At 35.8% G+C, this 56,198-nt stretch overlaps 5 protein-coding genes across 5 annotated transcripts; 3 read left to right on the top strand and 2 right to left on the bottom strand.

Annotated features, from left to right (window-relative positions):
* Positions 1–9,097: 9,097 nt before the first annotated feature.
* Positions 9,098–16,655, bottom strand: LOC132552143 (uncharacterized). Its single transcript, XM_060216283.1, has 6 exons — positions 16,484–16,655; positions 14,420–16,129; positions 14,210–14,298; positions 10,017–10,176; positions 9,659–9,864; positions 9,098–9,457 (listed from the first exon to the last, which is right to left on the bottom strand). The coding sequence occupies exons 1-6, from the start codon at positions 16,653–16,655 to the stop codon at positions 9,098–9,100; spliced, it is 2,697 nt and encodes an 898-aa protein (XP_060072266.1).
* Positions 16,656–17,156: 501 nt separating this feature from the next.
* LOC132552144 (uncharacterized) lies at positions 17,157–23,910 on the top strand. The gene is given in 9 exon segments (XM_060216284.1): positions 17,157–17,319; positions 19,445–20,535; positions 20,862–21,141; positions 21,335–21,532; positions 21,805–21,893; positions 22,166–22,431; positions 22,668–22,927; positions 23,336–23,422; positions 23,777–23,910. Coding segments are annotated over 9 exon segments (2,568 nt in total).
* A 1,300-nt stretch (positions 23,911–25,210) lies between these two features.
* LOC132552193 (glyoxalase domain-containing protein 5-like) lies at positions 25,211–32,592 on the bottom strand. Its single transcript, XM_060216341.1, has 4 exons — positions 32,356–32,592; positions 29,383–29,526; positions 27,837–27,992; positions 25,211–25,741 (listed from the first exon to the last, which is right to left on the bottom strand). The coding sequence occupies exons 1-4, from the start codon at positions 32,401–32,403 to the stop codon at positions 25,613–25,615; spliced, it is 477 nt and encodes a 158-aa protein (XP_060072324.1). The 5' UTR covers positions 32,404–32,592; the 3' UTR covers positions 25,211–25,612.
* Positions 32,593–35,239: 2,647 nt separating this feature from the next.
* LOC132552162 (elongin-C) lies at positions 35,240–40,296 on the top strand. Its single transcript, XM_060216304.1, has 4 exons — positions 35,240–35,317; positions 36,992–37,188; positions 38,090–38,138; positions 39,322–40,296. Exons 2-4 carry the CDS (start codon positions 37,020–37,022, stop codon positions 39,461–39,463), a joined length of 360 nt encoding a protein of 119 aa, XP_060072287.1. The 5' UTR covers positions 35,240–35,317; positions 36,992–37,019; the 3' UTR covers positions 39,464–40,296.
* A 1,696-nt stretch (positions 40,297–41,992) lies between these two features.
* On the top strand, positions 41,993–45,890 carry LOC132552145 (ethylmalonyl-CoA decarboxylase-like). The gene is made up of 4 exons (XM_060216285.1): positions 41,993–42,028; positions 43,742–43,808; positions 44,538–44,723; positions 44,950–45,890. Exons 1-4 carry the CDS (start codon positions 41,993–41,995, stop codon positions 45,654–45,656), a joined length of 996 nt encoding a protein of 331 aa, XP_060072268.1. The 3' UTR covers positions 45,657–45,890.
* Positions 45,891–56,198: the final 10,308 nt, after the last annotated feature.

Consider the following 56,198-nt stretch of genomic DNA (forward strand, 5'->3'; position numbering starts at 1 on the left):
AGTATGTAAAAACAGCTTCAGTGTACACAATACAGTTAAATACATTATCTGACTGTTTCTAATTATGTATATTTAATGTTCTAGTGTTTCTCCTCACCAATACGGGAGAACATATTCTCAAATATGAAATGCTAATTCCACGAATTCGTATGAATTATATAATGACGTAATGGCTTTACTTTACATACTGGGACTTAATGGTGCCACTTTGAATTAAAATTTTACCAAATCGTTTCCTCTAGATGTTTGTTGTGTTTGACATTAATTGAAGATTTTCTCCTCTGAATATGTCACAAGATTATGTAAAGTAAACAGTCCCTGATAACTATGAATTGACTTAATTGGGTTTAAGTAACTATTTGATACATCTTTATCTGCCAAGCGTCTGGATGTTCAAATCAAACATCCTTTGTTAACAGTTTATCTTAGTGTCTTTTATAGGGAAGTGTAGTGTATTTTATATATAGATACGTCATTTCCGATTGATTTGTGATACTATAGAGATAGTGTATACTATATATAGATACGTCATTTCCGATTGATTTGTGATACTTTAGAGATAGTGTATTATATATATATGATATAGTAAAGTTATAGAGGACATACAGACACTGTGTGTATTGATATACCCAAGGTCAATTTGTGATACTATGAGAGATAGTGTATTCTATATATAGATACGTCATCCAAACATTCCAGGATTGATTTGTGATACTTTAGAGATAGTGTATTTCATATATAGTCTATATCTAAATGCGAAATCATTTCCGCAAACCATTGACTTGTGTATACATGTATGTAAAAATTAAACTCGGACAAAATCGAATTCGGTAACACTTACACCCACACACTACGTCACCATCGGCACCACATCAATAACGTCACTGTGATTTAGAATCACCCGATAAGGAATCGAGACGCCGGAGAGGATCACGTTTCCTTTCAATTATTCTTCTATCTACAAAGTTATATCCTGAATATTACATCACACTTGCCGTGAACAATGCCACTAACCGACGATTTCCGTATACTATTCTTACATATTTTTTCAGACTATGTTTCAAATCATCATATTCAGAGATAGACACTGCTTAGTTATCTATTAAATACCAAAGACATCGAGTTATCTTTGTAAATTGATAGCTCTGTTTCCTTATTAATGCTAGTGAAAACTGGTGTAATATGCCTTTCAAATTAAATTTTTTTAGACACTGTTTATCATTATCAGTCAGAAAGAAACATAAGACAATCGTTCAATCCATCAACATGGGGTTTGTTTTTCTCGTGTATCACTGCTGTATTCTGTCTTTCTCATCTCATGTATCACTGCTGTATTCTGTCTTTCTCATCGTTCAATTAATCAACATAGGGTTTGTTTTTCTCGTGTATCAATTCTGTATTCTGTTTTTCTCATGTATCACTGCTGTATTCTGTTTTTCTCGTGTAGCACTGCTGTATTCTGTTTTTCTCGTGTATCACTGCTGTACTCTGTTTTTCTCATCTCGCGTATCACTGCTGTATTCTGTCTTTCTCATCTCGTGTATCACTGCTGTACTCTGTTTTTCTCATCTCGTGTATCACTGCTGTATTCTGTCTTTCTCATCTCGTGTATCACTGCTGTATTCTGTTTTTCTCGTATATCATTGCTGTATTCTGTCTTTCTCATCTCGTGTATCACTGCTGTATTTTGTCTTTCTCATCGTTCAATTAATCAACATAGGGTTTGTTTTTTTTATCATGTATCACTGCTGTATTCTGTCTTTCTTTTCTCGTGTATCACTGCTGTATTCTGTTTTTCTCATCTCTTGTATCACCGCTGTATTTTGTTTTTCTCATTTAGTGTATCACTGCTGTATTCTGTTTTTCTCATCTCGTGTATCACTGCTGTATTCTGTCTTTCTCTTCTCGTGTATCACTGCTGTATTCTGTTTTTCTCATCTCGTGTATCACCGCTGTATTCTGTCTTTCCCATCTCGTGTATCACTGCTGTATTCTATTTTTCTCATCTCGTGTATCACCGCTGTATTCTGTCTTTCTCTTCTCGTGTATCACTGCTGTATTCTGTTTTTCTCATCTCGTGTATCACTGCTGTATTCTGTTTTTCTCTTCTCGTATATCACTGCTGTATTCTGTCTTTCCCATCTCGTGTATCACTGCTGTTTCTGTCTTTCCCATCTAGTGTATCACTGCTGTATTCTGTCTTTCCCCATCTCGTGTATCACTGCTGTATTCTGTTTTTTCTCATCTCGTGTATCACTGCTGTATTCTGTCTTTCTCTTCTCGTGTATCACTGCTGTATTCTGTTTTTCTCATCTCGTGTATCACTGCTGTATTCTGTTTTTCTCATCTCGTGTATCACCGCTGTATTCTGTCTTTCCCATCTCGTGTATCACTGCTGTATTCTGTTTTTCTCATCTCGTGTATCACCGCTGTATTCTGTCTTTCCCATCTCGTGTATCACCGCTGTATTCTGTCTTTCCCATCTCGTGTATCACTGCTGTATTCTGTTTTTCTCATCTCGTGTATCACTGCTGTATTCTGTCTTTCTCATCGTTCAATCCATCATCATGTTTTCTCGAGTTTCACTGCTGTATCTCAATTCGTCGTTTACACATTCTAGTTTACAATTTTTCTTGATGATTTTTGTAAGGTGACAGTTTATTAAAATGTAATGTATTGATTGTGTCAATGCTGTTCGACTTAAGCACTAAAACAGCATGGTTTAAATTATTATCAACTTGACAAGGAAGTGTTGTTCAGTTCTGAAAATGAATTAAATGAAAGGAGAAATTCGTGGAATATTGTAGATCGCAACTGAATTGATTTTCCTCGGCTGTTCTGTAACAGTTTTCTCTAACAATGACCCAAGATATGACTCATTTTCCACGAATGCTATCACCAGTCTCTGGCAAGTCAGCAAATCGTACCACTAGAAACAATGTGACATTTCACCAAATTCTTCGAGATCCTGTTCATACCGGGATACTTTTGATAAAATTTATTCATATTGTTGATATGTAATTTATCGATATACAAAGCATTTTTAAGTTACAAACACACACACGCACATGTATATATATATATATATATATTTGAAAAATGGAAAAAAAGATGATTTCAGTATTTCAGAGTATGTGGTTAACTAGTTGTCTGGTCTCTCTATCCATTAACCTGCCTGGTTTATTTGTGTTTGGTTAACTAGTTGTCTGGTCTCTCTATCCATTAACCTGCCTGGTTTATTTGTGTGTGGTTAACTAGTTACCTGGTCGCTATCCATTAACCTGTCTGGTTTATTTGTGTGTGGTTAACTAGTTGTGTGGTCTCTATACATTAACCTGCCTGGTTTATTTGTGTGTGGTTAACTAGTTGTGTGATGTTTATCTATTAACCTATCTGGTTCGGGTGACCTTAAAGGTAACAGTATCTTGGCTTTCTCTAATAACATTTAAAGCATTTGGTAACAAGTGATTGTATCATTGATTAGTGACTGGCGTATATCTTTTTCTGAAAAAAGTGTACAAAGCCACTTTATTATCTGTTTTTCATTTGAAACATCCGTTCCATGAAATGTATATCCTGATCCAAAACAAACCATGATAGTTCTGTTTAAATTTGCGAAATGAAATACATCTTTTGTTGTCAGCTAGGCCTAAGGTAAACAGTATTTCACTATTCATGCGTTCAATACTTCAGTACCACCCCTATTACACATACCAGATAAAAATATAGACCAGGGTGATCTTTTAACCTTTATTCATTTGAATAATACATGTTTCAGGTACATTGGGGTGTGACAGCAGGTTTTAACTACGTAACATGTTGATTAACAAAGACAAATATAATTGTTACTTTACACAATCACTGATAACTCATTTGGATAATGACTTGAAGGTATAGAGACATTAGGAAACGTTGTACTTGTTAATGTGTCGGCTCGATGGGTATCATGATCTACGGGAATGATATTTGGAATCTGATATTTTTGAAATGTTGGAAAAACACAATAAATATTAAAATTTAATAAAAAAAAAAGACAAACTCATATTATTAAGGCTGTTTCTGCATGGTAGAATCATATTGGTTTATAACGTTACCAACAAACTATGTGTGTATACGTCTTCTATTTATGAAATACATTATGTACCTGCTCTGTACATTAATCTTTCATGTTTTGGTTTTTGTTTTTGTTTTTGTTTTTGGTTTTTCTTTTGTATTTGTTTTTTGTTTTTGTGAACTGAATACACTTCTTTTTTCAAATTTTACCTAGCAACAGAATGCACATTGAAGCTATTTTTAAGTCTGCAGTATTACAATCATGCAAAAATCTGAATGTGGGTGGTTTCTATGTGAAATTTAACATTAGGTAAAACCCCTGTTTTGCTGTAATACATCCTGATGATATCATGGAAATCCGTGACGACATTTAAAGCAGACTTTATTAAAACTTCAAGCCTAAAGGAGAGAGAGAAAGAATAATGTTGTAAGACCTTGGTGAATCATCCCTCATTTCTGAGGGTGAAATTGGAAAAACCCGGGAAACATTTCCGGGTGAATGTTACATAATATGTACTTGTAGCATAGCAGTTTCCGATTACATGATTAATTTATCAGGTCTGTGGGGAGACGATTATTCTGATTGTATCACTGTCTAACACGTTAGTAAATAGACCAAAATTACTGGTGTGAAAACTTGAATATCACACACACACACCCACACACGCATTGTAACAATTAATGAAGGAATTCCACATTTTGGACTTGTGCCCTGTCCGGGCCACCGATTCTACGGTACCAAATCGTCCAGCCAAGAAATTCTATAACTGTCTAACCTCAACACCAGTACGACAGATATTAAACATACGATGTTTTTCGCACAGTGATCGATAGAAAAAAAATCTTGATTTCGTATGCTTCATCGGCAATGCAAAATAGGTGTCGCGTGTTAACAGACACTGTACAATAAACAATGAAAGTTTACCACGATACCCGGCAATTCTCAAAAGAACTCGTCTACAAAATTATAGCGATACAACACTGGCGACCAAACAGATGCAGTAAGCCTAACCTGGAAATATAGCAGAAGAGTTTTTTAAAATACACGACGTATATTATTCAATAAAGAGTTATCTAAACTCCGTGAGAATATTTACCTTGCTATATAAATATACGGCCAGGTCAGAAGTAGGTAGCAACTGGTAATACACAGAGTCCCAAATGACAAAAATAAAACTTCCTTGTCAACATGGAAGACATGTTCTGAAAAAATAAGTCAACAGAACAAAGTCTATTCATCAGTCAGTGCTACTGCGCAGAAAAAGGTCTATAGTGGAAAATATTATTTTTGCATAAAACGTGGTCATTGGAAAAAAAAACCAAGATATTCAAGTGATAATTAAAAGTAATTTTAGTAATGTCTTTGATTCAGGTAGACAAATATAATATTTACCACATTAATTTAGTTGAAAACTGTGAAGATTTTTAAGGTGTAGTAGAGAACTGATCAAGTTATTTCATACGTCCAACTTAATTTAATAGCGAGGGAGAGACAAATCGTGAGATATTTTGTGGAAAGGTCACAAAGATACGGCAGTAGTTATACACGGAGTGAAGTATTCTTGAAGTGTGTTTTTGCGTCCTTCGAACAGGTAATTAAAGTTATATGAAGACAACCCCAAACAATGGTAGGACCTCTAACAGCTTACGTGACCTTCCATAGTGCCGTCACACTGAAATGGCACGACATCCGGTCACATTGAACTGAATAAAGAGACGCTTTTACAGCGTCATCATACCGAAATGTCATAACTGGATAAAATCACGCTAAAATGACAATTGGAACGTTTTTATGGTGACATCACACCGAAATGTCAGAAGTGGATACGTAGCCGCACACCCGGTAACTATAAAATGACTGCAGGGACGTGTTTGTAGTGTCATCACACTGAAATATCATATCTGGATACGGAAACAAGACACCCGATCACGATAAACTGACTACGGGGACGTTTTCATGGTGAAATAAACTGAAATGTCATATCTGGATACTGCAGTAAGACACCCGGTCACAAGAAACTGACAACGGGGACTTTTTCATAATGACATCATACTGAAAATTCATCACTGGATATGGTAGCAAGACACCGGGTCACTATAGAATAACTGCGGGGGCGTGTTTATAGTGTCATCACATCGAAATATCATACCCTGGATATGGTAGCATGACACCCGGTCACTATTGAATAACTGCGGGGCGTGTTTATAGTGTCATCACATCGAAATATCATACCCCGGATATGGTAGCAAGACACCCGGTCACTATTGAATAACTGCGGGGGCGTGTTTATAGTGTCATCACATCGAAATATCATACCGCGGATATGGTAGCAAGACACCCGGTCACTATTGAATAACTGCGAGGGCGTGTTTATAGTGTCATCACATCGAAATATCATACCGCGGATATGGTAGCAAGACACCCGGTCACGATAAACTAACTACGGGGACGTTTTTATAGTGACATCACAATGAAATTTCATAACTGGATACGGTAACAAGGCACCCTAACCGGTCTCATCGTACTATCAACTGACTGACAAGTATTTCTTTTATTGAAAACGGGCGTGAAAAAAGGACATGAAATACTAGTATCGTCTCGAGACAAAACTCATCGTATCTTAAACGTGTACTTAAAAAGAGCAATGGTTAGGCAATATCAACGCAGACAATTTAGAAAAAACAGAAGCTGACGAAGAAGAAAATAGAAAATGATTAAAAGGAAATTGACACTCTTTGATCGTGCAACGGTAACAGCAAATCCAGTTCTCAAGCCTTATCTGCAGGGCACTTTGTGTATATTATGTTTGCATATTACTTCAGTATTTTGTATGGAAAGGTTCAATGACAATGTTGATATGATCAATCCTTAACATGTCACCTCGTTGAGTGAGTTTGTCATCAAAGGAAAACACTGAAGTGTTTGTAGAAATTTCTACACTCCTATCAAAAGTTTTAACGTGACGTATTATAGTATGGCGTTGTCCATCTGTCTATGGTTTTTTTATTTGCCCGGAGATCTTCTTGCAATATTTGAGAGTTACATATTTGCATGCTGCTATTCTTGTACAGAGATCTCATACCACAGTTATCAACCGACATTTTTCAAACTTGAAAGGATTGACATGAAGTTTGTTTTCCTGATCTGCCGTTAAATTAAAATAATTTTGAAGAATTAACTGTTCCTTTTGTTTTCATAATGTAAATAAATCTTGGCCGAAAATCTTCTCTTTCAGTAATCAATTTAACACAGGAATGGCGGACACCTGTACCCTATCTACTGTCTATAACACAGGTATGGTGGACACCTGTACCCTATCTACTGTCTATAACACAGGAATGGTGGACACCTGTACCCTATCTACTGTCTATGACACAGGAATGGCGGACACCTGTACCCTATCTACTGTCTATAACACAGGTATGGTGGACACCTGTACCCTATCTACTGTCTATAACACAGGTATGGTGGACACCTGTACCCTATCTACTGTCTGTGACACAGGAATGGCGGACACGTGTACCCTATCTACTGTCTGTAACACAGGAATGGTGGACACCTGTACCCTGTCTACTGTCTATAACACAGGACTGGCGGACACCTGTACCCTATCTACTGTCTATAACACAGGAATGGTGGACACCTGTACCCTATCTACTGTCTATGACACAGGAATGGTGGACACCTGTACCCTATCTACTGTCTGTGACACAGGAATGGTGGACACCTGTACCCTATCTACTGTCTGTAACACAGGAATGGTGGACACCTGTACCCTATCTACTGTCTGTAACACAGGAATGGTGGACACCTGTACCCTATCTACTGTCTGTGACACAGGAATGGTGGACACCTGTACCCTATCTACTGTCTATGACACAGGAATGGCGGACACCTGTACCCTATCTACTGTCTGTGACACAGGAATGGCGGACACTGTACCCTATCTACTGTCTGTGACACAGGAATGGCGGACACCTGTACCCTATCTACTGTCTATGACACAGGAATGGTGGACACCTGTACCCTATCTACTGTCTATGACACAGGAATGGCGGACACCTGTACCCTATCTACTGTCTGTGACACAGGAATGGCGGACACCTGTACCCTATCTACTGTCTGTAACACAGGAATGGCGGACACCTGTACCCTATCTACTGTCTGTAACACAGGAATGGCGGACACCTGTACCCTATCTACTGTCTGTCACACAGGAATGGCGGACACCTGTACCCTATCTACTGTCTATAGCACAGGAATGGTGGACACCTGTACCCTATCTACTGTCTATGACACAGGAATGGCGGACACCTGTACCCTATCTACTGTCTGTGACACAGGAATGGCGGGACACACCTAACAGTACTGTCACACAGGAATGGCGGACATCTACTGTCTGTAACACAGGAATGGCGGACACCTGTACCCTATCTACTGTCTGTGACACAGGAATGGCGGACACCTGTACCCTATCTACTGTCTGTGACACAGGAATGGCGGACACCTGTACCCTATCTACTGTCTGTGACACAGGAATGGTGGACACCTGTACCCTATCTACTGTCTATGACACAGGAATGGCGGACACCTGTACCCTATCTACTGTCTATAACACAGGAATGGACGACTCCTGTACCCTATCTACTGTCTATAACACAGGAATGGACGACTCCTGTACCCTATCTACTTTCTATAAGAGATGGAGATTGTGTTTGGTTACCTGCGGTCTTTCTCCTGTCAGGGTCGATTGAAAATAATGCAGGTATAATATTATATGGTAACGTTTTATTTTTCAGTAGAAGCAATATAAATAGCAACAATTGGGTCCTGTGAAAGACATGTGGGTCCAGTTGTGTAAAGATCATCACCAATAGATTAGATCAGGATAAGAAATGGTCATCAATACCATATCATACACGGACATTGACTGAAACACAAGATCGATATAGAGCAATATCGAAATCGGTCACCACCAACTTGCGAACTGATAACTGATATCTGAACTGCAGTTGTTCAAAATGTGCATACACAATGATACTCTCACTTTGTATCGACAAACACTGGGTTTTGTTTACTTCCATCAACAGGCAATTTCCCGCCAATAGTTTTTGCTGTATGTATAAGACCAGATGTCTGTTCGAAATTTGCCTTGACATTTTTCTCCGTTGTGACGTCAGAACTGTCAAAGCCTGCGTTGTCAATGCCAATCGAGGATGTACCGCTGCCACTTCCGGTGTGCTGTTTGCTTATTCTGACCTTATTGAACATCTCTTCGACTTTTGACTTCGGCGTCAGACCTATCCGAAAGAAGCCGATTTTCTCCTCTTTGATTTTTCGGCAGTCAACAACAGTGGAGGCAATATTCTCAGGGGAAGGACCGTCCGCAAGAATCCCGTCACACTACAAATAATAAACATCCCGCTTTGATTGATACTTAGTCAATTGTGTTCTTGACTATAATAAAAAATATGTTTAAACTACATCGTCATAATTAAATCTCCATCGCCAAATATTGAATTAACTGCAAAAGTTTTGAATTGATGACAGATATATTTTGGTACATCAGTGACACATTAATGTCATGCCATCGTTACGACTTACATTTTTCACTCCTAGTTTGGCTACAACCTGTAGATGATGGGTAGTATCTGCCTCTCCAGTGGGATTTGCTGACGTCACAGCTATAGGGCCAGTCTGGTCAATCAGGTGACACACGATCGTATTGTCCGGAATTCTCAATGCTATACTGTCCGGTTTACCAATTAGTTTTTCAGCTTCCCCTAACCCCAATATCTTGACCCATTCACCTGATGGAACCAAAAAGTGCATTCTTACGCATGTTAACTTGAAAAGTTTAATTTACCGAGAGTCAAACATTTAGGATATATTGACGTTTTTCTAGACGCCATGGTATATCTATCGTTCTAATGATATCACAGAGGAAGTCAGATTTACGAACCTCTATTCAACACCAGGCTGATATTAGAAGGCCACACTTCTTGCATAAAGTTCCAACAGATATCACCCAGTTCCATACGAGCCTTCTCAATCTGTTTGATGTTAGATATCCAAACAGACATGGGCCGATCCTCTGCCAGAGTCTTAGTATTGTAAGCTCTCTACAATATAACGCTCTTCTGTATTACTTCATGTAGTAGGTTCCTGTATATCCACTTTACATCACTCCAAATAAGTAGTATGTTTTTGTAATCTGTCCATCACACATCATATGTCACTCCACATCAGTAGTATTGTTTTATAATCTCTCTCTCATATATCATACGTCACTCCACATCAGTAGTGTTGTTTTATAATCTCTCTCTCATATATCATACGTCCACATCAGTAGTATTGTTTTTGTAATGTCTCTCATATATCATACCTCACTCCACATCAGTAGTAATGTTTTATAATCTCTCTCTCATATATCATACGTCACTCCACATCAGTAGTATTGTTTTATAATCTCTCTCTCATATATCATACGTCACTCCACATCAGTAGTATTGTTTTTGTAATCTCTCTCATATATCATACGTCACTCCACTTCAGTAGTGTTGTTTTTGTACTCACTCTCTGACATATCATACATCACTCCACATCAGTAGTGTTGTTTTTGTACTCACTCTCTGACATATCATACATCACTCCACATCAGTAGTGTTGTTTTTGTACTCACTCTCTGACATATCATACGTCACTCCACATCAGTAGTATTGTTTTTGTAATCTCTCGCATATATCATACGTCACTCCACATCAGTAGTATTGTTTTTGTAATCTCTCTCATATATCATACGTCACTCCACATCAGTAGTATTGTTTTATAATCTCTCTCTCATATATCATACGTCACTCCACATCAGTAGTATTGTTTTATAATCTCTCTCTCATATATCATACGTCCACATCAGTAGTATTGTTTTATAATCTCTCTCTCATATATCATACGTCACTCCACATCAGTAGTATTGTTTTATAATCTCTCTCTCATATATCATACGTCACTCCACATCAGTAGTATTGTTTTTGTAATCTCTCTCATATATCATACGTCACTCCACATCAGTAGTATTGTTTTATAATCTCTCTCTCATATATCATACGTCACTCCACATCAGTAGTATTGTTTTATAATCTCTCTCTCATATATCATACGTCCACATCAGTAGTATTGTTTTATAATCTCTCTCTCATATATCATACGTCACTCCACATCAGTAGTATTGTTTTATAATCTCTCTCTCATATATCATACGTCCACATCAGTAGTATTGTTTTGTAATCTTTCTCTCGTATATCAAACGTCACTCCACATCAGTAGTATTGTTTTATAATCTCTCTCTCATATATCATACGTCACTCCACATCAGTAGTATTGTTTTTGTAATCTCTCTCATATATCATACGTCACTCCACATCAGTAGTATTGTTTTATAATCTCTCTCTCATATATCATACGTCACTCCACATCAGTAGTATTGTTTTATAATATCTCTCTCTCATATATCATACGTCACTCCACATCAGTAGTATTGTTTTAATATCTCTCTCATATATCATACGTCACTCCACACCAGTAGTATTGTTTTATAATCTCTCTCTCATATATCATACGTCCACATCAGTAGTATTGTTTTATAATCTCTCTCTCATATATCATACGTCACTCCACATCAGTAGTATTGTTTTTGTAATCTCTCTCATATATCATACGTCACTCCACATCAGTAGTATTGTTTTATAATCTCTCTCTCATATATCATACGTCACTCCACATCAGTAGTATTGTTTTATAATCTCTCTCTCTCATATATCATACTTCACTCCACATCAGTAGTGTTGTTTTTGTACTCACTCTCTGACATATCATACATCACTCCACATCAGTAGTGTTGTTTTTGTAATGTCTCTCATATATCATACGTCACTCCACATCAGTAGTGTTGTTTTTGTAATCTCTCTCTCTCTCTCTCTCCTATCATACCTCACTCCACATCAGTAGTATTGTTTTGTAATCTTTCTCTCATATATCATACGTCACTCCACATCAGTAGTATTGTTTTATAATCTCTCTCTCATATATCATACGTCACTCCACATCAGTAGTATTGTTTTGTAATCTTTCTCATATATCATACGTCACTCCACATCAGTAGTATTGTTTTATAATCTCTCTCATATATCATACCTCACTCCACATCAGTAGTATTGTTTTGTAATCTTTCTCTCATATATCATACGTCACTCCACATCAGTAGTATTGTTTTGTAATCTTTCTCTCATATATCATACGTCACTCCACATCAGTAGTGTTGTTTTTGTACTCACTCTCTGACATATCATACGTCACTCCACATCAGTAGTATTGTTTTATAATCTCTCTCTCATATATCATACGTCACTCCACATCAGTAGTATTGTTTTATAATCTTTCTCTCATATATCATACGTCACTCCACATCAGTAGTATTGTTTTGTAATCTTTCTCTCATATATCATACGTCACTCCACATCAGTAGTATTGTTTTGTAATCTTTCTCTCATATATCATACGTCACTTCACATCAGTAGTATTGTTTTGTAATCTCTCTCTCTCATATATCATACGTCACTCCACATCAGTAGTATTGTTTTGTAATCTCTCTCTCTCATATATCATACGTCACTCCACATCAGTAGTATTGTTTTGTAATCTTTCTCTCATATATCATACGTCACTCCACATCAGTAGTATTGTTTTGTAATCTTTCTCTCATATATCATACGTCACTCCACATCAGTAGTATTGTTTTGTAATCTTTCTCTCATATATCATACGTCACTTCACATCAGTAGTATTGTTTTGTAATCTCTCTCTCTCTCTCATATCATACGTCACTCCACATCAGTAGTATTGATTTTGTAATACCTACCTGTTGTTTTAGATGGCAAGATATTAGTAGAATATCACAAAGATTATTTAAAAACATCAAATCAATAGTAGCAAGTGGGCAACGTACAGTTATCTTACCTTCCTTGTACCTGTTACATACTATATATAATATTTATAACTAGCTTATGTCAGAAAGACTGTCCTTAATTGGCTAGGATATCGTCCGTTCCAAGTAGTCGTTCCAGCACTTAAAAACAAGGATGATCAATATCCCATATTGGAAATCCCCTTGAGTTTCCACTGATAAGGAAGTCATATACATACCTGTATGATTTTATTAAGTTAATCAATCTTACTTCAACTTGTACAAACAAGTTTCTATGGCACTTCCAATCGACACCATTTGACCTTACCTTGATATTCAGAACTTTTACTTGTCAGGTAAAAATGATATAGGTAATATACTTTTCGTTATCTACTTCAGGTATACAATTGTTCTTTGAAAGGGTAGAGGTCAGTATTGTATTACTGTCAAATTTTGTATTTTTTTTTCTAATGATATAAATGGTCATCATGAAACCAGATCATAAATACCAAAGATTTGTAGGAAATGTCAACTGCAATATGTTACCTTGTCATGCTGATTACAACTTAATTTAATCTAATTATCGACATTGCAAGATGTCAAGTGGAACGGCTATTTTGACGGAGAAACGTCGCCGTTTCTATGACCACGATACTGACGTCATAATGGTCAAGCACTGAATGTTAAATAGTACATTCTTTTGAATATATCGATCTATATTTATATATTTGAAAAGAATAAAATCAATATGGCAAATGTATTCCGCTAACGTGTTCAGGCCTAACGGCCATCTTCAGGCAATAATTCATTATACATTTGTCGTGTTGATTTTATTATTTTCAAATATTTTATCGATACGATGCATCTATGTTTATATATTTATATATATATATATAAAACAATATCTTGTATTATTACATCATTTTGCTGCATAGTGGCATTACTGTCCAAACATAATTTGAAATAGTGACGTAAATCAATTAAAAAATCACACGAGTGAAATGTCATATTTGAACGCTAGATTTTTTTTAAGCGGTCTAATTATTAACTCAATTTCGATGTAATTTCTGCGACTAGTGCTTGTTAATTTCTTCAGGTGCCAGTAATACTTGTTACTCTGACTTAAAACCGTATGTAACAGATGATATCAAACTTTGGAGTCTTGCTTCAGAACCTGCTGGCTCTAGACTTACCATCACTGCCTGTGGTTGATTACACGCAGCTACCAATACATACACAGTGTCTGTAGGAATACCACAAATACCGCCGTTTCTCAGGATTTCTAAGGACGATAAAAAAACAGACAGTATTCCATTATGCTTATATCAATACCAAGCTTTCTAGATTTTATAAATGAGATAGGCTGGCGTTGATTCTAATTTACAGGTGTAATTTCCACATACCTGCTGTTTGTTTCACACCAGTCGCCCGTCTTGGATCCATGAACAGCGCTTTGGAGCGATCCGAGTGTAGTTTGCTGACTTGAAGTAGAGGTTTACCCAATGGAAGAATGTCCCTTCCCCAAACATTTTTCAATATGGCCGACATAGCTCCGTACATAAATATCAAGACATAGGCTATGGCAATTGCAATCTCCAACCCTCCATAGTTACTAACACCAAGACCACGTAACAAGAACGCGACAACGAGAAGGCAAAAAACAGAGGAAATCAACAACCAAATCTTGTTTATAGTGGTAGACAAACCGAGAAAAAGTAAACCAGTCACCAGGAAACCAACCAGGCCGACCACCAAAGTCACGCCCTGAGCCCCTTCAATGATATCTAGGGCTCGCACCGATCCCCAGATAGACCAAAAGCTTGCATATAGAAGAAAAGAACAGCTTTCAAATGTTAACCCTCTGGAGAAACTTACAAAACCAACAGCAAACTGAATCAGTCCCCCGAAACCTACGGTCCATGGTAAAATTAACGGGGCTGATCCAGAAGGTATCCACACGAGAGAAAATGCTGCCACGGCGTTAGCCGCGAATCCTACACTTTGAGAGTCGACATACTTTGAGTAGCCCAGCATAATGTCTTCTGACAATTTATGAGAATCTGATAGGATGTCTGTCGTTTGTCTGTTCTTACCTAATTTTTGAAAACATGAAAATAATTTCGTGAGTTTTTGATTTTCCATAATGTTGTCACCCAATGGAAACCTTATTTCCAGTTCTGTTAAACGAGTTGAAGAAGCAATTAGGCCATAGAGTGAGAGGACAATACCAGCCCATCCCATCACTCCTATGAACACACCCTCAAGTCCATCTACACCCAGAGAAAGTACGAACAGCGACATCATCAGATAATACACGGAGCTAAATAACTCGAGCTTAATTTCAACTACAGCAAGTAGAAAGAAGAATAAAAACAAGACGGCTGATGTGGGAACAATGAAGTTCATCTCTCTCCACACATAGTTTTCTGCCATTAAGCTCGACCCAACAGCAAACCAAAACAGACCAAAAATAATGACATTGCTAGCACTATGGTGACTAGTCCTTCTTAATGACGCAATGCCAACCACTATTTCGAAGATGCCGGAAGTTATCAGCCACGGAAAGGAAAACCGCGTATCAGAAATGATATTGATGACGTAACTAGCAAATGTGGTAAAACAAACAATATTCAAGGAATACATTAAAAGTAAATGATCCCTGTGAATTGATGTATTTGGCGAGTTTGTTTCAGTTTTCAAATTGTCCGGAGATACAAAGTTTGAGCGTTTATAATGTGAAGTTACGTTTGAAAAACAGAAATAAAGAAAAATCAAAGTGAGCAAAACATGAAGAACCCCCGTTCCTTGTACACTAACAAACAAATTAATTATTTCAAACGTAAACATGACCAAACAAATAAGCGAGACTGCAGCGCATGACCGGAAGTCCTTGCTTGTTAGAGAAGTACCTAGGTAAACGAGAAACACCAACATGAGACCTCCATAACCCGGAAACAAGGTTTCGTGAGCAGAAACATAGTGCTCGGACGATTGATTCTGTGAATAGTTGACCTCTGTCCAAATGTGATTGACCCCAACGCTTGACCAGAGCACTGCCAAACAAAGGACCACAGACTGAAGAAGCTGTCTGTGTGGGGAGGGTGACGTCACTCCTGTAACATAACACCCAGTTATGTAAAATGTAGTCTTGAATATTTCCCCAACTTAATATAATCTATATCACCAGCTAAAATCTTATCATATGTTTGTAAGAGTGCATATGTTGTGGTATTTGAGACGCAGTGGAATCGGCATTAAACTGTCATAGTAAGTGATTTAAAGATCAAAGTCATAAAAAAAAGTTTCGATGAAAGAAATATATCTTACACAGTGCTAATTAAACAAAATGGAACCATTCTGAAATATTTGGTGGATCAGAATTTAAAATGAGAGGTGAAGAAAGCATATCAAAGTCGTTCACAAAATCAGATATCTATATTACTTATATGTAGACAATAAAAACTTACCAGTGAGTAGGATAGCCAATGAGAACACTAACAGCGAAACACCATACGGAATATTGGTTATTACAGCATTGGATCGCTTTGTTGTGATAGTATTGACACTGGTGAGAGCAAAAAGGAGGCTGACAAGTAAAAATCCGGACGCAGCGGCGGAGTCCACTTCGTTGCCACTCATTTTGGTATCGTTTCCACCTCGATTGGATCTAGAATGACGCCACACTTATATATCAAAGACAATAAGGTACCAATGGAGGAAACGCCTAATCGGTCATAGGTACGCCATTATTTCATCAAAGAGCGCTTGGTTTTCTAAAAATACATACAACGGCAGTTTCTTCCTGGTTCGTGAAAGTCGACTATGATTGGTTTTCAGTTATCTATATATATATAAGGGTGGAGTTTTTAAAATGGTTCAAGGAATGTTTAATTATTTATCATTGTCTAGTTCCGGGTCTTTATATTGCGCTGCCTAAAGAGACATAGATAATATTGTAGTTGGTGGGCGGGAATTGGGAACGCCCCCTACCATAAATGAAGCCATATTCACTTGAAAAGTACTGGAAAACGGTCATTGATATAAATTGTTGCTTATCGTGTACATAAGCTATCAAAGAAATCCGAATACACAAAACGACAATTCTGATCGCAAAAGAACATCAAGGTTCTGTGTATAAAGATGGAGGAGACTCGAACGAGCGGGCGCGGTGTTCCCTTCGCGTCAATACTATACAGTGAGCCCGGGGCCCTGGGGCTTATGGCCAATATCATGTCTGCCCTGATAGTGGCTATGGGAAACATGACGGTAGGGGACGAGACAAAACTCACTCTCATCATTGCAGGTAAGCCATACGAATGCTTCTGTTGTTTAGTGTAAAATACATGTATGTGGGAGCTGATGTATTGGGTTTATAACCACGGAATTAGATATAGAACTAAGTCTGTGATTATAACTCAACAAAACGTTTGTATTTAGGCTTTGGTGTTTATTAATTAGATGTATATCTATTTTTCACGACTAAATCGATACATATAATGAAATTAGCAACATGTTTGCAAATCAATTTATCTTCAATAGATAGACAGTACCACATATACATATAACATATTTGGTAGGAAAACTATGCTTAAATACTTGAAATATTAGTGAAACCTAAAAATACATTTGCTTACTTATTGCAAACGTACTTAAAACGTTGATAGCAGAGGTATCGAATTGAAACAGGAAATGTACGGTAGCCAAGGTAACGATATATATTATAATCATGTTTGCTGACAAAGCAAGTGAAACGTAGGAGTCATGACGAGATAATGTAAATATAAACTTTAGCTGTCAATTTTTTTTATTGTGAGCATCATGAAATGTGTCTTGAATTCCAAAACACGTCAAAACGACAAAATTATTTACCTAACTTTTACTATAGTGCGCTCTACTAAATAATACGTAATATCAAAGGAATTTTTTTTCCGGAGTAGGGTATTTGCGTTGCCAAATCATTTAATTCAAAATTAACATATAATTTGAAAATTACACTCATTTTGAAATAATCTTGAAATGGAAAATGTTGTAACTCGACATAATCAAATAAATGCGAGATAGTTTGTGTTTTATTGTTGTTCATACAAGGGAGATAACTCCAACAGAAAGTAACAATTTCCTCATTCACGTCATTTATTCATTTGTTACTTATTATCTACATATTATAAACTATGTCAGAAAACCACATACCTTAATTTGAAGAGACCAAGTTGTGTTTATACAGTGTAATATATTGGGACTCGTTATCGTGAAAAAATGTTGTTTTGATTCACAATCAAATTTTTTGGAGTACAATATATGAAATATTCACACTTAAATATTTGCTATCAATATTTCTTTTTTAATAACATGGTTTTCAATGCAATGTAGAATATTCTTATTCTAAAAATAGAACATGTTTTCATCGTTATTTCACGCTTTTCAGTCGATAATCGGTAAAACTCTGAGACAAAATGTTTGTTTCTGAAGGGTCTCGATCAAGATATAATTTCATCAATTTTTTTTGACATTTAATATACTTAATTTTCAAGGCATAACTTGATTTTGATTTACTCAAAGAAGTTCAGATGTAAATATAATAAATACAGTAAAGATCACGTGTCACTGTTTCATGATTGTCGGTATGAACAAGAAGACTGTAACGCGGATGTTACCGAGCGCTTTTCTTCTGTGTTCAACACTGAAATTATCAATCCCCCTTAAGTTCCGCAGATAGCTGTGATGATTCAAAGGCAAATGAAGAAATGTTCTTTATAGTGAATAAAACGATATATGTGTCACCACGACATCTGTTGCATTTTAAGGCTAAATTTGTTATAAAAAACATCAAGAAATACCAGCATGGCAACATAATGATGATTCAAACTCAAATTTCATACAACTAGGACAAAATATTAACAAAAGTTAGGTTTACACGAAGACTTTTGAAAACGAACAGGGAGAATAAGAGCAAGTGTTCCGGAAGAGTGAGCGTCTTCTGCATCATCGACGACACTTGCCATGTAAACCTTGGTTAATCCAAGTAAGTTGTGTCACTTTCTCAAATGAGAACAAGGTATACAACAACGGAACCAACAGGCAAACTAACGAGCATCAAATACGTCCAGCTTCACGTCGCACAAAGAAATAGAATATATCTCAACGAGATCACTTTTTCAGCTTATAAATCTTCCCCATAATTTTCATCAACCTGCATCTTTTGAACCCTTGAGTGACGAGTTTGTCAGTCAGGTGACGACGTCTTGCAGGAAATCGTGATAATTGGAAGAGGCCCTTAAATATCGAATCAACTGTGATATGTAAATATCATATGCTGGTATAGAATGTTACAGTAACGTCTAGCGACAATTGATATATACTTTATTGCTTTCAAATTATTGTAGTCTAATGTTATATCAATGTAATACAGACAAAACATTTACTTGTAGGTGTCCATCTGATACTGATAGGGGGATTTCTTCAACTGGTGGCTGGACTCTTGTCCTTCAGAAGAAATGACCACCTAACTGGAACAGCCTTTGTAGTATTCGCCTCCCTGTGGTCATTCCAAGGAATAACGTACATACTGACCACAGACATACCGGACCTAAATGGAGCTGTCCTGTCTGGTCTGGTAGGCTACATGACCGTAGCAGTGGTTCTCTTTGTCTGCTCCTTGTTCGTCAACTATATTCTACCTCCTGTACTAGCTGCGATGCTACTTACATTAGTATTTGAAGCCGCAGGTTTATTCTTCCTTTGGGCAAAGAGGGTAGCAGCTGCCTTTGAACTTTTCATTGTCTTCACGGCCGTGTATGCTGTCGTTGTCATGACCACCAAGGGCGTCAGCCAGAGGTATGTTTTACCGGGGTTCGGAAACGCACCCATCGATCCCTTACTTATCCGAACATCGGCCATAGGTAAAAAGAAGAACGAAAAAAGAAAGAATACAAAGTATGCGGAGCCGATGGGTTTGGGATACCTTGCCAATATCGTGCCAGCTGCTGTGCTGAGTTTCTATAGCCTGGGATATTTCACTGACTTCAGGCCTGCAATGGGTCCCTTGATGTGCAGCAGTCTTTGTCACATTGTTTCTAGTTACTATGCCTTCTTAAGACAAGACTACTTCCATTCTGTACAATTCATCTCATACTTCATCTTCTGGATCAGCCGAGGAGCCGAAGCATTTCTCGTAACCTTTGACATTTCAGGCGATGCAGACACCATTTTAGATTACTACGGTCTGTGGGGTATGGTGTTGGTTCTTGTTGCAATATTGGTGGCTTCGACAACGCAGAGTGTCGTTGTTTTCCTTTACAATCTCCTCTTAACAGTCATAGCCATTCTATCTGTGGAGCATATACCTGGATCAGTTCGTAACTACACGTTTGGGGTGTCGTCTGCTGTCCTCGCTCTCGCCAGCGTATACATCTCGATCGCACATCTTCTAAACTCAACAGCGGAGAAGGCTGTTGTCTATGTGGGACCAGAAATCATAGCTGCCGAGAAACTTCAACGTGCCTTTGGATGTTTCCAGTGAGTAAGACCTTTAAGTACAATATGTGTGAAATTGTCTTATATCGCAATTACTGTTCGCATTGTTGCTTTTTTTATGAGAATTTGTCAATGTTCTACTGAATTCAAACAAGATAACCATGTATATGTTTTAGTTTGAAAAAAAGAATTCGGATTAATATTCGAAAGGAAGATTTTAAATGTACATATTATCATTTATATCGCATTAACAATCCTTAACGGCGACATTCAACTTCAACAAAAACTACTGCTTCTAAAGAATCTGTGTTTGAACTGTTACATGATATTTGATATCAAATCACACCTTACATTTTCTAATCAAGTAAAAAGACAGAAGAAATTGATGAATCATGCGGTCCAATGGACAGCGATAAAGACTTAAATATGGTGGATTCCGTAGCCTTTCTAGCCAACATGGTGGCTTCCGTGGCGTTATCTCCCGCCGAGGTCTCAGATGGACAGAGTGCTCTCCCTTGGCTTCTTGTGGCGGGGGTATTCATCAACATATACTGCGCACGCCTTGCATATGCTGCCGGAAGTTTGGCCAGAGCTTTCATGATGGTAGTTCTGGCACTTCTATGGGGAACATGGTCTCTGGTGTTTCTGGAAGGTATAAAATACTAGCACCACAGATGTAATGGTTCTATACTTTATTATCAACGTGTTCAATACATCAGGTTTTTATGATCACGTCTACAAAATATCACGGTAATTGACTTAATTCAATATATATTCTGAAACCACACGCACTTCATGTAAATGTTATTGTGTAATGACTGAATTATATATTTAATATTGTACAGGCATCGAGGTGTCCCAGACAAAGGCTGCTGCAATAGGTCTGCTTTGTTTACACACATTTTCAATGCTGATGACAACCACATTCTCCAGGGTGTGGATGGTTTTCGGTTTGAGTGTGGAGATAAACATTATAGCTCTCGTGCTCCAAGTTTTCGATGTAAGCAGTCAGTACATGGCACTGATCACGTCGCTTCTCGTTGGTAAGTATGTCACATAACCGTTCGAATTGTTGTACCCTATTTCTTTGTGACCTTCATCAAGCGACTTCTTTGTACACAATTAAAAATTAAAACTGATTTCGTTCAAAGTTTGGTTCCGGGATCCATTCAACATAGCAAACATCAATCTATATTATAGAAAGAAAACAGTAAGAGTGGGTGAAAAAATTGCTTGCTTATCAAGAAAAAATTAAATTGTGTCAATGAATATAATTGTTACGTGTCATCATTATTTCTGTCTCCATATGTTTTAGGTATTGTTGGATTGTACGGAACTCTCTCGGGAATCTTGAAGGGAGTCATTGACAGTGATGCGTTACCAAAAGGCAAGCCCATCATAAAGGTACATGCTAACTTAAACAAGCTAAATTAGTTTATATCATTTATCACTGTAATACAAACAGTGTCACAATATCTCATATTTAATTATCTCACACATTAAAAAAACAATTATCACGTAGAAATATTAGAATTATTTTTTAGCTATGACTGAACCTAAATTTGGCCATCAGATATGATTCCTCATGGGAAAGCAACATTTTTTCTTTCATAAAATATGGAAATTTGTGGCCGAGGAAATCGTTAATGAACTGTTTTCTAAAAAAAATCATTTAGCCTAAAGAAGAGACACAGGAGGAGAAATTGCCTTGCCAAATGATTCCCTCGCGAAAATCTTCTGCCCTTTGGAAGGCAGCCAAACTCCTTGACGAAGGCCACGTGATCGGTGTACCAACAGACACGGTGTACGCCCTGGCATCATCATGTAAGGTTCCCAAGTCTGTCAGTGATATCTACCACATCAAGGGCAGGCCAGCCGAGAAACCTATCTGTCTTTGTATATCAAACCTTGACCAATTGAAAGAGGCAAATCCTCCGTTCAGGTACTGCATGTGTTTCTATTCGAGTCTAAATTTAACAGGCCTGTGTTGTTTAACAGCTACACACGTATAAGTTGATGATAAAATGTTAAAATTTTGCCACAAGCAAATCAATGTTACTATTGAAGCGAAATTACATGAATTGTTCCTCGATCCTGTCTTGCAACGATAAAGATGAGATCTTAATTATATTCATTTGTTTTGAAAACAAAACATTCAAGCTACATTGGTTTATTTAGCGATCTTCTGTGGCGGTTTATGGACAAATGTTACCCCGGGGGCATCACCTGTGTGGTACCGAAGGGGGAGTGGCTAGCGAGGCTAGGAGTGGGTGATGCTGTCGAGTACGTTGGAACTAAAGAAAGCGTGGCTATCCGAGTACCCGACTCTTCTGTGCTCTCCTACCTCACAAGCATTTCTGGTCCTGTGGCCTTGACCTCGGCCAATCCAAGCGGGGAACCAGACAGTTTACATCACGATAGGGTTATAGACACACTAGGTATGCACTAGTGATTGACTGACATCAATAACCCTTCTGTTGACATTTTCACAAATTCATAATTAACGATAATATATATAGTGTATTATGCCGGTTCTTGAAGATCTCAAAAAGGTTATGGAAACGCATATGTTAGCGGACACTTAAATATTTGTCTCTTTATGATCGCAGTGTACAACCATCAGAGTAAATCCTGACACCAAAACATTCTAGTACATTACTGATAAACAATTATGATAAATTTATATGTTGATAAGCAAATGAAGTGTGTTCAGTCAGCCGAATCAAAAGTGGATTTGGTTGTTGGAATTTTTTTCTTGATCCAATATTAAAAACAACATTCTTAATGATGTCAAATTATGTAATACTAAAAGGAGGTTACAAAATGTTTCTATCTATTTTTCAAAGGACACAAACTAGCAGCGGTAATCTGTGATGATGAATCTAACGAAATAGTGGCATCAACTGTCGTCAACTGTGCCAAGATAGATGAAGGTAAATGACTCGTTTTTCGTTGTTCATCAGTGTCAAGTGAGATAAAAAAATAACAACTTTTGTCGCTCAGCTAGTCACCCCTGTCAACAAAAGTCGCCAAGTGAAGTTCAATTGTTAACTGCCTTGTGACTAGGAGATCACATATAGCTTAGTGGAATACATTTAATGAGTCACTGCTGACATAAACAATCGTTAATTTGATTCTAGATATTAAGGTCCCTTGTGTTTTGATATAGGAACATTAATTAATTAGAAAACTAATCCGTCCCTGCCTTGTAACCAGCTAAAGGCAAAATTAATTCCGATGTCTTTCAAAAAAGTACGTATATTTTGTCAAACTGGTTGATATTTCAGGTGTGATTTCCTACTTTCGGATAGGCTGTGTCCCGAAGGAGCGCGTGGACCGATTGTTCGAACAAGCCAAATCAGAAATAAATGGGGAGGCGACGACAGTTAACATGAGTCAACAATCACTACACTTATCCTGAATGATACGAGGGTCGGAAAAATTGTTCAGTCGAGAGCATGTTGTTAATGGGGATGGAAATGTTTTTTTGTTTTACACTGTTGATTAATTGTTTAACACGTTCACAATAAACTTTCGTTCAACTAGTTTGATTTTGCGTTTGATGTAACAGAAGATACAACATACTGCGATGATTTGTTGCTTTGTTTTAAATGCATTGACAGTGTAATTGTGTTTTAGCAAACTTCCTCGATTTTATTTTAAGGAAATTCACAACTCTCAGTAAGAATAAAAAAAATTAGACCTAATGAAAGCGAAATCTGGAAAAAAATTAAAACGATCATTGGACAAGTTTATATTAGACGTAACCCTTAATAACCTAATACCGACATGTTCTGTAAGGGCATGGACTCTTGGACTCAAAAAACAAGAGGCCAAACGGGCCTACAACGTTCACCTGGGTAATTTAGCTATTCAATAAAGAATTTGAAATATGAAAAAAAATGAAATAATTTCCCTATCGGGTCCCACCCTTCTGGTCAAACAGAGGACAGATTAACTATTCATTTAAATTGCTTCATACCAAACTTGGACAATGTTCTTATATGGAAGAAGGATGCACCGTTCATACAGAACTTATTTCCCTTCATTCAAGAATACTTCAGACCAAATTTGGGCAAAATCCAATCATTCCTACAGGAGGAGTAGGATTTTAAATAATTTGCTCTTTTTCCCCTATTGGGCCCCGCCCTCCATCGCAAGGGACCAAGACTTGATTCCTCTTCAGGCAAGAATTGTTCACATGAAATCTGTGCAATATCCATTTATTCCTATAAGAGTAGTCGGATTTTTAAGACCTTCCGCTTTTGGGTCCTGCCCCTAAGGCCACATGTGAGCTGAGAACTAAAATCAAAACTTGTTAATAACTGAATTTGTTAAAAGTCCATGATGAAAGTATGGTTGAATTCAGTCTTTTTCTAAATATATTGAAAACAGTTGATGCAATCAGTCATTGTCGAACATAGTTTAATCTTTGCATGTATGCAACTATATACACTAAACATGGAAACATTCATGTGGTAAGCATATATAATAACCGACCCTTCACAAAACTCAAGCTCGGATGTAAATTTGTACTTTCTCGGGCAAAAGCTAGTGCGATCGGTTGTCCCGCCAAAGGAGAACCACCCTCTCTATCCTGTAGGGCCTCCGCTCTTCTCTTCTCCTCTCGCTATCACATATCACGTCACGTGATCACGCGAAACGTTTGGGCCAAGAAAATGCTCTACTCTAAGATTAAGACTCGATATGATTTTGATTGCTATTACAAATCTTTTTAATTGTCCATACAAAATAAATGCAGATCTTAAAAGACAGTAAAATAGTTAGCAAATGCCAGCGACAAAACATCCGACATATAACCAAGTCTAGCGATTTCCTACATCCTTACTATGTATATAGGAAGGGTGAAGAAAAACAGGATCAGTACCGTCTCCTGCCTGAAAAAGAGTTTTTGTCAGGAAGTCATAATTCAGCTAAAGTAACGGAATACATTGTCCGACATATGAGTGATCTAAATATTCAGAACTTTTATCACGACTTTTTAAAAATAATTTGAGACTTCTATGAAGTTTTTGACTATAACAGAGTTCTGAACTCAAGATCCCGTAAGATAATTGGACACATCCGTTAGCTTGTTGACACGATACAGTTCTGAACTCTAATCAAGACTCCTTCAGATAGTTGGACACCTCAATGAGGTTGTTGTCTGGATCTCTGAAATACACAGACATGATAGGACCAACGGCTCCGGTTCTCTCTACTGGTCCTTCCAACATTGTTACTTTACAATCCTGAAAGTTTAAAACAAAACGTGACACAATGACATATATAATGTTCATATCACAACGAATGTAAACAACATTTTTATTGCAGCAGAAGCACTTCATAGGCTAACCGAGTCCTTTAAATAAAATCATAAAATATGAAACACTTATTGCTTAAGGCCCTCGGTGTCTGAAATAGCAGTAGATATACCTGACCTCCATTCCGGTTATAATAACAATTATATCGATTTATTGAATGATTGCTTGATTATATACGTAATGGCCTTTCAACACAGGAAATGACATCAGAACCAATACCATATCACGTGTAGCCTCCTTGACAATCAAATATAATAAAAATTTGTTTTTATTGTAATTTGTTCGTGGCATGCTTTGCACCGAGGCTGGTCATCGCGCGTTAATAAATAGCAACGTGATTAGTTCGAATGACTCATTCGGAGACGGGCGAGAAAGACTTCGTCAACGCCTAGATGCATGCATGATATGTTTAACCGGAAGTAGGGCATAATACAATAAAAATGAATTCTAATGTACTATTTTAAGGACATTTGTGTTTTATATACTTGTCCTGTAATATCTATTACTGTGTCTGTTAACTGAAATAGGGCACTTTTATTTCGCTTGTTGACAAACGCCATTGATGACGTAGTTCGATTAATTGCGTCATCAACTTCAACGTGTTCTTGTTGCTAAGGTCATTCGCTTGAATATAACTCTGGAAGTCTTGAGCAAATGTCAATTAAATTATCAACATAAATCATATATTTCCGATTAGTGAATTCCAAATGTTTGGACCACGAACTTGTTTCTTAGACCTGGGGAAAATGAAAGCTTGAAGTTTTTCAATCGGTTGAATTTTAGAATATAAACGATTCAAGCAACTCTCCATTTTTTTCATTTTTTATGCGATGCAGTTTTTAACTTTGATGAATCAAATAAAAGTTTAGTATTTTCACATTAGAATTTATTACATTTTTACCGGTGAAATATAGAGAAATAACACATTGGTTAAAAAAACAGCACATTTTAGTTATTTTTCACTAGTGAAAATACCATTCTTAAGCCAGTGAATATCATCTTATCAAATTTTAAAAATCATAGAGCTCGGTACTAAAATAACAGAGAACCAGAAACATGAATAGATTGTTTACTAGTAACATGACCTTCTATTGAACGGTTAACTTTCATTTCCAAGAGGATTCGTGCCATACACAGCAACAGTTATGTTGCCGCCTTGTTTTCAGCAAGTTAAACTCTATCAAAACGTTTTACAGCAACCTTTGTCCGTTAGTGACACAAAGAAGAAGCATTTACTATGAATATGAAAATAAATTAACATTGAAATTTATTTTTGTGTTGATATAAATTTTAACGATTTAAAAAAGAGGACTATATTTTGTCGCGCACTACTATGTTATAATGAGCGAGTAGTGTCCGCGAAAACCAGCGTCAGATTCATCCTTGTATGTCTATCCTAAATATGCCAGTTTGCTATGTGAGTGTAAGTGGGTGTGAATGTTGATGAGTGGTATATACATGCGCATGATGATGATGATGATGATGATGATGATGATGATGATGCATGTATATGCGTAAGACATATTCAAGTAAGAGCACACAAGTGTGAGAGTGTGGGTGTATGTTTTTGTGTGGTTTCTCTTGTATATTGTGTAATATGTAAAAACTTAAAAAAAAAATAAAAGAATTACAAAAAAAAAATATATATATATGCCAGTAATTTGGCTATTTTGCTTGTGATAAATGGAATATCTAATAGTGTCTTCAGTAATAAATTTACATCACTTGTGTGTGATATTTCTGTGCTTTTCACTCATGCTGCGCACCCATGAAAGATACTGAAATATTATACACATTTGTAAATTTTTTTATTGTTAAAGACACTACTACACATCCTCTATTTGTTTTCTACATAGCTGTTCCAATCATTCCGCAATAATTGACATTCTACAGGTGGTTAAAATATGACATATCCTAGGTTTTTTGTAGTAGTCCTCCATCATTAACGATTAAACAGCCTTCCTTGATCTTGTCTAGTTTTCAAGAAATATGTCTTTCCTAGATGAGAGACACACTGACTCACCTTAAGGTGTTGTATGACATTGTCCAGAGTTTCTTGTGTGATGAAACAGACATCTGCTGATCCTGGTGTTGGGAGGTTTGCCTTTGGTTCGAACTCCTTCTTGTGCTCGTGAATATTAATCTTTTGTTGGCCGAAATTCAAAGCTTTCCTCCCACCCTGAAACAATAATGAGATCCACACATCACTAGCTGTGTACTATATATCTGTCTTCTGTCGTCCTCCCTCCCACCCTGAAACAATAATGAGCTCCATACATTACTAGCTGTGTACTATATATCTGTCTTCTGTCGTCCTCCCTCCCGCTCTGAAACCTCCAATTATCACTAGCTGTGTACTATATATCTGTCTTCTGTCGTCCTCCCTCCCGCTCTGAAACCTCCAATCATCACTAGCTGTGTACTATATATCTGTCTTCTGTCGTCCTCCCTCCCGCTCTGAAACCTCCAATCATCACCAGCTGTGTACTATATATCTGTCTTCTGTCGTCCTCCCTCCCGCTCTGAAACCTCCAATCATCACCAGCTGTGTACTATATATCTGTCTTCTGTCGTCCTCCCTCCCGCTCTGAAACCTCCAATCATCACCAGCTGTGTACTATATATCTGTCTTCTGTCGTCCTCCCTCCCGCTCTGAAACCTCCAATCATCACCAGCTGTGTACTATATATCTGTCTTCTGTCGTCCTCCCTCCCGCTCTGAAACCTCCAATCATCACCAGCTGTGTACTATATATCTGTCTTCTGTCGTCCTCCCTCCCGCTCTGAAACCTCCCATCATCACTAGCTGTGTACTATATGTCTGTCTTCTGTCGTCCTCCCTCCCGCTCTGAAACCTCCAATCATTACTAGCTGTGTACTATCTATCAATCTTCTGTCGACTTCCCTCCTACCCTGAAACAACGACCTCCAAACATCACTAGCTGTGTACTTTATATCAATCTTCTGTCGACCTCCCTCCTACCCTAAACAACGACATCCAAACACCACTAGGCCTTCCGTTTACCTCCCTCCCCAACCACCTGGTACATCAGTGGCCTCCGAATATTACTGGCTATATACCACATGCTAACCTATATAAATGTGTTTGTTTATTTTTAGTATTATCCTCACAAATCGGCAGAGTGAAATTGGATTGAAATGTCGAGTAAGTGCTTTTTTGCTATGTTTCTGTTAAAAACATTTGTCATTTGATATCAAACAAGCAATATTTAACAAATTATATCATTTTAAAGGCGTTGTTACATTTTTGTATTAATTTTTGTTATAATATAAAAAAATCATGGGAAAAAACGGAAGAAAAATCCCATCTATACTTAACAGTGTGCAGATACCGAAAAAGCTGAAAAAAATTTTGACGGACAAAATTTTGTAATGTTGTTGACCCTTAAATTAAGAAAATTTGTGAAATATGACGTGACTACAAAGATTTACATATATATGTCACGAAAGTTGAGAATTAGGAACATTAGGAACTCGTATGGCCGGCCATTGCTGAAAGTACCAGTAAGAAAGCGTGTAGATGGAAGGAAGTTGACCTGACTGGCATACCTTGAATGTTGACACCTCCATACCCAGAACACGAGAGTAGAATTCACAAGTGGCATCTACATCCTTCACAGTAATAACAAAATGGTCAAGCCTTTTTACTGTAAACCCGCTGACCAGACGTGTACATCTTTGGATATGTCCACTCTGAAAAACAACGATAATTAAATTTGAGAGCAGATAGAAATGTGACCAATGGGTCTCTGACCATCGTTGGATGTGAAGATACATACAACCTGTTGCTCCATGTTTGCAGAGACACAGACAAGATGGCGGAATAGAGGACGATGTACCTGAGAGATACAAAGTCACGTTTTGTCACGGCCGACAGTGTGATAACGCATATGTTGATACATGCGGAAAAATTAATATATTGAATTTAATTTGCATTTGTAAATCAACAAATTCACATTATTACATTTAAGTACAAATAAATGTGTGATGGATCGATGCTTGGATTTATAACACTGAGGAGAGATATGGATAGGAACAATCTATCTACTTATAAACTATGAGGTAGGTTACCATCCTACCTGTTGTAGCTATATTACAGACAATACACTGATGTCACTAGAGACAATAGAGGTGTGCTTTTATCCAGCAGCTGCCATTATTGGAACACACACGTCACCGAAAACTGCTGTATTCAACCACGTGCATTTATTTGACAGAAAATTTCCTGATATAGATAACTGTTTAAAAAGCGGCTTTCACGATTGTTAAAAAACAAGTTAATTTGAGAAATACATTTTAGTGTGTTTTAATTTCCACGTAAATGCTTAAAGGAATGTTTTATAGGTCAGAATTTTTTTTAACTTGACAATAGGTCGAAATTAAACAGTCCGTTCCGCGTGAAAGTTCCGGCGAGCCAGCTGTCGAAGGCAGATCACATATGCAGTTTGTTAGTTTCATTTTAATAGTGGTATATTTTAATCACTTTGAATTTTAATTTTCAAGACAATGCTATTTATAGGCGAGAAGGTGAAATCTACTATAGTTCAAAGTTCATCGCACATTCTGTTGGGGAAGCACCAGGTGGCGCCACCAAAGCGACAAATCTATATCTATATTATTTTTACAAAAACATCTAACATGTATCCATGTAATATTTAATCTACACGTTCAAAATGATGGAATGTAAACTGATCATTTATATAAAAGTATGTAAATTACCGCGTACTCTTTCTTACACAAGCCTTATCACCAAGCGCCATATTGATAAATGTAAACACTGGGTTGGTAAGATTCAAATGGAGACTACGCGTGCGTTGATGCTGTGTCCATTGTGAGGCGGTGTCTACCTGTAGCAATTGCTGGTTACCTCATTGAACAACATACGGAAGGCCTGTCGCAGGTCATCAAGAGTAATAGAAGATGCATTAAGGTTATGTTTGACCGCAAGTAGGTCATAATTCAATGTAAAATGTATTCCAACGCACTATCTCAAGGACATTTGTGTCTTTGTATGATTGTCCTTTATTATGTATTGCTGTAACTATAAGCTGAAATAGGACACTTTATGTGACGTTTTGTAGAAATTTCGAATGTGGACTACATATTGATGTAGTAGAATTAACGGCTTGATTCTTTTAGTTGCCCAAACAACTATTAAACATATACAAGGGAAACAACTCCAGTACAAGCCACGACAATCATTTAACAGATTTCCAATTCGTGAATTCCAATGTGGTGAACCACGGACTTGTTTCTTCACCTTAGAAATTATAGCTACTCGGGTGAAAATTGCAAAACATAACGCACAGCGTTCCCCTCTATTTAATCGTGTAACATATCATCGAGTATCTCTATACCAAACATTAAGTTTTTAAAACAGCTGATTTTTTTAGAGTATCATCGAATAAACTTTTAACCATTAAATAGCCATTTTTTATGCAGCTTTTCAGTTCAAATGAAAATTTAATAGTTTCCTATCGCGCGTATTCTGACCCCTGAATCAGAATAAAAAGTGCATCAACTTTTTTTTTTTGCTTTTTAAATTAATTTTTGAAGTCTAACCTTTCAAAAAATCATCACTAGAACAACAGTTGAAATTTAGAAATTCAGATCAAAAGACCTTTATACTAGAAACGTGCCTATCCGAGGACACAACCAGGACAGCAAAGACCGGTTTCTGAATCACGTAGACCACGTTCTACCGACTGTGCTATCTGGAGGCCCCTAGAGCCCAAGTGTAAACATTGAAATACGATAGTTGTCACAGGCCTCTTTTTGTTCTATGTAGTATCAAAACTAAAAATTAAAACTTGTTCGTTCGCGCGACATTTACAGGCAACATTTCACTGCATTCTTGTGTAAATCATATTAATTGGATTGTAACAGAGTTGCGATATTTTCTAGTTAAAAGTCAGAGAAAAAAGCTCCCTAACAACGGTTCTTCTTTTTTAACATTGATAACTCTACCTGCTGGTTGACCCATTAACAGTCGAGGTCTTCGTTTACAGATTCACATGTACCTGTTGTTTGCAGGGGACTTTTAATTTTGTGACACTCTAAACTTGAGCAGTGTTTTCAATATGTGCTTGACAATGTGACATGGATCCTTACACTAATCTCGAAGACATTAAATATTTCAAATTGAAGAGAGTGCTTTGGTCAAAAGGCCAATGTCATTTCTGAGCATATCTCAGTACTGCTCATAGGCCTATACCCTGTCAAATACATGCCAGTAGTTATTGAGAAGTTTTTAAAGAAAACAGTTTTCACATGTTAAGCCGTTCAAATTCGCGACAGCTTAAAGAATTTTTCCTTAATGGTTCACAAGAATATAGCAAAACTGATAATCTACTTGTATACTAAAGTAATGACATGAATCGAACCGAGTTTAGAAGAAAATTTTAGCCTACGGCAAATAGAAGTACTTCCTGCCCACCGTGTCTTCGTCTGCAACACAACACAGAAATTCGTGCTTTGTAAGTAATCGAAATTATAATGGTCAATTGATGAAATGTTACTCACCCATAGCCTTTCACCCCTAAGCACGTATGGTGACAACGCTCGGAACATGACTCAGTCAAGTAGCTAACTGCTAAACAATCGTCGGTAAGTTGAACATTATCATCGACCCAACCCGGATGTATTTAAACCTATATATAGCTTGGCCATCCTATTCCAAGAATTGTTACCGCCAAATCTCTGCTATCTTTTTAGTAACAGACACGTATACATACATGTGGTATAGCGTTCATTCAAATACTTGTAATTGATAATAGCGTAAAGAGAAAGTAGGTGCAAGAAAGCTTCACTATGCTGTGCTATGGGAAGAACATACCCTGTTTAAAAAGTTCTCATTACCCTGGTTGAAAGGTACTCTTGTGTTTGAAGTCTCTTTGGTCAAATGCTTTGCTCATTGAAATATCTTCCTTCCTAGTATTCATAGTGTACTATGTTACTTATGTAACAGTATTCGTAATTTTATAATGCGGGTTAGAAATCTTCATGTTTAGAGTTTATTTCAACCCCATATATATTGGAATACACAAAATAGTCGAGGATCTTACCATTTGAGTTATTTTGATTCTCAAACTAATTAATTTATTTTTCGAAAATTGCATCGTGAATATAAAACTATTCACTATTGTATATGGTATCATTAACTGCAGTCCAAAATACGAGTCTGGCAATGACAATTGGATAAGGGGAAGTAACTCTGACAGTATTATGACAAGACAACTTATCATGTGTGCGATTTTCACATGATGCCGAGGATGAGCACAACGTCGACGATCATGTGTTTCACCAAATTGTATAAGATATCTTACAAAGTATATGAGATGGCAGATAAAGTAAATATCTTATATGCTATAATAGGTATATCATAGGTCTAAATGATATATATTCTATATACAATGAGATATTTTATGTAATATATTTTTTAGAAGTTCAATATACATTGTATAAGATAAAACATGCGAGTTGCTACATTAAAGTATTACTGTGAAATACCTTATACAGAGATCAAGTTTCTGGAAAATAAACAAATACTATCAAATCGGTTTCTCTGTAAAACATTTTATTATACGTGACACAATAACGATATGTATGAGAGGAATCTTGAAGCATTTAAAAGCGTGCAACACCTGGTTTGTTACTTTTAATTCAAATTACACCTAAGTGTCTTCATACTAAATTTTAATGATAGAGATACGGTAACTACGCTTGGTTGTTTACAGTAACTACGCTTGGTTGTTTACGGTAACTACGCTTGGTTGTTTAGAGCAATTACGCTCGTTTGTTTACAGTTAATACGCTTGGATGTTTACAGTAACTACGCTTGGTTGTTTACAGTAACTACGCTTGAATTACTATCTAATCGAAGAACTATTATAAAAATGAATAGACACCAGATTCCAAATTGTCTAATAAATATATTATCCACCACAAAAACATGAGATAAAAAAATCAACATGATCAAAGAAAAATTGACATCTACAGAATACCATATTTCAGACTCTCTGTTGCTTACATAATTTTTTCTACGTTTAGAATATGAACTGCTTTAAACGGAGAAATACATCACTGTCATTATCTCTCAAATCAGCTCTAATCCACAAAATACCAAATTCATGACTTACGCGAAAAAAAACTTCACACCAGACTAGAACACTAATGAAGTCCTTTCAAATACGATATTATTTTGTCCAAGATTCCAACTGCACAAATTTCCGCTACATATACCGTTGTAAAAATGTCTTTCATTATATATATAGTATTTATAGTACATTATGTATATGTCGTTTCAGGGACATATCATATGCTATGCATTTTGGCGTTTGATTTTCGTGTTTCTTCTATGAGAATCCCGTGTGTTATCTAATCTTATCCACCCATGTCCTATTCAGTTCTACGCTGTAGTTAGTATGGACTTTTCAATAGTACGAAAACTATTTAAACATTAAAATGAGGTTTGATTTAAACTTATTTATTGCCCCAAAATTGAGCAGAGGATTAGAAGTTATTTCAACTTATGACCGCCTTTTCCTCTAATACAATACATGATAATATTTACATGATAACATTAACAAGGCATATATAATATATTTAACAGTTAGTACATTTTACTTAAAATCTGTTGCTAGATTTGATAAAAATTTGCACGTGTCTGAATACTTCTGTATTGGTAGTTAGGGACAGATTTTCATTTCCAAATAAAAATAGATGTAAATTCACTTGAACTATATTCAACATGTTTATACTTTGAAAAAGCGTTATTCTTACTTTAATATAAAGCTTACATTCTAGGAAAAAATACCAACATCCTCACAGTAATGTCTACAAGCACACGATGGGTTATCAACAATCTAAACACGGAACAAATCACTTTTCAAAGAACTGCACTGATGTCCGAGTCTCGTATGTAATATATTTAGATTACGTTCGCCAAAATTATAAGACGGAGGACAAGAATTAGCGTCACAAACCCTACATGAGTCGTTCGAAAAAATTCTCCGCTTTTTAATATATCTTTTTAAAAGATGCTCATTATTTCGAGCCTAAAAATGGTATGAAATTCATGATGGTATTTCAATTGTAAAAGCTTTAAAATGCATATCTGTTTTATAAATATGCAAAATTAACTGTGTAATAGTTTGTCACAAAAGTTAACGCAATAAGTTTGAAAATTATGAACTTTTTACTTCTACTTAATATGATAATATTAGTTATATACGTTTGGAGAAAAAATGGTTTAGCAGGGCTTGTTAACTCGAATTTCTTCGCTCTTTGTTACAAAGAGACAACTGTGTTTTCTCGACATGGTGACGAACAGATTATTATATTCAGTACGCGTCTTTCACTACACACCGCAGTCTTCCGGTCACGCGACTTTCATCCGGGCTTCTGTTGATAGGGACATAAGCAAAAGAGAGCGACCACGGCGTCGAAGAGCAGGGATTTTCCCCTGAATATATTTACATCATAAGTAAGTTTAATGTGTGAATTTGCCTACTTTGATCAGCCAATATGTAGTTGAGATATTCTTTGTCACATAATTTCATTTGATGTTTAAACCAGATGTATTTAAAGCCCACAGTTGACGTAAATAAATGACCCTGTCTGAAAAACGCAACGTTACTATAAATAGACACGATAATAATGTGTATTTGTTTGAACTCGAAAATAATATATGATCAAGATAACCTCCAAATGGCACTTTCTTTCCTTTTTTGTAACAGATTGGTTAGAATATACACATCAACCTTTTTATTTCATTGTCGTTTGTTGAGTAAAAACTTGTCCAAGCTCACGTGCAAGAATTCCACAGTTACAAGCCACGAGATCGTAGTATCTGGAACCATAACGGTATGCCTAAATACATAATGAATATATGGTCAGTGTCTTTAAATTTAAATTGTATTTTTGCAGGGGTTAAGCAAGACAATAGTGTCGAGCCACTTTTGTCTTTCTCTCCCGAACCAAAATGCAGCTTATATTTTAAGACACTGGCCATGCATTCTATTTGTATTGCACCACTGATTGAAAATCAGACAATCAAAACTTAAAGTTTTCTTGTTCAATTGTTGATGTTCTGCAGGATTTTACCTGATGATGTAAGCCATAATAATTGCTCCGCACAGAAATATAGTTCCACACTTAAATGGATGTGACAGCGATTTTATGACTTTTGTGAATAAACTTGTTCAGTACAACACATATATATCATAAATAGATAAGATATTGCTTATTTCAACATATTTTTATATTGTTAAACATAGTACTGGACATACTAAAATACCACTTTTCTGTCACTGTCAAATACAGCAAAAATATATGTGGCAGGTGTATTCCAATAATGGCAGTGCCACTGACTGTGTATTCTATTATCCTATGACATTTATTGAAAATTCAGACCACAAATAGTTTTTTTTTTCTTGGTCAAATTGACTTTGACATTTACTGCCCTGTGTAGAAATAAAGTTCCAAACTTAACAGTTTAAACAGCAATTTCATGAATTTTCATAAATATATCTGCTGATACATATAGTGATTAAAGTTTTAAAAAAATCATTGGTGATGGATAACTCCTAGATTGAAAAAAAACAAAACAAAGACAAATTTTTAAAAGATATCTGGAAGTTTTCTTTTTTCGTTTTACCAAATTATATTTTATCTCCATTCATATTTCCGTCTAAAACTCGGTGCTCTTGCAGTTTTCTAGAAATTGTGGATAACTGCAGTGCAGTTGTCAATACACAAAGAATGACACTGGCAGACACAATATTTATTTAGAGCCTGCATTTGTTATGTGAACGTGAAATGATTTAACATCTCATTTAAATCATGTAAACCATTCAATTTGAAATCAGTGGATCAAGTTTATATTTTTAACTATTTTACCCATATAGTTGGCAGTCATCCTGTTTCAATCAGACTTCCTGTGGCTATAGTGGTTTCCTAGGAAATCCAGAATTTGCTCTTCATATAATATTAATATATTGTAAATTGTAGGAATGATTTGTAAATTGTTTAAATGATGGCTAGCCAAGTAGTAGGGATTATTTTTCATTGCTGTATGGTATTTCAACTGTTTATTTTCTGTATCACCACATTTAGTTACAAATATTTAACCATTATATGATGTCATTTTATTTTGAAGAACCATTCCCTCTTCTTGGGAGCCCAAAATGTCCGACTCCAAAGATGAGAAGGGGGAGGAGGAGAAGATCTATGGTGGATGTGAGGGTCCGGATGCCATGTATGTCAAACTGGTGTCGTCTGATGGGCATGAATTTATTGTGAAAAGGGAACATGCGCTTACGTCTGGTACTATAAAGGCCATGCTTAGTGGACCAGGTAAGTAAACAATTAGAATGTTTCATAAATTAGAAAATTTTTAAGCCAAGAGCTTTATTGTATACATATCATTACATGTATTAAAAGAAAATAAACATTGTCTGTTCTGTCCTAAGTAGAATTTCTTTCATCTCTAGGCCCTTTGAGCCAAATAAATTACATTTTGTATATGGCGTCTTCTGCTGTCATTCATCTATCAATCAACTTTTTCCTCATTAATTTCTACTCATATCATCATAGACTGAGGGGATTTTGACCAAATTTGGTCAGAAGCATGCTTGTGGGAAATGAAACCAATTTTGTATAAAGAATGGGCCAGGGGCCCCCAAGGCCTGAGGGTAGTGCCAAATTTAGGAATGACGAAAGGGTTGGTACCAATAGAGGAATTGAAAGCTTGAAAATCTGTCTTCTGTTTAGAGGAAAGTATTGTGACCAAGTTTGGTTAGGAGCATTCGTAGGGAAATGGAAACTCAGGTTTATACAAACTATGTAGTAATTTCTTTTTGTAGGGATGAAGGGATTTTGACAAAATTTGATCTGAAGCAACATCTAGATGGAGGGGATTCAATTTTACTGATGCAGTGGGTTTTAAACTCCTTGGGACAGAGGGGTGGGTCCTTATTGGAGAAATAGATGTAAACTATTTAAATCTTTCTCTGTCAGTTTGGACAGCAATTTTGACTAGACTAAACCTGTTGAGTGGTGCAGTCTAATGGGCATCTTTTTCCAGAATCAACTTTGATTGAAAAACTCCAAATGGAATGGAAGATAACCAACACCCTGAATGACTTTGGTCATAGATCACATCATACTTCTAATACCCATAACAATATACAATATGTAATGTTTTAGAATTTTCATTTTGTTCAGTTACTGATAAATTTTTACCTTGTACTTCCAGGCCAGTTTGCAGAGAATGAGACAAATGAAATTAATTTCAGGGAAATACCGTAAGTATTAGAAAACAACAGCCTATTTCAGTTTCTTTGTGGAAATCTAACATAGCAAAATTATGGGAAAATTTCCGTTCCCCGATCTTTTAACCTATTAGGACTGAAGCACAGCATTATGTTTTGTTTACAGTGGCTTACAATGGCATTAAATACGAAAATATTCAAAAGGACAAAAAGTGTTGTTGAATTGATAAAAATGATGGCCAACAGTTGGTTGTCGAGATATTGAAAATATCACTGATTGGTAGGGTTCAGGAATGATGTAAAACAATGCCCTCTTTATTTTAGTAGGGTGGGGAGGGATATATATTTTTTTTAAGTTGTCCATCATGTCTAGAGTTGATTACTCCAGCAACTTCCTTTTTTAAGAGATTGTATTATATTTCATACAAAGGTTAATTGTGACAGTACTGTACAATGGAGGAGTTCCATGGTGACAAGATCTTCGTCACTATAGTTTTTTTTATTTTTTCAAATTGTCAAATATTGTGTTATTTCTACACATGAATGTGAGGACATTCATATCTCAGACACTTGTTTTTTGTTTTTGTTTTTTTTCTTAAATGCAGGGAGCAAGTATAGACTTTAATTTCAAAATGATTTCTTAAGTTGATCACAACTACTAGACTAGAATAAAAATCAGTATTTGCATGCATTCTTCATACTGTACTTTAAATACATTTGTTGTAAACATTTCATTGTTTTAAATAAGAAAAATAGAAATTGTTCAGAAGAAAGTGATAAGAACCTTTGATCGTTATTTGTTGATTTGGTATATACTTTTTTAATTAAAATTTGATATATTAGTTGGTTAGATTATATGGAATACTCAGAATGTGTTTAGATGAAGGTAAAGCAAACATGATTTAGATTCACTTTTGATTAAAAGTCCGTGATGGCAAAAAGCCATAATATATGGTATACAGTGTAGGTTGAAGTGGATGTTATTCAGTTTTGAAAACAGATATTTTGACAGTACAGAAAATAATAGGCTTTGTCAGATAATGTATTGTATATGTTGGTGTCGACAATTTTCTCGAGTATGAAGCAGTTTACAAATCTTTGATATTAAGTCTTTTGTTATAATGGGTGTTTAGAAGTATCACATAAGCCTAGTTTACCAATGTGTTTTTGTATGCATATTACCCAGTGATGTAATAGACTTTTGTCTTTGTTGTAGGTCACATGTATTGCAGAAGGTTTGCATGTATTTTACATACAAAGTGAGATACACCAACAGTTCCACAGAGATCCCAGAATTTCCTATTGCACCCGAGATCGCTTTAGAGTTACTGATGGCTGCAAATTTCCTGGATTGCTAAATGACTTGCGCTTTATTTGTAATGTAAATTAACACTTGAGGACTCCCTATATATCTGAGTCAGTAGCAGGAGCCGGCACTTGAGAACAGCTGTGCAAATTATAAAGGAACACAAGATTCCAACCTGCTGTCGTAACCATCTCCAATATTTTGTTCATTGTAATTATACAGTAATGGTAAGGATGTGTATTCATAAGTTGTACCATCAAAGGAACTGTGGATAAAAACAGGGACAAAGAGATTTAGCCAGATCTGATGCAAGCTTGAAGAATGAACAGTGTGTTGGTAATGTTTGTATGGGAGATATCATCATCATCCTCTTTGTCTATAGGTGGAGTCTAGTTAAATACACAGGAAAAATGGAAAGTACCTTTTTTTACCCTTTCTTAATTATTCTTTGTGAATGTTGTTAATATTTATTATTAAATATTGTGATATTTTATCACATTATGTATGCGTGCATCGGATATAACAGATAGAAATACACATTTTTATTCCAGCAAGCAGTTTCTTGTTATTCTTCACAATACATATTTCTTTAAATATTTCCTGGCATGAAGGAAATAACGCATTTTTTCAGTTTTCAGAGCCTGTATTAAAGTATTACAAAAAATCTGCAAAGGTACCAGCAGCTGTTTTCTCCTTAAGAAGAATTGCACAATAGTTTCACTTACCATTGCATTACATGTTTATGTAGAACAAAATTATATAGCAATATTACTAAATATGTGTATATAGCTGATGCTTTGTGATATTCAAGTGAGTAAACAGGTCTGTGTACTTTTAGAAAGAAATATGTAAACCTCAACATTCATTAAAGTTCTATCCATTTTATGATGTTTTATTTGTTTTCTTTGCTGTTGCTGTCATTAAAGGTCATGCCTTGAGTGATTATCAATGTAAAATGTTCATAAAAAGTTCTTCATTCCTCACAGAAATGACCTTGTCTTACTTTTAAAATCATATGTTTTTGAAAAGATAATAATTTTATGAAGTTCCAGAAGACCCAATATCCTGATATGCGAACAGGTAATTAAATTAAAATTTCTTCATATGAACTACCTTGACCTATCGTGGGAGTCAAATGTGTTAAAAACCATTTGAGAAATAGCCTTCTGTAAGTTCCAGGGTACTGAATTTGTCCAGGAAGTACCTTGGAAGAAGCGCTGTCAAATTTACTAATACAGAGCTGACAATGTTGAGCCAATTGACTGATGTCATCTTTTTTGACTCCGAAATAAGATCATTCCATTTATAGTATTCACAAAAAATTAATAGTTATAAAATTCAATCTTAAGATTAACCATTTTCATATCTGCTGATAGAGTGACACTGACTTATTTCAAGATCACAAGAGTCCAATGTTTAAATGTTCAAACAGACCCAGGATACTGATATTTAGCCAGTACATATGTAGGTACCTGGGGCAATTGGCTACAAGGTTGTCGCACAAATTATCAACCTTTCTAAGGTCACAGGAGTGGAAATTGAGAAGAGTCCTGTAAGATATCGTGCCAGCAGGTACGGTACCAAAGCTGAAACGAATAAATAATTACTTTCTTCGTCTAAATGGTCTTGACCTTTTTTTCTATGTCACATGAATCAAATGCATTAAAAACTTAGGACCTTTTCAAGATTCTCAGGACTGAAGGTACCGATATTTGGCCAATTAATACCCAGGATGCTACAGTATTTCTGAAATAAACTCCCTTGTAAGTTCACAAGGGTCAGATTTGTTAACATTCGGACCAGTTCTTTATATTATTTCTACCGGAAAACACTTCAATTTGAACCGGTATTATAAAGCTCATTCTAATTTTACTGCTCTATGCTTTTACACACTTGTTTTGGAAGTTTTTCTTATTAATGTTCTCTACCTATTTATTTTTGCTAGCAAATAAGTAAAAGTCGAGGACAAGTTTTAAAATATCTTCTATGAAATTAAAAGAAAAAGTGTTTTTTTTATCACATAACCCAGAAAATTAATTTTGAACGGTTTTAAAAGCAAGCAGGCTGCCATTTTGTTGTACTATTTTCAGTTCGTAACATATCGTTATTGTCCATATTGCTAACATGATCGCTCCAGGGTATATCATGATAGTGACAAACACGACAAAATATAATAATTATGTATGTCAGATTTTGAGAACGATCCAGTTTACCAGGTGGTCGTATCAAAAGTTACTCAAGTGATCTTCACGAAACTATGACTCGATATGATCAGTATAGATCACAGTGTGCATGTCACTGAGACTGAGACATGAACACATGGAACAACCTCCCCGAGATCTAGAACATATCAGTAAAATGGAGGGACACTGTAAATAAAGAGAAAGAAAAAAAAGATGGTCACTGGGGAACCAAGAAATAACTGGTATCGAGTATTACCACCGACTTAAGACATAAAAGTTCGTGTTTGTCCGGTACCAGAAGTTTATCTAAATATCTTATTACTCTAAATGTTAACATGTTTTCAACAAATATGTTTTTTCGGAATGTTTACATGTACAACGATTAACGTAACTTGACTATGACGTACCATCAACCACGGACATTATACTTCAACGTAGGTAAACACAACACCAAAGTTTATCTAGATTAACACTGATGTTCCGTTGTAATGCAAATATCTGTATGTTAAAACCTATTTGATAGATTAAGCATCTTGGCTTGTGGAAGTGTTGTTTTGTTTCATGGGGTAAACATTTTGAAGTCAATAGATTACTTTAGAGTGATCTCCCCTCTTATAAACAATCGAGTGCTCCCATGGCCTAAAGATCACAACCAAGACAAGTACTCTGCAAGAACTAGATATGGTAAGATTTTTTTTCCATTTTGGAATGAAAGCGGTAATCGAGAGACAGAATATCACATTCCCCACTGTAAACACTTGTTAAATGTTTTAGGAGAGATACAACACCGAACTTGTAACGTAACAAACTGCGTTCTCGAAGGAACGTGACATGGGAGATAACTCTATCAAAGAAACCCGTAGCCGCTTACGCATATAACAATAACTGTAGCGAACAGACATGGTTTTTTGGGGACCTCGTTCGAGGTTGACTTATCCATATTTGGCCAAAATATGTGACTATAAAAGAAAATTGATGAAATAATTGGGACACCATTTCAAATAATAGCTATGAAAGTCACACAATTCTGATTTACACGTACATTAGAAAAAGTATACATCTTAACTGCATACCCAAGTATTGCTAACACCACCGATGTGTTCGGGAGTCGTAATATCTCAATCAGGACTTAACATTCTGTAACTCAATATCATTCGAGGTAAAACCACGATTATAATATTACAGAATATGTCAGCTCGAGATTTAAAATTTACACCAAACATATTAAGATTATCGCATAAAAATATCAACTAATTTCATTTCTCTTCAATTCGATTTAATACCTCCATTTTCTATCATACGCCAAAAGAAACTTTGTTATATTGCCATTTTAATCACGACTTCTTTTTCATGCCATATCTCGCTTAAAGTTACCCGACGGAGTAGGACGAGACAGAAAATTGACTTACAATGTACACGTATATTCTATTCGATCTTGCTCTGGGAGTTTCCCTTCCAGATATAAAATATAGAGATTCTCTTTACTACGAGTGACCTTATATATACAATTTATCGGGCAATCATTAAATTTTCTTTATATTACACATTTAAAGAAAAACACAAAGAACGAAAAGTTCGGCATCATTGCAGTGATGTTTTTATCAAATTAAAAAAAATCTATGTTTTACTTACAAAAAATATAAAAGAAGGGTTATGTTCGTACATATATATAAACAACAATAATAATATGTTGCACGGAATAACTGAGCAATAGGGGTCTGTGGAATACATGTTGATGATTAAAGACTACGGGGAAATGTTGGGGTTGCCGCCATGATCTCATTTTTAAAATTATTTCATTTTCCTTTTGTGATATGCATTTAAATGTTTTTGATGCTTATAAGTATTTTTTGGTGGTTTCTCATTTGAAAAAAAAATGATAATACATAACTGGAATGGCCAAAATATACATGGCAGGTGTCCTCGAAACTGAAGACGCTTACCTTTCTAGAACACCTGGTCGTGTTCATGTTCAAGAGTCTCTGTGTAAATCCTTGTTTTGTTCATATTTTGCCCAGGTTTCATGGATAATAAGATAGAATCATGATCTTTAAAGATGTCGATATTTTCCTAATATTTCAAAGTCACGTGATCATTATAATTTGGAAAAGGGGAGAAATAATCTGACATCCACCTTGTACTTTCAGACTCTCAGACTGATTTCATCAAAATGCAACATTCATGGAGCTGAGAACATCCTGAGATGTCCACAAGGTATACTTATTCATTCTGTAAACATGTTCACCACGATCCAGACCATTGATTCACAGCTTTCAAATTGACTTTAAGAAAAACTTCAGTTTGACTTACTTTCGTGTCTTGTATTAAAATAAACGCTTGGACACTTAATTCAGTGTAAGAGATTAGTGGTAATAGTCAGTAATTGTGTTTGAATTTAGACTACATTGTGCTTACAAACTTCAACAGTCCGAGTTACCTAATAACTGACAAGCCACCAAAGGGACGCTAATCTTAAGTCTTAAATAGCGCGACGCTTTCATGCATTGAAAACAATTTGTCCTGTCTATATTATCGTATTGTTTTTAATACTACACCATGTTTCCTTATTAACGTTATACATTATTGTTAAAAATCAGCCCATTTCATACCTTCTGACTTAAGGATTTCTACTCTTTATTCTTTTGTATGTCGATTTCGTCCGACTTGCCAAAATTATCAGTTTGCCTTTGCATTACGCCAACAAGAGGAAGACCGAAATCTTTCTATATAAAAGTTCTATATCTTTAAATATGATATATATATATAAGCCGATCACAGAAATTTCGACGCAGCATTGATAATGATTTGTACAATTAGATAGAGGTGACTTGACAATGCCGTCAGTACTCACATTAAGAAGGAACAAGAAAAGAGAAACTCAATAATTGGTTAAGGAGTCATAGTAGAACCTCTGTAAATTAATTGCCCATTTTTTGCCTTCAGTAAAAAGAAAGACTCTAAGATGTTTACAGGGATGTTTGCCATATTTTACGTCAAGCACGAACATGACATCGTTCCGATCAAGACTGGAAGGTTATGGTGGCGGTAGTGTGGATCTCACTAAGGACGTGGCTGATGGCATTGCTATCGTCACCCTTAACAACCCGGACAAGAAAAATGCTTTATCAGGTAGATCCAGAAATTATGATCGCCAGTTAACCAGAAACTTTTACATATAAGCAGGCATAAGACAGTAATGTAATATTATTTACCAAATAAAATCAGTATTGTTTTATATTCTATATTAACGTCATAGTAATATTTCTGAAAGTAACGGAGAAAGCAGCCTTTAGTGAACACATTTTGTTTGCTTTCGTTTGATATTGTTGAAAAATCAGCTATCGCACTCTTGCAGGTAAAATGATGCTTGATTTCCGCAATGTGGTCGAAGAATTGGAAACATGGGATGATGGAAAAGGTGTGATATTAACGGGGTCACAGAGAACATTTTGTTCTGGAGGTGATTTAACCACTGTTCAGAACATTCTGACATCAGAGCAGGGTTATGAAATGGCAGAATTCATGCACGAAACATTGACACGGCTTCATCGACTGCCGTTGGTCAGTATGGCTCTTGTTCAAGGTAACGCAATTGGAGGAGGGGCCGAGCTTACCACAGCTTGTGACTTTCGTGTGATGACCAACACGGCCCGTATTGGGTTCGTACAGATGAAGATGGGTGTCTTGACAGGATGGGGAGGGGCGACAAGGCTTGTTGGATTGGTAGGTCGTTCAAGAGCTCTGGACATATTGTGTTCCTCTAGACTGCTTTCTTCTCAGGAGTGTCTCAGACAAGGCTTGATAGATCACATCATTCCCTTACAACCGCCCAAAGAGGAGAGTATCGAGGAGGATGAGGTTACCCTGAGGATCGGTCGTGCTTGGCTGAGTCAGTACTGTCACGCGGATGTGAATCTGGTGAGGGATATGAAGACAGTGGTGATAGAGGCTTGTGAGTCGGACTATATCTCCTCACTAGAAAAAGAACGTGCTATATTTAGTAAGACATGGGGAGGACCTGCTCAGAAAAGAGCACTTGATCTAAATATTAAACATTCTTGACATAGAATGATTTAGATGTTATATCGGCACCGAGCCGTAACTGAGATGAACTCGGATTCAATACATCTGAGCATACTGTTTGTTTGCTGTAGAACATTCAGGAAATGCTACGTACTTTCCGACTTCGTATCCTCAGAAGTTTCCTGAAGTCGTGTAGCTCCCAGCATAACTAAAAAAGTCCTTGAATGACCAAACCGTTGTAGGATTTTTTCATTGTTGGGTATGTAGTTCATGAGTAAAGTGGTATTTCTAAATGTGTTTTGTGTCGTCCTTAAAGAATTTATTGCGGTTTGTGAGCTCTGCTGTTTGGTAGATCAAGAGGTTTTTTGTATACCTGTATATCATATATAAATGTCATATCTAAATTCTTATGAATAATTTCATTGGTTAATGGAAAACAATTACAAAGAGAAGAACCAAAAAGCTGCACGTGACATGTTTACTCTTTAGATGTCATATCCATTACCGAACTCATGTTTTTCACCTGTGTATGTCTTTGTAAGATTGAAAGCCAAATCCAGGTCTACCAGGATGTAGGAGGAAATTTGAGAACACTTTAAATAAATACACAAGATGATCTCTGAGTCAATATATATATATGGTGATTCGGTGTACGTTGGCCTGATATTTATGATACTGCCACAGTTATCTAGGATCTGCTGTTACTAATCACATAAATTAAATTTAATATTAAATGCATTAGACTTCTTATTTCTGATTAAATCTACACACATTTTCAACTTTTATATCGTATACTAGAAAAATACTATATCATAGTCTTGAAATATATGTAAGTTTAAAAAAAAAGACAAGAAAATACCAACATTTCAACATAATCATAATCCAAACTCGAGGTCAATAAAACAAGGGCAAAATATGAAAGTAAGCATCTCCTGCTACATTGACGACACCTGCTATGTCAGTATTGGTCAATCCAAGTAAGTAATGTCATGTTCTCAAATAAGAACAAGGTATACAACAACGGAACCAACAGGAAAACTAACGAGCATCAAACACGTCCAGCTTCATATCCCACAAAGAAATAGATCAGATGTCCGAGCAAGGTGTTGGCAGCTGACAGATGATGAACTTATGCTAGTTACAAAGCAGGGTTCCAAGCGAGGCAGGTTGATGAGGACTATTATAATCTCATTAAATCTATTATATGTCTTTGTTTTCCATTAATTTACCTGGTATCTGATTATCTTGTTCTTATTTGAGAATGTGGCTTTACGCACTTGGTTTGATCAAGATTTACGTTGCAGGTGTCTTCATGGAGATGAGATGCTTGCCCTACCGGAACACCTGTTCCTATTGACCCCTATCCTTTTTCAAACCCATTCATGTAAATATTTCTTTTGATCATATGTTTATCGGTTTGAAGTTCAAATACAGATTATGTTGTCATGTTGACATTTTCTTCACGTTTTAAACTCATGATACCGCTTCATTGTGTGCTTTCAATTTTGAAGTTTCTTGTTCTATCAGCAGCTTCAGATTATTGAAACTTAACTCACCGACAACTGAGTTCGGGCATAACAAGTTTTCAATCCTTGGCGATATCTGGAACCCTCGATGTAATAAGTACGACAACACGACACCTTTACTACATAATAACTGTAACACGATATTTAGGTGCAGCCAGGATTGAAAACGCTACTTAATGAAGGTCTGTGAACGGACGTACTCCGACACATTATTTCAACGTCTGATTGATACGTGTAAATAAACTTTAATACACAATTTACCCCTTTGTGTGCAGTAGACACCTTGGGGAAGTGGAGCGTGCACGCTTTGATGTTTAAAATCAGAATATCTAATTTAGTGTAGATTAATCTTTTTTGAATATGGTATGATAAATTTCTTTTGATCCTTGGAACGTTAATTTACATGTTATGAAATTGGTATATAATCACCTGACTATTAGAAGCTTGTCTAGGTGATGGTACACAAGTCAATTAATCTATCTATTTGTGCGTCACTTATTTAATGTATCAAATGTTTGTCCTTATGATGTTATTTTTTGGAAAGTTTCCAACTGTGTGGCCTGATGGTTTGATGTAGAAATCGCCCTTATTCTGATCCGTTGTACGTCCGTCCATGCGCTTCCGTCCATGTGCGTCCGTTTTGTTTTCGTTATTTCTGTAGATTCGTATTTTAAACAAATGTTTCTCGATATGCATATTTGACGGTTCGATACCTTTTCGGGAGAAGCAAATCGTCACCGTTTCAGTCTTTGACATTTTAATGATCTTATTGTCTCTATCTGGGGTATTGGAGGATCCTCTCGGTGTTGAGTATTCCGTACTTGGTTGACTATTTCGAGTCTAATTGAATGCACAATGTCGACATTTTAAGACTAATAGGTCTAATGCCATTTCTCAGAAGATGCGAATAACAACCTCACATGGAGAGGATAATTATATCAGCAATAAATAACCTGAATATGTTAAAGCATTGTTTATAAGCTAAGGGCATGACTGTTAATATTTCCTTCATTCAAGAAAAAGAACAGGAAAAGAATTTTCTCATTTTAATGATGGCATAAGATCGCGTTTTATGTACAGTTGTTTTAATGAGTGTAACGTTGCGGGGATTTTGTAGTCAAGTTTGGTCGATGTTGACTTATGGGGTAACTTTTAAGTCGTAACATATGCGAACTGAACTGACTAAAGGTTAATGTCGTCTGGGCAAATGTCCATCCTCGATCATCTAGGGGTTACGATCACTTTCGTTCTCGACACCCCTGGAACATGTCAAAATTGCAAAATTGAAGGTACAAGCGATGTAGCTTTATAGGTTCGAGAAAAAAAATCTGACCAATCACAGGCTGATACGCTCCTTTTGAAGATTACAAAAGAGCTACATCAACAACATCAACGCCGTTACAGTATACCGTTATGCGATCCCTAATTTTGTTTGGTGTACGTCATATCAACGAGATGTCGCACAAGGAACCATCAATTTTGCCATAGCATGCTCAAGGGGTGCAGAGAACGAAAGTGATTGTAAACCCTGGAGTATCGAGTATGTCAAAATGTCAAATTATAAATCTAAACATCTTATGACATCAAGAAAAGCAGATGGGAATTGTTATTAAAGTGAAATAAGCAATGACTAAGGTCATTAGGTCAAAGGTCAATTTCGTATTTTGTCTCTATATTAATAGTATAACGTACGGAGACAAAATAAAATCGAATTAGACAAGGGGTCTACTATATCTTCCCAGTGGAAATATTTTGTCATGAAGTTATTTTCGAAAAAACAATTATCCTTGTTTATAAGATAGTAACAAAATTTGCTAAGAACATTTTGCCTCAATGCTAATAAAATCTAAGAGAATCAATTTACAGTAGGTGAGCTTGTTGAAGAAATACTAACAAATGTATTATTATACTCCGTCTAAAATCATTGCCGGGTCAGAGACAGCTATGGATCCTGACTGAAATGTCGAGGGTTAATGTTGTTCGAATGTCTAAAGTGTGACCATGCAAATCTGTTGAAAAAGCTTTGTATCGAAAGTGTGATCATGCCAAACTGTTGAAAACTTTGTATCAAAATTGTGACCTTGCCAAACAGTTCAAGAACTTAGTATCAAACGTGTGACCATGCCAAACTCTTGAGGAAAGATGTAATATTCTCTTTGTATGTATGATGAATTGAGAGAGGAGAGTAAACTCTCAAAGTTTCTGCGCCATGGAGGAAAATGTCATCAGGGGTTTAAATGTTAATATAAACTAAATATTATCCCATTTCCACCTGCTACACCTTGTGTTCTATATCTACTGAAGAATCAATGTTTGTGATATTTTATCAGTCTAGGATGTCATATTGGGTTTGTTTTAAATTAAAAAAAAAACTCTCCAGATTCAGCTAGACCTGACCACTTGAGCAAGACTGAATTATTCAAAATATGTATAATCCTTGGCCCCCTGAACGATATACCCGTCACAATCTACAAAGCTGTATATACACGGTAACTATATATCATAATTATGTGCATTTCACCTCTCTGGTTACAATAGAAACGGTTACATTACGCGAGAACCCGGCGTACTGGAAATCAGATAGTTTGGTAACATGATTTTCTTTTTTATTCTTTATGAGCGGGATAGTGTTTGAAAAATCCATTATAAAAAGGCGGGAAAGCGGAACCAGGAAGGATGGTTATGTAGCCTAGGTGTCACCTATCTGTCACGTATGTAAGGACAAGCGAGCACACAACCTAACACAATAGATACCCATTACTTACTGGTCTCTCGCTTTTAAGATATGAAATTAAATTCGAGCGTCGTATAACAAAAGGCATGCATGGTGGATAAATAGGACAAACTGAATATGCATGGTGAGCAATTATGAGTATAAGTGCTGTTGTAGGCATATATCCTTCGAAACGGTTTCAATATCTTAACACTAGATATGGCTCGAGTGTCAGGCTGAAAGCCTCGGCGATTACGTACACTGTATATAACTTGGACAGAAAACTAGTGCAGAATGAGATATAGGGTGTTTCAATGGGGGAAATTATTAAAGTTGTAAACTGTTTAGATGCGTTCTGAGTTCTTCTGAACGCAAAAATTCCACCACTGCGGGTCCAATAGTATTAAAGACATAATTCGGAAGCTTTACGTACACAAACACTACACTATTGTAGATATGTTAGTTTTGAAGTGTTAATTACGAAATCTTTTGACACCAGAAAACTGAAATTCTGTATGTCCTATGATTTAAAGTGATATTTTTGAGTAAGACTTCACAAAGAATGGAATGGATGATTGTATATCGCATCCAGTAAGAATATTATGTGTGACGCACTTTCTGAAGACAAATGACTATTATATCGTAGTGTATTTGCACCGAGGTGTAGAGAGTAAGTGATGGTAATGAAATCACATGACTTTTCGTCTGTAGTATTATCTTTGGTTCACTAAGATGGAATGTAGTGCGACGAAATGGTGATAAGATGATAATGGAAACATGCCTATTTGGTGATCTTTTAACGCATACATTAGGTAGCAACAATGTATTATCTCATCAAAAGTATATCTGGCAACGCTTTATTTCAAACCTGGTAATAGTTGCATGAGAGTCTATGTGACCCCTCGCCTCTGTTTAGTACCGGCCCGCTGCAGCTTTTACAGATGGCCAACTCAACTGCTTTGAAATTGTCCCACTCAATCATGTGATTTTGATGTGTGATATTTTCTGTTAGTGCTGATGTGCGATCCGGGACCAGAATCGCTTCCGCTCTGATCTCATGAATGTTCCTGCCTTCAAGGGTTTCCTTGTCGTCTAAGTGTTCGATAAGTGGGACCCCAAATCTGTCTAGTTTCTTCAACATACAATGCATCCGCTGTCGTATAAATTTGTATATAAATATAAACTTTTTTCTATTTTTCTACAATTGCGAAACAAGCTATCAGCGTATATTAATCACTCTCTTTGGCTCAGATTGAAGCGCGCATGGGGTCTTATTTTGAGAGGAAATTGAAGTTCCCGAAGGAAATTCATGTTATCGGGCAGATGGCACCTACGCTTAGAGACTTGAACCCTGGGCAAGTGCGTTACGACTGCGCCAACACATATACATTTTTTACCAGCTCACCTTCACAAATGATAGAACTGGACACGATTGTTTAGGTAATATGAGTTGGACGGTACTATACAAAGACGGCATTTGTTTTGAAATCAATGACGGATTTTCGAAAATCGTTCTATCACACGCTATTACATGTCGTTGGATTTGAAAGCTTCTTTGCCGATTTATTGTAAGCCTTATTACGTATTGGTGTGTACGTAACACCACGAATCAGGTATATCTAAGTCCGTGTTATACTTTAAGGTAAATCCATGAACATGTTCATGTCCAATTTGAAATAGAAACAATTAAAATAATTGCGTCCGTAATTTGTTTCGAAAGTACGTTTTCCGTCGGCATGCGTAGTTGATGAAACAGAAGAAAATTAAATATTGCCATAATCTCCATTTGTTAGGGGTCTGTGTCTATATCTTTCCTACGTCTATGTGTTGCTTTCGTTCAATCTATTTTTAGTTTCAGATTTGGTCAGTAACATGTTGAATTTCGGTGTTTTGTTTTGTAGGGAATATCATTAAACATAGTAAGGATTTAGTTTTGAACACCTAAAGTGTGAACAGTGAATCAAAAGCCCGGGTTAGTAAAAGTGCTGTCGGATTTGGATCTCAACTGTAAATGTGCCACCCGACAGATTATATTGTCCCTCGGGGCGGTATTTTTGTCAGGTGTTGATATTAATCCTTAAAAGTTGAACAATAGCCTTCCTTCACACTGATACAGTACGGAAACTTAATTCCTGTGTGCATTATGATATTGTAACTTATAAACACACCAAACTTATTATACACTCTCTCTCTGTAATGGGCATTATTGTTTATAATTTAATGAAATATCTTCTGTTAAGTTAAACTAATTTTCAGGTTGTTGTGATGTGTCAGGGTTGCTGTGCTTAGATACAAGTTTACTAGATAATACAGCTATGCCTGTCTTCTTTGTGCGGAGGATCACATCACCACCCTGCTGTTTGATGTGTTCTGTATCAGACTGAAAGTCACTACCAAACAGCAGAGGTCCGATCAATACTTCTCTTATATTGTCCTGATTTATCACTAAAGAAATATGTAACGAATTATAGGATACAAACTTAAATAGAGATGTTTTTACATTTTTTTTTTATTTCTTAAATTCCATCTCTCTCTCTCTCCCTCACGTTGTTATTTCTAACATTCCATCAGCCTCTCTCTCTCTCTCTCTCTCTCTCTCTCTCTCTCTCTCTCTCTCTCTCTCTCTCTCTCTCTCTCTCTCTCTCTCTCTCTCTCTCTCTCTCTCTCTCTCTCTCTCTCTCTCTCTCTCTCTCTCTCTCTCTCTCTCTCTCTCTCTCTCTCTCTCTCTCTTTGTTATTTCTAACATTCCATCATCCTCTCTCTTTCTCTCTCTTAAACTTATGAAAGTATGGTTTCTTTTCCACTTGTTATTGTGCGATTTTATTATCCTTTTGCCATCTTTTTACGCTTAGAAAATAAATCGCAATAAGATGACAAATTATTACACTAAAATTGACACAAAAAGTATTTGTTCTTGGGCAGCAGACAACATATATAACGACCTAGTGAAAAAATCCGGAACCAATGCTAAATCCGGAACCAATGCTAAATCCGGAACCAGTGCTAAATATATATCTATATATATATATATATATTACATTAATTAGACTCAGTTACAGACTTATATCTGTTAGACTACAAGTGTTACCTAGGCAAACATGTCTTTCGTGTCTGATGGACGTTCTCCAAAGCAGCTTCTAAAGGGAACGAATGAACGTTTCTGATGAAATATTTTATGTATAAATACTTGGAACACATGTAACAGGTTGTCTAATTGCCTTTTACTGCATAGGTAAAGGTGTAAATGCCACAGAAGAGGATCCATGTCTGGTCAAGTGACACCTCAACATTTCTTACTGACGGTGTTTCCGTGAAAGGACAGCACCGCTAAACCGAAACTGCTGTCGCAATATCAGAACACTGTTACTGCGATACAATAAAAACAATGTTTCCATTCATGTTACGTCACAGAATCCCGAAATCAGTGAATTAACATAAATAATGCATTAATCATTCGCCAAAAACGGATAACACCGCTAGCAAACAAACAAATCTGCCGCCGCGAAATGATGACATATTCTAGATGAAACATTAACACTGCCCTGGAAAATAATGAGATAGTCACCACGAAATGATACCATTACTACTACACTAAATGCCACCTACATCGAAATAAAAACTCTTATCAAGCGGATAAAACATTTTCATTAATTTACAACGCGGTTAAAAGCATCACGTGTGAATTAAATCACGTGACCGACATGTCATACAGCGATAAGACATGTCATACCTTAGCTCAATTTTCTCAGAATTGATGTCACGGCATCATGACGTCACATTGAAGGCGATATAAAATGGATGAGTATGACGACACCGAGAACTTTGTGATTGTTATAAACAAATGATTTTATATATAAACAGATGTGTCATAGATATCTAGGTGTAATATCACGAAAGAGATAATTTTACAGAGCCTCGATAAATAATCACATATGATGATACGACCATTAAATATCTACAGAAATTAACTATCAACAGAACGTATACACGTTAACTGAACACACGTTGTGTACTTCTACCTCAAACCGTCTCGGTCTGTAAACAGAATGCTAATGTCCAGGAAACTAGAGAAGAGTATAATAAATGCCACATATGTATATTGTTACACTTACATCCCTCTTACCGAATTTCTTTGATGTTTTATTTGATTGCGTATTGCATACATAACATGGGAAAAAAGAAAGGCGGGAATAAGAGATGCTATTTAATTTAGTTCTAAATGCAGCGTGAAATGCCGAGGCGACATTTAAAATGTATTTATAGTTTTCAAAGTGTTAATGCCAACTTATCATATTTCTATTTCCAGCTTCCGTGTGTTCAGGTCTCGGTGAGAATTCTTTACACGTCTCGCCGTGTCAACGTTGACTGTAGCTATGACCCACTTAACACAGTATTCACATTACTAAAGTTCATGTATTACTAAGCACATTATATACATTGTGTACAGTATATAAAACACTTTGTAAACATTATTATGTAAAATATTGAACACAATGTAAACATTACTGTGTACAATATATAACACAATGTAAAAATTACTGTGTACAGTATAACACAATGTAAACATTACTGTGTACATATATATAACACAATGTAAACATTACTATGTACATATATATAACACAATGTAAACATTATTGTGTACATATATATAACACAATGTAAACATTATTGTGTACAATATATAACACAATGTAAACATTACTGTGTACAATATATATAACACAATGTAAACATTACTGTGTACACTATATATAACACAATGTAAACATTACTATATACATGAATATATAACACAATGTAAACATTACTGTGTACAATATAACACAATGTTAACATTACTGTGTACAATATATAACACAATGTAAACATTACTATGTACAGTATATATAACACAATGTAAACATTATTGTGTACAATATATATAACACAATGTAAATATTACTATGTACAATATATATAACACGATGTAAATATTACTATGTACAGTATAACACAATGTAAACGTTACTGTGTACAATATATATAACACAATGTAAACATTACTGTGTACAATATATATAACACAATGTAAACATTACTGTGTACAATATATATAACACAATGTAAACATTTCGATGTACAATATTACACAATGTATACAGTACTTTGTACAATATATATAACACAATGTAAACATTACTGTACAATATATATACAATGATATATATAACACAATGTAAACATTACTGTGTACATATATAACACAATGTAAACATTACTATGTACAGTATAACACAATGTAAACATTACTATGTACAGTATATATAACACAATGTAAACATAATTATGTACAGTATATATAACACAATGTAAACATTACTATGTACAATATATAACACAATGTAAACATAACTATGTACAGTATAACACAATGTAAACATTACTGTGTAAAGTATAACACAATGTAAACATTACTATGTACAGTATATATAACACAATGTAAACATTATTGTGTACAACATATAACACAATGTAAACATTATTGTGTACAATATATAACACAATGTAAACATTACTGTGTACAATATATAACACAATGTAAACATTACTATGTACAGTATATATAACACAATGTAAACATTACTGTGTACAATATATAACACAATGTAAACATTACTATGTACAGTATAACACAATGTAAACATTACTATGTACAATATATAACACAATGTAAACATTACTGTATACAATATATATAACACAATGTAAACATTACTATGTACAATATATATAACACAATGTAAACATATAACACAATGTAAACATTATTATGTACAGTATAACACAATGTAAACATTACTGTGTACAATATATATAACACAATGTAAACATTACTGTATACAATATATATAACACAATGTAAACGTTACTATGTACAGTATAACACAATGTAAACATTACTATGTACATATATAACACAATGTAAACATTACTATGTACAATATATATAACACTGTGTACAATATATATAACACAATGTAAACATTATTATGTACAATATATATAACACAATGTAAACATTACTGTGTACAGTATAACACAATATAAACAATGTTGCTGTGTACAGTATATATAACACAATGTAAACATTACTATGTACAATATATATAACACAATGTAAACATTATTATGTACAGTATATATAACACAATGTAAACATTACCGTGTACAGTATATATAACACAATGTAAACATTACTATGTACAATATATAACACAATGTAAACATTACTATGTACCGTATAACACAATGTAAACAATATATATTGTGTACAATATATAACACTATGTAAACATTACT

The sequence above is a fragment of the Ylistrum balloti genome, unplaced genomic scaffold (assembly GCF_031769215.1).
Source record: "Ylistrum balloti isolate Yb309-2 unplaced genomic scaffold, AGI_CSIRO_Ybal_v1 Utg370240, whole genome shotgun sequence".
In the NCBI taxonomy this organism is placed as follows: Eukaryota; Metazoa; Mollusca; class Bivalvia; order Pectinida; family Pectinidae; genus Ylistrum; species Ylistrum balloti.

What these genes read in the sequence shown, in the direction of transcription:
- LOC132552143 (XM_060216283.1), bottom strand. Translation starts at nt 16,655, where the DNA reads ATGAGTGGCAACGAAGTGGACTCCGCCGCTGCGTCCGGATTTTTACTT. An exon ending in ATCAACCACAGGCAGTGATG is followed by an intron (nt 10,177 to 14,209) that starts GTAAGTCTAGAG and finishes GTTATATTGTAG; the next exon opens with AGAGCTTACAATACTAAGAC. An exon ending in CAGCCTGGTGTTGAATAGAG is followed by an intron (nt 9,865 to 10,016) that starts GTTCGTAAATCT and finishes TGGTTCCATCAG; the next exon opens with GTGAATGGGTCAAGATATTG.
- LOC132552193 (XM_060216341.1), bottom strand. Translation starts at nt 32,403, where the DNA reads ATGTTCCGAGCGTTGTCACCATACGTGCTTAGGGGTGAAAGGCTATGG. An exon ending in TGGAGGTGTCAACATTCAAG is followed by an intron (nt 27,993 to 29,382) that starts GTATGCCAGTCA and finishes TTATTGTTTCAG; the next exon opens with GGTGGGAGGAAAGCTTTGAA. An exon ending in ATGTCATACAACACCTTAAG is followed by an intron (nt 25,742 to 27,836) that starts GTGAGTCAGTGT and finishes TTAAACTTTCAG; the next exon opens with GATTGTAAAGTAACAATGTT.
- LOC132552162 (XM_060216304.1), top strand. Translation starts at nt 37,020, where the DNA reads ATGTCCGACTCCAAAGATGAGAAGGGGGAGGAGGAGAAGATCTATGGT. An exon ending in GGCCATGCTTAGTGGACCAG is followed by an intron (nt 37,189 to 38,089) that starts GTAAGTAAACAA and finishes TTGTACTTCCAG; the next exon opens with GCCAGTTTGCAGAGAATGAG. An exon ending in ATTAATTTCAGGGAAATACC is followed by an intron (nt 38,139 to 39,321) that starts GTAAGTATTAGA and finishes TCTTTGTTGTAG; the next exon opens with GTCACATGTATTGCAGAAGG.
- LOC132552145 (XM_060216285.1), top strand. Translation starts at nt 41,993, where the DNA reads ATGACGTACCATCAACCACGGACATTATACTTCAAC. An exon ending in CATCCTGAGATGTCCACAAG is followed by an intron (nt 43,809 to 44,537) that starts GTATACTTATTC and finishes TTTTGCCTTCAG; the next exon opens with TAAAAAGAAAGACTCTAAGA. An exon ending in CAAGAAAAATGCTTTATCAG is followed by an intron (nt 44,724 to 44,949) that starts GTAGATCCAGAA and finishes GCACTCTTGCAG; the next exon opens with GTAAAATGATGCTTGATTTC.